The following is a 72,089-nucleotide window of genomic DNA, read 5'->3' as shown; positions in this document are numbered from 1 at the left end:
CATAAGAACCATAATGTCAATTGTCAACATGATATGTTTATCATCAACTATGAAGCATCCTAGTCATAGATAAATCCATAAACATCTATAAAAATCATCATAAAATAGTCTAGGCTATGTCAATATAGTCTATTGATGCACAAACAAGAAAGATAAATCAAGGAGGGGCACTACATAGGGTTTAGGTATAGGGTTGAGGATATAGAGTTTAGGATTGAGGGTATTTGTATAGGGTTTAGTGTACAAGATTGATGGTATAGGGTTTATGGTATTGCACATATTGATACTTTCCTCTCTCTCTCTCTCTCTCTCTCTCTCTCTCTCTATTCTCTCTCACCTCTCTCCCATATCTACATCTCTCCCCCCCTCTCTATCTCCCCTTTCTTACCCTCATATAAATCTCCCTCCCCTACTCTCTCTTATACTGTCTCCCTCTCTATTCCCTCTCTCCATTATCTAGGTCATACCCTCTCCATCCATGTCTCATTAGGAGCCTCTCTCTATCCCCCTCTAATATATCTCCCCTCTCTCTCTCTCTCTCCCATATAGGTATCTAATATCTCTCTCACCCTCTAGGTATCTCACCTCTCTATATATCCCCTCTCTAGTTCTTTCCCTCCCTCTAGACCTCTCTCTCTCCATCACCCTTTACCCCTCTCAATTTATGAACTCTCTTTTTCACCTCCCTCTCTCCTCACCTATTTATATCCCCTAAAATATCCATCTCTTCTCTCTCCCTCTCTTTAGAAAAGATATAGAGGGGATAGATATGTGGGTAAGTAGATAGGAATGGAGAAGTAGTGAGGTAAATAGGGAGGGGTGGAGAGAGAGACAAAGAATGGAGAGAGATGAGAGAATAAAAATAATAAGGAAGGGAGAGTGAATAAAAGAGAGGAAGGGATTCAAGGATAGAGATGGGGTAAGGAGGAGAGGCAAGGTAGAGAGGAAAGGAGGAAGTGAGGAAGTGAAAGGTAAAACCTTAACTATACATAATCAGTCATAAACTCTAAAATCTAAGCCTTAATAGAGATATTAGATATGAGATAGAGAGAGGTGGAGAGGGAGGGAGAGAACTAAAGAGGGGTTAAATAGAGATATAAGATACCTAGAGGGGGAGAGAGAGGTTAGAGAACTTCATAGGTAGAGAGATAGAGGTGAGATAGATGGAGGGGGATAGAGAGTGGTTGGTAATAATACTGTAATGTCCCCAACCAAAAATTTAATATTGCTCTTAGATCTGGAAAATAGATTCGCAAATATTACACAAAACCTCACTGAAAACACCCAAACTAGTTAGCTACGTTTGCACAAAAAGGAATGAGTTAAAATGGAACTTTATAGAACATGATTAAAAATGATTTTTCTGATATGTGCATCCTTAAATCAGGTCTAAACCTGATTATTTCAACGACAACATTAATACATTCAAACTCCAATTTATAAGCAAAACCCACAAAACTATTATAACGCAATACCACCAGTGTCACTATAAATACCACAAGCTGATGTTGTTTGATTTACAAATGGAAAATACATAGAATATGATCTAATACAAGATTAATAATAGTAGCAAGTCCCTCAAAACACATCTGAAATTATTTGAACTATATTAATGAAGCCTTGAACACACACAATAGAAAACTACTGAAATCTTGAAGCTCCAACACCACCTCTGGATGAAGTTGCTCTATGTGAAAAATGGGGTTTCTTCCACCATCCACTTGAAACTTATGAGTTTCCATCCACAAGCCTCCAATCTCCAATGGGTTTCTGTCCACTGAAGAATTTTGTAGAACATGAAGTTCATACTATAAGAAATTGAGAAGTAGAAATGGCATAAAGATCCATTTCCCCAAATATGCTTTGTACTTATCTTGTCCTTGGCCAATTTGGTAGGAAAATAAGTAAATACAAATATTACATATTTCCACTCCACTCTTACTTTTCAAATTTGCACTTGGTGGGAAAATCATTAATTAGAAATATTTTAATTTCCCACTCCACTCTTGCTTTCCAAATTTTCTCTTGGTGGAAAAATCATTAATTAGAAATATTTCAATTTTCTCTTCCTCTCTTGGTGGGGAAGTCATAAATAGAAATATTTCAAACTTCCCATTATGACACTAATAAAAATACAATTCCCCACTAATTGTTTCCAAATATTTAATTTAATATCTCAATGTCTTTTTGATACTGAAAACATTTGGACATTCATAAATATTAAATTACTTTCTCTACCTAAGCTTGTCCAATTAACCCACAGAAGAATAAAATGAGTTAATATTGACTAAAATCCATTTTTTAACAAAAGGGGGCATGACAAAGACATTGATGGAGATGTAGAGAGGTGGAGAGGGAAATCGGGCAAAATATAGAGAGGGGGAGAGAGGGTGTGATGGAAAGTTGATAATGTAGGCAATGGAGAGAGAGATGGGGGTAAATATAGAGAGGGGGGGGGGAGAAAGGGAGGGAGATACCTAGAGAGGGGATTGACTGATAATAGGAGAGATAAAAGAATAAAGAGAGAAAGGAGTAAGAGGGTATTGAGGGAGAGGTAAACATGGAGAGATTGAAATACTAAAGCAAGGAGGAGATAGAGAAGTGGAAAGAGAGAAGATAAGGAGAGAGTTAAAAAATAGATAGGGGTAAATGGGGAGGGAGATAGAGGTGGAGAGAGAGGGAGACAAATAGAGAGGAGACAAATAGATAGATGAGAGAACTAGAGGGGGAAAGAGAGATGAGAGACCTATATGGTGAGAGTGAGGATTGAGATAGATAGAGGGGGATAGAGAGAGGTGGGTAATGATACATGGATATAGGGTGACAAGAAAGGAAGGTAGAAACCTAGAGAGGGGACAAAGAGGTGATGACCTAGACAATAAAGAGAGAGAAAGTCGGGGAGGGAGGGAGGGAGAGAGAGAGAGAGAGAGAGAGAGAGAGAGAGAGAGAGAGAGAGAGAGAGAGAGAGAGAGAGAGAGAGAGAGAGAGAGAGAGAGAGAGAGAGAGAGAGAGAGAGAGATGGGGGTATGTATGGATGAGGAGATATAGAGGGATAGGGGAAGAAAGGGAGGGAGATACCTAGAGAGGAGAGGGAGGTAGAAGAGGAGAGACAAAATAAAAAAGAGAGGAGTAAGAGGGGATGGATGGAGAGGTAGACATGGAGGGAGTGAGAGACTTATGGAAGGAGAAGATACGTAGGCTATGGTAGAGAGAGAAGAGAATGAGGGAGTTCATAAGGGATAGGGTTAAGGGGGAGTGAGAGAGAGGTAGAGAGGGAGGGAGAGAACTATAGAGGGTACATTTAGATAGGTGAGATACCTAGAGGGGTGAAGAGAGTTGAGAGATCTAGATATTGAGAGAAGAGAGAGATAGAGAGAGGTGAGTAATGAGACCTACATGAAGAGGTAGATAGGTGGAGAGGAAGGGAGGTAGAAACCTAGAGAGGGGAGAGAGAAGGTGGGATGGAGAGGTGATGACCTAGACAACAAAGAGAGAGAATAAGAGAGGAAGAGAGTATAATAGAGAGTGGGGGATGGAGATAAAGAGGGGGAGGGGAAGAAAGGAAGGGAGATACCTAGAGAGGGGATTGAGGGAGAAGAGGAGAGATAGAAGAGCAAAGAGAGGAGTAGGAGGGGATGGATGGAGAGGTAGACATAGAGGGAGTGACAAACCTTGGGAAGGAGGAGATAGATAGGTGAGGGGAGAGAGAAGATAAGAGAAGAGAGTTCATAAATGGATAGGGGTAGGGGTGGAGGGAGAGAAAGGTGGAGAGAGAGTGAGAGAACTAGAGAGTGCATGGATAGATAAGTGAGACACCTAGAGGGGGAGAGAGAGGTGGTAATTGTATAGGGAGGGAGAGGTAGAGAGGTAAATAGGGAGGGAGGGAGAGAGAGGATGGAAGGTATAGATAGTGTACAGAGAGTTTTTTAGTGGCGAATCTTCGTCAATTCGTGAATTCTGTGATTTTATTTTTTTTGGAAATGGCAAATAGTCTGGGGCAACACAGTGGTCAAATCGCCCAGAATTTCAGGTTGACAGTCCACTATATTCTGGCTTTTCCATTGACCACATACTGTTCCACATGGATGCTTGTAATATTTGCCTGAAATCACTTGGACATGGGTATTAGATCACCTCTATTATTTTCCAGAAATAGTAAAACGACCCTGTACCCAGGACCTATTTCACCAACAGTAAATTAAATCTTCATTGCACACGTCGGTCTATTTCGCCTATTGTTAAATTTCACATTAAGCATAATGAGGCCCAATTTGCAAAGAACTATTAAAACATTATAAGCATTCAAGGACCCATTTCACACCACCTAAATCAAGATGCATTTTGAAACGCCCGTGGAATTCGCCAAAAATGCAATCATGGATTGATATAAATATAATTGAAAGTTTGAAACACTCTTTCTTACAATTTGTTTGTGTCTGATTCATAAATTTGGGAGCTTTTGATTCGCATTCCACAATTTGAGTTGGAACATCAAAGTTGATTGTAAGGCAGAGGGCCAGAGTTACAATCCTACAACACAGGCCCAGGCATTCCTAATTCCTAATTCAGAGAATTGAGAAGGCATAAAGGTGAGTAATCATTTCTTCATGCTTGATAGTATTAGTTTTAATTCGTAGTGAGAGGTCAAGATGTCAAAGATGGGTGAGACTCCTTAGGGTGGTGAAGGGATTGAGATGTCAGATAAGGGTGAGACTGAGACTCCTCAAGGTGGTGAAGGGATTGGGATATAAGAAAAGGGTGATACTCCTCAGGGTGGTGAAACTAAAGGGATTGAGAGGCCATCAAAATGCCCAAAACTTAGAGATACTACCATAAAGTCTTACTTTGGAATTGGCAAAGTTTCTGGTCCATCAACTTCTGCAGTTGCAGAAGCCATTCACAGTAGCTCACCACGACCACAAGGTGGGATTTTCATTGAGTTGAATACATCAAATGAGGATGGAAATACCGACATGACAGAAGATTTTCTAAGGGATACACACAATGAGATAATTCACTCGGATAAAAATGCTAGTACTGAAGATGATGTTGGTAGGAAGAAAAGAAAAAGAAAAGTAAAAATGGGGCAGGAGTGGGAAATGAAAAGGAGTTTTAAGATTGATTGGGTAGAAAAGTACCCATTCATTGAACCAATTCTAAACAATGATGAACAACCAACAAAATGCAGGTGTAATATTTCTAGCTGGAAAACTAAAAGAGAGAAGAAGATGCAGCTAAAGCTTGACACCATAGAAAACCATATTGGTAAGGTTTATGAAAACAAATCATAGATGGAAAGGAAACACTAGTAGTAAGATGGAAATCAAAGGAAGAATGTCTACATGTTAAGTATGCCACAGAATATGAAGAGCATAACCACAAAATGACATTGATTGGTAATAGTGGAAATACAATCAAGGCTGGGCTTGAACATGCAGCAAAAGATGCAAACCTAGCAAAGACTGTTAAGATGAGTGCTATTTTTCATATTCTATCCAGAGGGCATCCTATGAAATATTTCCCAGAATATAGTAATTTATTATGTTTTTTGAATGTTCCTCAGTATCCTATGTCACATTGGTCAATAAATGTTGGATGGGAAATGACAAACTGTCTCGCTGAGGTGGAAAAGAAAAATTTACAGGACAGTGTAAGAGAGTCAAAATTCATTTCATTATCCATAGATGAAGTTACTATGGTAGATAACACTGCTTGGGTCTTTATGCATGTCTATACCGTAAAAGAACATGTCCACCGAGCTCATCTACTATGTGTTCGTAAAATGAGGGGCAATTCACTAGTGAAAAAATTATATTTAGAAGGTAAGAAAGCTTTGAACGAAATTGCTGCCAGTATGGATGACTTGACAATTGCCAAGAAGTTGGTGTGTGTTGGAGTTGATGGAGCTGCAGTAATGCAAGGTCAAAGTACTGGTCTTTGCACAAGATTACAAATTAGTATTGTACCATACATGCTTGGCATTCATTGCATGTCTATAATTTTAGTGTCAAATAAATTCAAACCAAAAGCAACTCAACCAAACTTAATGCTTAATACCGATAAACCAAAACTTAATGCCGGTACATAGTTTGTCAGTTAATTGCAGTACCGGTAAAGATAAATGCATGAAACAGAAAAGAAATGACATCCACAACACATAACACCAATATTTGTACGTGGAAACCCTGTAAGGGGAAAAATGATGGTGGGAAACATTACCCACAATCAGATGATACTACTGCAGATAGTAAGTGCACATGCAAAAAGGCCAAGCGCCTAGAGCTCACTGCTCAAACACAAATGGGAGTCACACTAACTACAATTGGATGGTTAAATCCAATGATGATGTACTTCTCAAAATAGCATCTTCATATGCTAGATTCAGTACTGGTTCAGTTCTGATATGCCTTCACAAAAACCTTCCTTCAACCTTCAAGAGATGTTTGCATGTATAGCTCTGCTTATTTTCGCATATACCGAATTACAATCCTTCACACATTTGCATTCCTCATTTTTCAATCAAATAAGATCTTACATATATACCGAAGCCTAGGACCAAAATATATAGGTCGGCTTTACAAAAGATACTACAATAAAAACAATTTACAAGTAAATCAATGACCGATGCAATAACTGATACAACATGTCGGCTTAATGCATTTACAACAATAATAAATCATCTCGATAGCGTGTCATGCTAATCTGGAATAGATAAGCCTATCCGTGCTTATCTTGGACTTATTTGCCGGTAACAACAAATATGCAAACACAAATATACCAATGAATAAATCTTCAAGACAAAGTGTCCAAACAATGTCTTCAACATAACCAATTATTTTCCATGTCATTCCAAGTGCCGGTGAACCAGATACCGGTGACTGTGCATAAGTCACTTGCTTGCCGGTGAACATAACCAATTCTGCAAGTGCCAGTAGGCTGACCAGAGTTTGATAAGTGTTAATAGGTGTTGACATCAATGACAAAACCATATCAACATATCCAAAATACCAACAATCTCCCCCTTTGGCATTGATGGCAACAGAAGATGGAAAAACCATCAAAGTGCCAAATACGAAAAACCAACAATCTCCCAAAAGAGATCATAACAAAATCCAGATGCAGAGAGTAATCAATCTCTTCCAAAATAACAATCTCTCCCCCTAGGAGTAACATGTGTTTTTCCATATCAATCTCTCCCCCTTTGACATCAAATGCCAAAGCAATACAAAAACCAGGTTCAAATACAAAATACCAACTCATTTAGTATACCAACTACTCCCCCTGAGAAGCAGCTTTCCTCATCAAAGCCGGAGTTAAAGATTTTTCTATTAGTTCTGCTGGTTGATGACAAACATCAGCTGTCTAAGTCTCTACTGGTGGGGGTATGACCCCAAGCTGATCTCTGAGATATTCAAAAGTCTCCTTAGGAAAAGGCTTAGTAAAAATATCTGCAATTTGCTCTTTAGTATTCACATAAACTAGTTTTACTTCTTTTGCTTCAACATTCTCTTTCAAAAAATTCAATTTGATAGAAACATGTTTAGTTTTAGAATGTGGTACCAGATTCTTAGATATATCAGTTGTTGTTGTATTATCACAATAGATAGTTATATAGGTTCCTTGCATTTTACCTTTATGTCCTTCAACATTTTCTTAAGCCATAATACCTGTGTACAGTTAGTTGCTGCTGCAACATATTCTAATTCTGCTGTTGATTAAGATGTGTAACTTTGTTTCTTACTCAACCAAGAAATTAATCTACTTCCAAGAAAAAATGCTCTACTGGTGGTGCTTTTTCTGTCATCTACATCTCCTGCCCAATTTGCATCTGTGTATGCACATAATTCAAAGTTTTCATCTCTAGGATACCATAAGCCAAGATTTGTAGTGCCTTGTAAGTACAGGAAAATCCTTTTTACTGTTGATTCATGATTTTCCTTAGGATTACTCTGAAATCTTGAAACAATTCATACTGCATTCATAATATCAGGTCTTGTTTGTGTCAAATATAGTATCCCTCCTAGCATAGATTTGTACCTAGTTGGATTAACAGGTGTTGATTCATCCCTTAGTGATAATTTGTCATTTGTAGTCATAGGTGTGCTTACTGGTTTAGAGTTATCCTTTCCACATTTCTTTAGTAACTCCTTCAAGTACTTGGATTGACTCAAGAATATACCTTTATTAGTCTATGAAATCTGCAATCCTAAAAAGAATTTTACCTCTCCAATCATAGACATTTTAAATTCTTACTACATTTCAATAGAAAAGTCTTTACATAATCCATCTTCTCCTCCAAAGATTATATCATCAACAAAAACTTCTATAACCAAGATGTCATCATTAGTCACTTTATAGTATAAATTGTTGTCAGCATTACCTTTAGAAAAACCAATCTTCAAAAGATATTTATCCAATCTAGCATACCAAGCTCTTGGAGCTTGCTTTAACCTATACAAAGCTTTCCTTAACCTGCAAACCATATCTTTGTTATCTATCAAAGAAAATCAATCAGGTTGCTCAATGTAAACTTCTTCTTCAAGATCTCCATTCAGAAATGCACATTTAACATCCATTTGATATACTTTATAGTTCTTGTGTGCTGCAAAAGCCAAGAATAATATGACTGCCTCAATTCTAGCTACCGATGCAAAGGTTTCATTATAATCAATTCCTTCTTTCTGTGAATATCCCTTACACACTAGTCTTGCTTAATTTCTGATTATCTTACCATCTTCATTGAGTTTGTTTTTGAATACCCATTTAGTTCCAATTACATTTTTGTCTTTAGGCCGGGGAACTAATGTCCGTGTGTTATTTTTCTCAATTTGTTCTAACTCTTCTTCCATAGCTTTAATCCAGTGTTTATCTTCACATGCCTCATTAATTGATGCTGGTTCAATTTGAGAAATAAGACATACCTCTTCATTTGCCAGTCTTTCTCTTGTCATAACTCCTTGATATTTGTTCCCAATTATCTCATCTTCAGAGTGGTTCAATCTTACATACTGGGGTGTCTTTGTTTGCTAATGTTCTTCAGTTACAATGGAATTTTCAGATGATACTGATGTAACTGGATCTTCATTCTGTACCGATGTGTTCAATGTAGGCTCATTTGTCAGTATCTCTGTTGCTAGTTCAGAGTCTATATACCTTGAAGTTCCTCTAAATTGTTCATCAATCTTCACATTTATACTTTTTCCTTTGATCAAACAAGCTTTATCATCTCCAAATCTTACTAGACCTCCATTATATTCCTGAAAAGTCAAAAATTTACTTTTATCTCCAATCATATGATGTGAACATCCTGAATCAACGATCCATTCATCCTTAACTTCAATTTTAGTTGTCTGTGCCTGCTCTACCGGTTGAACAGTAGGTTCTGGTTGATCTTCTGTTATAGCAACAAAGACCCATCCATTGTCTGTCAGATCCTCATCAGAATCATCAATGACTCCCTCATCAACAAGATAACAAGATTTGTCTTTATTCTTCTTAAATCTGTATCTCTGATATTCAGGGTTAGGCTTGTATGTTCTTCTAGCTTCTTCTTTAAATCTTGCATGTCTATCAGGGCATCTTGAAGCCATATGACCAATCTTATTACAGTTAAAACATTTAAAGGGTGCTTTACCTTCATACTTGCTTCCAACTGGACCTTTAGGCATTTTTCTTGCAAATAGTGCTTCAAGTTCTTCAAGTTCTTCATTTTCTCTCCTTCTTTCTTCGAGTTCTCTTGCATAAAAGGCTTTCCAATCAGATTTTTCAAATGATGATACAGATGATGTTGATGCCTTAAAAGATAAATTTGTCTTTATAGTAGCAACAGGACCAAATTCCTCAATTTCAAAGGCTGAAAGTTTTCCAATCAATGTGTCCCTAGTTACTGATGTATTAGGCATTGTTCTTAACTCATTTATAGCAGTAAATTTCATTTTTTGTATGCTGGTGGCAATCCTCTTAAAACTTTTGAAACAATTTCATCTTCACTCAAGGCTCCTCCACAACATTTAATACCTAAAACAATTTCATTAACTCTTTCCATAAAACCATAAATCCTTTCATCTTCTTCCATTTTCAGATTTTCATACCTGACCCGGAAGCTTTCAAGTTTTGCAATTTTGACTATGGAATCTCCTTCATTCAATGTTTCTAGATGGTCCCAAATAGCTTTAGTAGTAGATCTATCTGATAATCCCATGATTTGTTGATCTGATAGTGCGCTCAAAAGTGCTTCTCTTGCTTTGCAATCATTTTCTTCATCTTTAGCCAAGTTAGGTGGACTAGGCTGACTTTGAGTAGGAGTAGTATAGCCATTCTTTGTAACTTCCCATATGTCCTTTCCAATGCAATTCAGATGTGTCTCCATCCCGATCTTCCATATCCCATAGTTGGTTGCATCAAGTTTAGGACTATCCTTCCTAAAATAGTTAGAAGACATTGGATCTCCTCAAGCTGTTAAACTTTTGCAAAAAGAGGACTAGGCTCTGATACCAATTGTTAGGTCTCGGTGACAACTGAGAGGGGGGGTGAATCAGTTGTCAAATAAATTCAAACCAAAAGCAACTTAACCAAACTTAATGCTTAATACTGGTAAACCAAAACTTAATGCTGGTAGACAGTTTGTCATTTAATTGTAGTATTGGTAAAGGTAAATGCATGAAATAGAAAAGCAATGACATCCACAGCACATAACACCAATATTTGTATGTGGAAACCCTATAAGGGGAAAAACCATGGTGGGAAACCTTACCCACAATCAGATGATACTACTGCAGATAGTAAGTGTATACAAATGGGGTCTGCACATGCAGAAAGGCCAAGCGCCTAGAGCTCACTGCTCAAACACAAATGGGAGTCACATTGACTACAATTGGATGGTTAAATCCAATGATGATGTACTGCTCAAAATAGCATCTTCATATGCTGGATTCAGTACCAGGTCAGTTCTGATATGCCTTCACAAAAACCTTTCTTCAACCTTCAAGAGATGTCTTCATGTATAGATCTGCTTATTTTCGCATATATTGAATTACAATCCTTCACACATTCGCATTCCTCACTTTTTGATCAACTAGGACCAAAATATGTAGGTTGACTTTACAAAAGATATTACAATAAAAACAATTTACAAGTAAATCAATGACCAATACAATAACTGATACAACATGTCGGCTTAATGCATTTACAACAATAATAAATCATCTCCATAGCGTGTCGTGCTGATCTGGAATAGATAAGCATGTCGGTGCTTATCCTAGACTTATTTGCCAATAACAGCAAATATGCAAAGATGAATATAACAATGAACAAATCTTTAAGACAAAGTGTGCAAACAATGTCTTTGACATAACCAAGTATTTTCCATGTCATTCCAAGTTGTTGGTGAACAATATATCCTGTCGGTGAACCAGATACCGGTGATTGTGCATAAGTCACTTGCTTGCCGATGAACATAACCAATTCTCCAAGTGCCAGTAGGCTGACCAGAGTTTGATAAGTTTTAATAGGTGTTGACATCAATGACAAAACCATATCAACATATCCAAAATACCAATAGAAATCGCCAATGCAAAAAAAATATTGGTTTTTAAAACATTACAATTTTCCCATGCAAATATTATTTTTTTGTTTTAAAAACATTACAATTCGTTAGGATATTCCACAAACTTTGAGAAATCACAAATGATTTTCCAATGGAGATTATTATTTTTTCTCCATAAACTGCAAAATTTTGCCAATAAAATTAATATTTTCCTCGAAAAACCTTTCGCTAGGTTTTTACACTCAGGGGGGGGGGGGGTTTCTTAAAGTTTTCCTTGGTAGTGTAAAGGTAAACAATTAGGGTGAAACCCTATAATGTAGTAAAACCAGCAATTTTTGCTTAGGGACTTATTACATTGAGGGGTAAATCTAATAGATCTAGCCTCAATCCGACAAAGATAGGGCTAAGATTTCTTATTGGATCCATTGGTTGGAAATTAATACCCTCTTTTTAAGTTGAAATGTGAAAATATTGAAATTAGGGAAAATGTGTTGATATTGAAGATATTATGCATAAAAAGTAAGCTACAATCATGAAACAGAGCCACACACCTAGATCTAAGGAATATGTGAATGTTCAGATCTATTCCCAAAAGGTCAACCTGAATTGTCGGGACTAGAGTGCTAGTCACTCTCATCCTCCAAACTTTTCATTGTCCAAAGGGGACCCTGTTCTTCTCTGTGAATAATGTCAATCTTGAAAAATACAACTCTGTACCTATTTCCTACACATAGAAAGAAAGGGGAATTTTTTGGGAATAGAGGTTTGCCTAAGTCAAACCCCAGTTTAGGAACTAAGCTTGAATGAAATAATGCAAATACTAAAATAAATACTGGAAATATATAAATCAGATATGCAATTGTTGATGATGATTCTTTGCTTCTTGAATGTAATAACATATGTTGTATGAAATGGCATGGACATGACAAAACCCTAATCACACACACATTCTTGCATATGGATAATATATTTTTTCTCCATAATGGTTGAATGAAGAATATGTAGCCTTGAAGATCTTTGAAACTGCTTGATTATGAATGCTTCATGGATGCAAGATTGCTTGGAGATAGGTAGATTGGATTAATGAAATTAGGTTCATCAAATGTCTTCATATAGGGGTATCTAAGTCATTTACTGATTAGGCTGACTTCCAACGATCATGTGGAGCCACAAAGTTGAATTCCTGTCGAAGAGATAGGACCCTTGCCCCATATGAAAATAGGGCCCATCTAGGAGGGATCATGGCAAGGGTGCTCTGGTCCTAGAACCAAGGTGAGGGTTCTTTGATCCTTGGACCAGTACATGGGTGCCTTGGTCCTTCTCAACCAGGGACCAACATTAAGCCCCATGGAGAAGGACACCCCTCTAGGAAATCAATTAGTGGGTGTACATGGCATCAAAACTAGAGATTGAGCACAAATCAAACTTAAATAGGAGATGAGGATAGGAGATGTTAAAGTAGGGGCACAAACATGAGGTGTAAATTGGCTTGGTGACAAAATTCATGATGCTACATTTAGCCCCCACTTTAACAATAGTATGATCCTATGCAAATATTGATGGTAAAGTAGACAAAAGAGAGGAGAAATTAGGAGCATAATCACAGGCAGTATAAGAAATCACTAATTTTGAGGAACCTAGACCCCAATCTTAGGATCTTAACTCACTCGATCATATTCAAGGGAACACAAAACAAGACAAAAGAAAAAAGACAAAGGCAAACAAATATTAAAAAACAAAAAAAAACACAACATGAAAAAGATAAAAACCAAAAAATAGACCTCAAGTAAACTAGATGAAGAGACCTCGATATCAAAATGTCTCCACCACTAATATCATTCTTAAAAAATTTCATCTCAAGAACATAAGTGATCACATAAAAGAGCAAGAGCAAGAATCATCCATGAACTACAAACAACAAAACTATGAGCTCATGAGAAGAGAGGAAGAATTATGGATACACATTCTAGATGTGTTTTTCTATGTGATCCATGAGAAAAAGAGAGAAATCATGCATACACATTCTAGATGTGTTTTTCTAGGTGATCCATATTAGGGAAGAGAGTAGGAATAGTCTAGTTGTGTTTTGATTGTTCCACTCACCCTTGTGCATGTGTGCAAGTGATGCCTAGTTTCAGGTGTTAAGCATCCCATGTAAGAGTTTGCTTTCTCTTTTTTCAACTATGCAACAACCCGTGTAAGACATGAATTGAAAATGCAAATGTGTGCCTATTTTTGGGAACATCTTGTATAAGAGTTTGTTTGCTCTAGTTTCAAGAATGTGTAACCCCATGTAAGACAAATATATGCCTAGTTTTGAGGACATCTCTTGTAAGAGTTTGTTTGCTTTGGTTTTGAGAATTCACACCAGGGGGGCTCCACTATCTAGGCAATATTATATCACGTGCATTCATATTGGGGGGTTTAATATCCCAAAAATGAGAGTACAATATATTGCCTATCGGTGAAAATAGGGGGGTTTTTAATTTAGGCTATGAAAAAATACAATATTAGGTGAAAATAGGGGGCTTTTAATTTAGGTTGTGTATTGGGAGGGGGTGACAAAAAGGGAGCTTAGGGCAATATTTTTTGAAAATAGGGGGATTCTTTAGTATGTCATGAATGCACATGCTATAACCCAGGTTCACTAAGTAAAGCCCCCATGATGTGCACCCCATATAAGACATATATAAATGTTGTATTTGGTTTTCAGGCATGAAAAATCTTGTGTAAGAGTTTGCTTTCTCTGGTTTTGAGAATGAACACCTTGTTTAAGACATGCAAAAATATATTACAAAGAGGGTGATATGTATGCTCTCCATTAAGCTATCAACATAGCCCTATGTTGATGTATTAAGGAAGCTAGAAACAAGGATACTCACCTTCAACACCAAGGAGATATCCTTTTAGGCAATAATCTTCATAAATCCAAGCTAAAGAGTGAATACTCTTACAAGCAACCTAATAAGATAGTTGAAAAAGAGATATCTTGCAACGAGTGGAAAGAGGATCCTTGGAGGAGAAGAGATCTTTGCTAAAAAGACATCTACTTCCAAGAGGAGTTTCTTGATCAAACATAACATCTACCAAAATAAGGGAAGGAGAACAAGAACACCAACCTTCTCCTATTGCTAGGTGAAAGGGATTCTTAATGAAGGATGACACACTTTTGACCCAAAGTGAGGGGTTTGTTTGTAATAGATATATACATTGTGAAGTGTAAAAGAGGTTCTAGCCAAGGATACACACCTCTTGCATAAGAGAGAATCCTTGAGCAAACAACAACTTCACACAAGGAATGATATCAAATCATAAACAAACACCACTCAACAAAGGAAAAGTGGATCCTTAGAAAGGATAACGGAGATCAATGCCCCAAGTGTAAGGCTAATGAGAATAATGACATAGCCTCTAATTAGAGATTAGACATAAGCAAATGCACAATGTACTTACATGAAGGAATATTTAATGTAAGAAAAGAAATAAAGATATGTAAAATGCAATTCTAAAGAAGAGGTAATCTTCAAAGAGAAAGAGAAATAATTAGAAGAAGGATCACAAACTCCCATAGGGAGAGATTAATTATAATAGACATACCATTTCATGCAAGAAATGACATCAAAGTATGAAAAAATGCAACCCCTAAAGGTAATAGTGAAACCTTAGATAGAGAGAAGGAATAAGAAGATATTCTTGCCCCCAGACATAAAGGCAAGAATGAACTATGTTGCTGCCCCGACATGATTGTAATTGAAATAGCATCACCCCTTATAACATAGAGCCCCCAATTAAGTTAACTACAAGTTCCATAGGGCAAGGAGAAACATGAAGGGTGAATGGAGTGCTAAGGCACTACCTCTTACCAAAGAAGAGTGCAAGATCAATTGTAAGAGCTATGTGAGCTCTATCATATTAGTCTTGAATAAATGTTTTAAATGCTTTATAATTTCCAAGAGAATGAGAATATATGATGAAAAAGATTTTTTGTGACTTTTTGTGGGCCTCTGGAGCTGACCATCATGACTTTACAGAGTTTTTGGGATTACTACTACCTCCCTAGGGACTCTAGAGGGCTTGGCCTTCTTTCAACCTAGAAGCAAGGTCTTACCTTGTGTGCCAAATGGGTTATTAGAGCCTTTTTTGGTAAGAGGCCTAGAAAATTCTTCTTAGACACTGTATTTCTTCAGGGTACCCTGTCAAAAGGGCAACCTAGAAGGGGATTGGTTTTCAAACCCTTATGGTGATGAAATATTCCATGCAAATCCAAGGGACTTTTTTTGCTAAGAGAATTCGGTAGGCCTAGGAGGCTGTTAAGTCATGGCTCTTCTAGGATGGGGCTAGTTTTTGGGATGACCTCTCTTTCAACTAGCACAATATTTGGTGGTCTTCACTCATTTAGGTTTAGGGGCTTCTCTTGGCACATGTTCTTGGAGTTCATTCTTTACACTTTTATAAGTGTGGCATTTTCACTCCATGAGATCTTTTTTCTCATACTATCATCAATATTTGCACTTGGGAAAACATGCAGGCACAGTTCTACCTTAGCCAACCAGATCAACAAACATTTGATTTGGTGGTGTCAACTCTACATCTGAATATGCTACACAAGCTTGGCATTCATTCTACCAGACCTTGGTGGAAGGATTGGCATAGGTTACTGTAGACGTATAAAAATGACCATATTCCTAAATGAATATTTTATGTTCATTTCTCTATTTAATTAAATTATCCACATTCTTCTATTTTATTAAATAAATTATTCAATTTATTTAAATAAAATTCACTATATCCATTTAATGAATAAATCATTTTATTCAATTAAATCCCCCTAGCCACTTTTAATTAAATTCAAATTTAATTAAATAGTTATCCCAAATTGAATAAATCAAATTTATTTAATTACAACCAAATTGAATGAAAATCATTTAATTCAATTAAATCCTATTATCCCCCTATCCACTTGCAAAATCCCAAACCCCTTCCTAATCCCTTCTAGAATCTTCTAATCGCTTCTAATTAACCTAACCCTCCTCTAAATTTCGTCACATCCCTAAGCAAAGCGAAGTCACTTCTCAAAAACCTTAAAGTCTTTGATAACCATTGAAGGTTTTCAACCTTCAACCACTAAAACCCTTAAAGTCTTTGAAAACCATTAAAGGCTTCCAATCTTCAACCACTTAATCCCCAAAGTCTCCAATAACCATTAATGGTTAATTCAAACCTTCCCACATGGTTAAAACATTTGTTTTGACTCAACCTCTATCCAACCCAAGGGTCTCATCAGGCCTTTAATGCTTTGACCATGATTATCTCTTAATCATTTGCACAAAGGTTTATCCTTGGATTAAATCTTAATCCATTGGGTAAACCTAACTTAGACTTGACCCTTAGCCTTTAGATAACCATGAGGTCTTCTCAGGCCTTTAATGCCTCCAACCTCTTCTTTCAACCCAATCCTATGTTGACACTTGTCACCATGTCATTGGTGCCAATTGTGCACATGGATCCTCAACTTTCAAACTTGGCCCTTGATTAAACCTTTCAATCCTGACCATCCATTGCCCTGTTTGTGCTATAAATAGAGCTCTCATTCCTCCATTCTTAACAATCATCTTTCAAATTTGAAGCATTATACTTATGCTCAAATACTTTCAAGCTTTTTCATCATCTTTATGCTCTTCATTTAGCCTCTTTTAGATCAAATATGCATGCTTAGATTACTTTCTTTATCATTTTAGTTCAATCATAGACTAAATATAGTATGCTAGGATAGTATTCATACTAATCTTGTCATCTTATAGTTAGTTTATTGCATTTTAGCATCATACATAGCTTACAACACATCTCATACTAAAATCAATCAAAAGCATCTCTCGTTCTCATATTTGCCATCCCTAAACCATTTTGCTCAGTGATCTGAGAGCAAAAATGTTGGTTTGAGGGACATTGTGAGATAGAGAACCATGGGACCCTCCTTGGGAAGCTGAGTAACACTATGTTACTCCATAGCTTGCATCAAGAAGTCCTGTGTGTGTGTGTGGACTAGTATTCTAACATATTTTCATATATTAAGTTTTATTCGCCCACTTTTCCCGCATACAGTTACCAACATCCCTTTTTGCAATTACAAGCCCAAACTTGGTTACCAGTGGCTTGTTCCTCATTTGCTTATGGTTCCTTCTTTGAATCTTTGATGGCATTTACAGTCTTCTCAAACCACACGGTGGCACAAATTTCACACTATTTAGACCACCATTATTGAACCCAAGGTGGCCCATTTTGCCTAATGTATTCTTTTCTAAGGCTTGCCCTTAGGTTCTCATCTTTGGTATTTGGGGATGCCAAATCCCCCATGTCAATTTTGTGGGCAACCTGAGACTTTTATGCATCTATTTTGGTATTGTTGAAGAGCCCAACAGTTATGGGTTTGGACACACGACTTCTTTCGGCCTTTTTAGCATGAGCCCCTTTCTTGGCAGATGATTTTGCTAGAAGAGTCTTCCAGGTTTCCTTTTTGATTCATGCAAATATGGAATACTTATAGGATGGAAGTCCTCTTCAATATTTGGAAAGATAGAATTGTTGTTTTATTTTCTCACAGTTCTCTAGATGTTAATGTTTTTCTTTATGATAAAGCTTGTATATGTAATAATGTGATGTTGTAGATTCAAGTACAAGATAATAAAGTGGCACTCAAAGTGGACCACTTGCAGGTGCTTCTTGACCACTGGGGCAATGCCCCTTGTATGAATGTCGGGATCTCATCAGACCCTTCTTTTTTTGATGTTCATTCTCTATCTCGTGGCAAATGGCTCAGTCACAATTATTTTATGTTCCGCTCACACACACCACATCCTAGGCCCCCTGACCCTAGTTTGGTGGGGGAAGAGACTTCTTATGTCATTGCTCAACTTTTCCTAAATAGGATGCTCTCACTTCTAGGTGGCCCGTGGGCAGAGCTATTTTGTGCTTCCTAGCGATTCTGGCTATCCGACATCCGATGTTGATTCTAGGTGGCCCAAATCCTCCAAGGGGTTCCCCCAACTTTCCCTAGCCATATCTTCAACGAGTAAGGAGGCAGAGAATGAAGAATAAGTTGTTGAAGATGGTTGGTATGTTTGTGACTCTGCTCCTGACCCCACTAATGTATGGGGTCCCAAAGATGACCGCGATCTGCCTCCTTCTGCAGCCATTGCATTATTCTCTTAATGGATGATTTGTGTTTTTCTTTATAGCTAGTTTTTTGGGCTCTACCTACGTGAATCTTGTTTTTTATTTGTCTAGATGGTATATATAGTATATTGATGTCAAGTGAGTTATCCAATTTGGTCTGGATATTGTGTTCAGTGTTGTGAGAAATTGGTGTGTGTAGTTTTTGCTATGAGCAGGTGATGTGCATTCTAGTATTGCTATGGGATGTGATGCAGTAAGTTGTAGTTGATTTAATGGAATCATTTTCGGAAGAACCTTATCCTTGAAATTTTGAGTTGTGTTTACACTGATCTCGGTATCAGTTGTGTGTTTTGGTATTAGCTATTTTTGTTATGAGAGATGTATCTATTCATGTCTCATGGTTTGGTATCTATGGTATGCGTAGAATTTGTATTCTTGGAATTTGAAGTTGTTATGTTTGGATTTTTGTGTTTATGAGTTAGTATCTATGGGCTTGGTTGACCCTTGTCCCATTCGGGTAATTAAGGTATATGCATCGATGAATGAATTGTGAAGCATGTAGAGATCTTGTGGAGGCCAACTTGGTTATCATGATCATGTTTAAGGCTTTATTGGATAACATGTTGAGCAAGGCTGACATATTATCTCGATGTGTAAGATTTCTAGTATATAGATAGAAGTGTATGATGATGTTGATAGAGCAAAAAAGAACAAGAAGTGAGTAATAGAATGTGTAGTATGATTTATAGACAGTGAAGGCAATTGGTGTTGAATCAAAGTGGAAACAGTGTTGCAGTACTCCATCAAATCTATTGCTGGTGCTTGAGGATAGTTGTACAAAGATATTTCACCGGATCTATTGTAGGGTTCGTGAATTGTGTTTTGAGATTAACTTGGAACTAATCTCATGCATTTGGAGATGCAACTTTCATTAGTTCAATCATACCTATTGCAATGAGCATTCTGATAGTAAGCCACTTTTGTAATCTTGTAGTGAGAAGTCTAGCAGCGAGTCATTTTCGTAATTTGGCAGTGAGTCATTTTTGTAATTTAGCAATGAGCCACCCTTTTGTAAAACACCATATAACTAGTTATATTCTCTTTGTGGGAATACTGGTTCACCCCCCTCTCAGTATTCGAATCCCTTGAACCAATCTAATAGGACAAGGGTTATTAGAAGAATATGAATTTTCATCTATGATTTTGACTATCTCATTCTCAATGAGTCCTTGCATTCCATTTTGAAAATTTGGACAATAACTGGTATCATGATCATTAGTTTGATGATGTGAGAAAAAAGGAGTGTTTGAAGAAGAAGCACCTTTATATGGACAATAGGTTTCTATGTCTTGCAAGATAATACTTAAACTTTCTAATTCTAAGGAGATCCTCTATGGGTGAATCATGATAATTTCCTAGACCTTCGGTACTAGTTTGTGTAGGAGGGTTTATAGGGACTCTAATTCCTTTTTCAAATTTTCCAAGTCATTGTCCTCTAAAACCTTGTTTTGATATTATGTTATAGCCACTCCTATAAAAATTTCTTAATTGAGAAGGAGGGGGAATTTTATAATGAATCCCTTAAAAAAAAATAGTGTAAGTGTATCTAGAAGGAGAAAAGGGAAAATTAGATGAAGTAATGTCTTTTGTAGGGGGATTTTCCTTTCTATCGTCATGCATATCTTCTTTGATAGGTTGGGAAAGAAGATCCTTATCATCTAAGGCCTCATCTTTACTTAATAGTATGTGGGGAGATAGATCATGAATGAAATGCATAACATCGTCTTCTCTACAAATGTTTTGATGGTTAAGATAGGCTCTAGGAGAATAAGGGGGATCTATAGATATCAAAATACCAATATTATGAAATTGCCACCCTTGCACTAGGGTATGTGTATGAGAAGAAGATGATGCCATGTTTCTCTTGAATGCTTGTTATCTATTAGAGAGATAATTGATAGGAGTATTAGCTCTTTCTTCATTCACATTATATACCTTAGGAGATTTATATCTATTAATTTCCTTTTTCATTCACACTAGCTATAGACATATGGTATTATTATCAATGGAATCTTGAGTCTTACTCCTCAAAGTATAACACTTCTTAGTATCATGACCAAGTTGATGATGGTATTGGTAAAAGGATTTTGGATCAAGATAGGGTGGTAAAGGTTTGGAAGTATCAATTGGCTTGATGGGAGGAAGTTCCAACACATTATATTTTATCAACCTCGACATTATGTTATGCAAAGACTCAGAAAGAGGTATAAATTTTTTAATAAATTATTTGGAAAAAGGGCCCACACTTGATGTCATGGTCGTCACTTGAGTGATGTTGTCATTTATCTTTACATATCTTTTTTTTTGTTTAAACTTCATAAAATATTGTTGAGCACATTCATTCTTATCAGCTAGAGCCATTGAAGGAGATTATTCAAATTGACTCACTTGAAACTAATAATTATGAAGAACTACACACATTGCGTGTAAGAAGTAAACCCAAAAAATAGAAGCTTATCCCTAATGTATTTTTGTAAATTAGCAAGAAAACTTCTTTGAACATCATGATTAAGCATAGGATAAGCAATTTGAGAATAAAAATGTTTATAGCTACCAATAAAACTAGTCACTTTTTCTTTAACTCCATTCTTACAATGAATCAAATAAGTCAAAGTAATTTTAGGCCCAATATTATTGTGAAATTATTGAATGAAAGCATTAGCCAATTGTTGAAATGATGTAATATAATAAGGAGTTCATAGAACAATACTATTACAAAGCTTTATCTCTAAAGTTTGTAGTGAAGAACTTACCCATAAGTCTTTGGTCAAGAGAAAAATTACTACACAAAGTTTGAAATGTTTTCACGAGTCAAGGGGTCACCTTTTCCATTGTACAGCTTCAATTGAGGGACTTCCACATGCTTAGGAAGGACAACATAAACAATGTCATCAGATAATAGGCTCGCTACATCATATGCGGGTACACTAAACTTGGATTAGGTTGCGGAAGACAATTGTTGAGCTATAAGGATGGAATAGTTTGTGCAAGGTTATTGATGGTTGCTTCAATATATGGATTGAAATTGGACATATTGGATTGTGATGGAGTAACATTGTTGTATGTAGGTGGAGGTTGAGAATATGGAGGTGGAACATTATGGTATGTGGGTATGAGAGATGGTTGTGAAATAAATTGAAGACTCGTGGAAGGAGGTGTAGTCACACAAATCTGTCTAGCTTAATTAAATGAATATTTTCTATTTATTTGATTAAAAATCCACTAGCCATTAGTTAATTAAATTAATATTTAATTAATTCATCCTCAAAACATTCTACTATTAATTAAATAAATTATTCAATTTATTTTAATTAATTCATTAAACCAAACTCACAATCAATTAAATGAATAAAGCATATTTATTCAATTTAATCCCCTTTCCTCTTTTAAATAAATTAAATAAAACATTTATTTACATCATTTATCCTCCCCCACTTGCATTTTCCTACAAATGCAGCTTGCACCTATTTATTGAAATAAATGAATTTTATTTTAATAAAAATCCTATTTTCCCTCACCCACCAAACCCACTTGCAATCCTAACCCCCTTCTAGATTCTTCTAAGCCCTTTCTAATTAACCTAATCCATCCCCTAATTATTGTCACATTCCTAAGCAACTTGAAGTCACTTCTCAAAGACCTCAAAGTCTTTGAAAAGCATTTAATGCTTTGTGTGTTCAACAAATTAACCTCTAAAGTTTTCCAAACCACTTATGGCTCTTACATGACCATTTATGGTTAACCCCTAACTCAACCCTCATGTAACTCATGTGTCTCCTCAAGCATTTATTGTTTTGACCATAGTTATCCCTTTGACCTTTGCACAAGAGTTTATCCATTGGATAAAAGCTTTATTCTTTGAATAAAGAATTTATTCACTCAACCCAACCATTGACCTTAACTCCCAAGTTAACCCTCAGGTCATGTCAAGCATTTAATGCTTCTTCCCTCTCCTCTCAACCCCTCTCATGTTGACACTTGTCATCCTGGGATTGGGTTGAAAGCCCTCACATGGATTGAATATCATTCAATCATGACCCTTGTTGAGATTACTCAATCTCAACCATCCATTGCTCCATTTTCCCTATAAATAGAGCCCATTTCTTCATAATCCAAATCCTGAAAACTTGTATGCATCTAAGTTATAGAGAATTTTAGAGAGCATTTAGCATATTTTAGTCATATTCACTCTTTTGGTTAAAATTAACAAATAGCATTTAGATAACTCATCTTTCTTTGGTTATTAAGCTTGCATTTGCATACTTTTCATAATCATCTACAATCTTGAACCTCCATAAGGCATCCATAGTGCAAAAAGCTACTGAGAGCTACACTAATTTGGAACTTGGAGAGGAGAGGAACAAAGGAGAAGGAGCTAAGAGCATGCTAGAAGGCATTTGGAGATGCCTCGTGATATTTGTTTCCCTAGTTAAATACTTTAGCATGTTTTTAGTGTCTCTTTTGATATGCCTACTTAGATTAGTTTTTGGTTGATTAACACTAACAGTTTCTTGTGTTTTTGTGTGTTATACGACCACAGGTTTTAGTCTAACAATTGTGTGTATTTTGCAGAGCATCAGGAGGTATATAAAAGTATTGATTAATGGGATTTCCCCCATGACTAACATGTGTAGGATTAACATTTTGTTTGGAAGTAGTCATGATAGAAGATGTAAACGTAGGCACACTAGGAAAGTTTGTAGGCATTAAAAATGAAATGATTGGATCGATTAGTGGGTTGATAATAACCAAGAACTTTGGCACAACTCGTAATAGGCATGATATTAGTGTCAACAATATGAGCAAGGCCACACAACAAATCAACAACAAGTTTATCACTTTGCACCATTCTTTTTAATCCTTCAATCAATGGGATTGGCTCACTTTCAAGGTATTTTTTACTCATACATTGTTGAATATTTTCAAATTCATTATCAATATTCTCCAATTGGTCAACAGTAACTCTAGTTAGTGACTCATCCATGTCATGAGAATTATGAGGATAATGGGGATAAATAATGTCATTTGTTGGGTTAGAGGAGGCACCAACATTCTCGTGAAATAAGTTATGCAAATTAGACTTCATATAGTTATGCAAATTAGACTTCATATCCTTAGTGTTTAAACCTTGGGAAGCCTTAATTATACAACTTCTTCTCACAAGAATATTGTAGGTAGGACAAATAGTAACAAAACTCATGCATAAAAGAAGGGAAATTTGAATTCAAACGTTGAAAATTGTGATTAAGCAATGCAATTTGTTGTAACAATGATTGATTAACCAATTGATTAAGAAATTTGAAAGATAAATGCCTCTAAATCATAGCATAACATGTCATAAAGATTAGATATGAATATAGACTTGAAAAAATTATGCATCCCACAAGTTATTTTTAGAATTATAAATTAGGGTTTTTGTGAATTTAACCTCTAAATTTATGTAATTCAATTTGAAATGAGGTATATGAGTGAAAATTTGTATTTGAAAAGGCATAAACAATCAGATCTAAAACAATGAATCAAAATTTATTCAACCCACAAATTTAATTTTAGAATTATAAATTAGGGATTTTTGTCAATATAACCTTTAAATTTAAGAAATTCAATTTGAAATTAAACTTTTGAGTGTAAATTTGAATTTGAAAATGTATGCAAATTAGATCTAAGAACATAAATAAAAAATTATGGCATAAGAAGTCGGGTGCACCAAAATGTTTTGGTGGGAAAGCTTAAGGTTAGGGTAAAATTAAGATAATAAAACCACTAACAAACCTAATTTCACCAAATACATCAAGGGGGAGAGGAATCTAACAAATATAATCTTAGAAGACTAATATTTTGATCAGATTCCAGGCTCCTTGGATAAGGGCTTTCTCCTCCTTAAATTAAGTTGATTTGAATTGCTAAAGATTAAGGCAAAATAAGTGATATTTGAAGCAAATCAACATAAATAGAAAGCTACAGATGTCGTACAAATCCACCAACATAGATCTAAGCATAAGAATATGTCTCAGATCTATTCCTAGAAGATCAACCTTATTTTTTGGGACTAGATAATATTAAGTTGCCATGGTCCTCTAAATTTCTCGTGGTCGAAAGTTGAACTTGTTCATCTCTATGAGTTATGTCAATCAAAATCCTTTTGAGTGCAGCTTTGTACCTATTCCTACATACTATGAAAATGGGAAATATGTTGGGAATTAGGGTTTTCCTTAGGTCAAACCTCAATTTTGGAATTAACCATGAAATTGAATTGAAATGTGTAATGAAAGACTGTAGTAAAATGCTTTCCTTATGATGGAAAGACTGAAAATGACTGAAACACTAATGATATATCTTTAATTAAGTTTTGTTTGTCATCACAAAGGAATTAGGGTTTCATGTAGGTTGTCTTCATAGAACATGAATTTTATCTCTAATGCTTGAATCTTGACTTCACTTTCTATTCCAATGCTTGATAGAAGACTGATTGCTTGCTCACTTGAATTTAGGGTCTCAAATTTTCTTGCTTGAAAAGATTAGGAATTGAATTAGGGTTAAAATGAGAGGGTTTTAGATCTTCTTTTATACTTGCTGGTTGAAAAACATTAAATTTTTAACACAGGTCAACATGGGATCTAAGTCCCTACTAAAATTTAGTGACCGTTATGAGGCCCCAAGATGGGCCCTTTTCTAGAGGACCATGGCATTGGGCGCAATGGTCCTAATTTAGGACCATGACACCTAATGCCATGGTCTTGGAAATTAGGGCTCTGAGATCAAGGGGAGTCAGTGTAGACAATGAAAAAATAATTTTGATAGTCAATGCAAGAAGAATCAGTGTTGCAATCAAGCCTTTGAGGATGAAATGTCAAAGTGAGGCTTAAGTGAGGACAAAATTATAGGTGAGTACAATTTAGGACACTACAAGAAAATATACTCATGTCCTTCTACTATAATTATCAATAAATGAAACATAATATGTATATTTTGTACTGGAAGGAACATTTATAGGACCAAACACATCAAAATAATTAAGATCCAACACATCACAATATTTATGAGAACTCAAGTAAAACTAAATGTGATTTTGTTTTCCATAAATGCAGTGCTCATAGAAATCAAAATCAAGATTACAATCATTCAAACCTTCAGCAAGGTTTTTATTTTTCTAGGTCCTTAGACCCTTTTCTCCGATGTGGCCAAGTCTCCAATGCCATAACATGGTCTTATCTATAGGTAGCTTAGATTCAAAATAAAGAGAACCCTTATGTACCCAAAAACCATGACCATTTGTTAAAGGTGAAACCCTCACCTCTTCCAACAATGTATTCATAGATTTATTTTTCATAGAACTACTAAACTCAACAATGTATGCATAAAGCTTATATAATGTGTCAAATTTGACACCTCAAGCAATAACCATAGCACTTTTGACCATTTTACATCCTATTTTAGAAAATACTATGTGCTCACTTGCATCTATTAGTTTGGTCATAGATAAAAAAATTGAACTAGTCCAAGAATATGCAACACACTATTAATTATTTTTATTGTACCATCAGGAAAATTGATTCTAAATTTACCACCACCTATAATATCTAAATAAGAATCCACATCCAAATACACCTTACTTTCATTGAATTTTTCATATTAAAAAAACCAATCTCTATTAGAGTTCATATGAAAAGATGCAACTGATTAAATTAAACATGCATCATTACTTGCATGAGTGACCAAAATTACAATGAACACATCACCATATTCCTTCTCAAACTCAAAATTAGAATCAAATTTCTTCTCTTCCCCCCCTTTTTTTTGCAATTCTTATGGAAGTTTCCAAGCTTGCCTCAATTCTAATAAATAACTTTGGAATTTATAGGAAATTTGGATCTCTCCTTGGACTTTGATTTATCACGGTTCTCATTTTTCTTGCCTTTTTCCTTAGGTCTTCCATGAACACTTAAGACATCCTTGCATTTATGGATACCTTCATCCTCATCTCTTTAGAAAGAAAAGAACCAAACAACATCTTCAGTATTTAAAATAACAAAAGTACTATTTGTTGCAGATGTGATGGTGATGTTGTTAAGTGGTTGTCATTGATGTCAACATATTGGTTGGCATTGATGTCTCTATTGTTCTTGGTATTGGTGATCCACAATTTGTGTTCCCAAAATCTTTGGTGCTCTAGAAGATGTGTTGGTGATCCAAATATTTTAGGTTATTGGATATAGTGTTGATCGATGGTGCTCATGTATATCTTGATTCCATTCTTATTTCTGTTATCTTGGGTGATGGTGTTTGGGTCCAAATTAAATCCAAAATTCGAGGATGTGCAATGATTTATGATGTAGCATGTGTATCATGTTTTGGGTTTGGAATTTATAATTATTGTAGCATGTTGATCTAACCGTTGATGTGTGTTGTGATATGGTCTACTTCTCATTCCTTCCCACCACTAGAATGTTTAGTGTTGACCTATTTTAGATCTCTGTCTTGACCGACTTGGAAGATTATGCTTCCCAAAAGACAGTATATATGTGGATGATCTAATTGAGTTTCATATAGAAAAATTGTGACAATGTTTTGAAGATATGTGAGATTGGAAAGGAAAGATCTGACTATTGGTGATGTGTGTGAGTGTGTTGGTTTTGAGGCATTGGAAGCAGTCTGGTTTTGCATATTGTATAAGCATACACCAATACGATCACCAATACTATCGGTAAAGTACAAGGAAACAAGATTGAAAGACTTCTACCATGTCAAGGAGCCAAGATGAACCAAGCCCCTAGTGGACTTAGGATCTTACAACATCAATTGATGAAGTAAAAGGGAAGATCAAGAAGAGAAAACCATGACTGGAAGTAGCAAGGTTCTCCTCACTATGACTCACGAAAAAAATAACAAAATTATGAAGCAAAGCCAAGTTCACTAAATAATTCTAAGTATTGAAAAGGAAAGTATGAGCAAAGTGTATGCCCCCATGTTAAAGCGGTTGCAAGGATTTAGCCCCCAAGTGAGGAATAAACCCAAGGATACTGAACACAAAATACGAAGCACAAGGTAGTTTCACTTTCCTTGGGGTCAATATGTTGTATGATGACTCATGTATATCATTGTGTCTGTGTGCATAAAATAATCACCATTCCCCAAAGAAGGACACTACCTTGTAAGAAAGGGAAGAGAGGATATCTTTCGAGTCAACATGAAAGAGACCAAAAGAGATCTCAATGATTTGCATCATCCCCAAATAGACACTAAGGGAATAATAGAAGAATAGGGATACACATAGAAGAATGGTCACAAAAGAGAAAGAAAGGAGAGAGAGAAATTCTACAATGCTAATATTGCTAATCTAGCACGACATCCACCTCCCGATCTTGCTGATCACTAGTTTGGGAAGGTGAGCAACATGTCAGAGGAGTGACATCGAGCACATCAAATGAAGCTATCACAAGATCCAAACAAGGACTATGCTCATGTGGTAAGTCACTTTTTTCGATTCTAGGAGCTAGTATTAGGGTTTGTGAAAATTCAGTTGATAAATTCTTGTCCACATCAACATATTCATACTCACTATCAGAAGCATTAGGAGTTGTATTGCCATCATGGATAACATTTTCACCCATTTCTTCATCAAAGTTTAGAGAAAGAGGAGAAAGAACACAAATAGGAGTAAAACCATCACATGTTTTATGCAACTTATGATTTGGAGATGTAGGTTGAACATCTTTCTTAGGAGAAAAGGGAATCATGTCAACTATTGGAGTCTTAGGAGATTGATTATTTTGAGGGACAACTTCACGAGCTCAAACACAACATCTTCATCGGTATTCTCTTGCACAACGATTCCGTCGAGTCTTAGTGGAAGGCTAAGAAGGAGGAGGAACACTTGAAAAAGTAGGAATGTTTTTGTCCTTGATAGTTTAAGTTTTAGGTCGAGCTATTTTAGGTGGAACAAGAGGAGAATTGGGCCTCTTCTCTCGATAAGAGGAAGGAGGTGGAACTGCACCATATAAAGGAGGAATATTGGGTGTAGGAAGAATACCAGGTCCATCATGAGGAGGAGGTATAGGTCTAACCTTAGGAGGAATATTGTGTTTCTTCTTAGGACAAGGTATAGTCACATCCATAGGAATAGATTGAAGATTGTCCTTAGGAGGGAGATTAGTTATATCCGTGAGGGGAAGAACTTTTCTTCAAGTATGATAGGAATGTCAATTGTTGGGGATCTAGGCTGACTTAAGGATAAGATGATCATATCTTTCTTCCATTTTTTATAAGATTTAAAAAGAGCATCACTCCTTGATGGAAGAGATTGAAATTGTTTAGGCCAAAAGAGATCAATAGGAATACTGAGGCTTCTTTCGGATGGATGAAATAAGCTATGGTTCACAGTTATGATTTCTCCATTGTGAGGAAATTTCAAACACTTATGGATATGAGAATCAATAGCCTTCATGGAAGATAGCCAAGGATAGCCCAACTTCACACGGAATTGCTCGAAAGAGGGTATGATAATAAAGTCAACATCCATGGATTTAGTATGAACTTCAACAGGAAGGGTGATAGATCCAATGGTAGGACAAGAGAAGCCATCAAATAACATCACAAATACATTAGAAGCATAATATATGGGTATATGAAATCCTAAAGTGAAAAGATACTCCTCTGTGATGACATTAACCATGCAAGAGGGATCAACAAGAGTACCATGACATAGTATGTTCTTTGTTGGCATTACAATAAGTTTGTTGATATGAGGATATTGAGAAGATTGTTTTTGATTAAGTAAAAATAGGTTTTAAGGGACCGGGAACCCAATTACATTCAATAAATATTCAAGAAGGAAACAAAATAAGACAGTTGCAAAAGTCTAGCAGAAAAACTAGCAGCAGAGAAAAGGACAGCAAGAGGCCAACAAGAAATTGACCCCAAGCCCAACATTACAAGAAAATTAAAAACTCTTCATAGTTTCCTCAACATTGTGCACCAAGAGCATCATTTCCTTGGCTGCTTCCCTCAGGTCGTTGTTTTCCTATACAATCTGACTCTCTTTCATTTTTGTGTCCTTCTCAGCAATAGTTTGCCTAGTTTTGCACCTAGGGTTCTGGTGGGTTAGGCTGGAAGTTGGAGCATCTTCTATAATTACCAAGTTATTCTCCTTTTTTTTCTTTTCCAGATAATCCACTAGCGCATTCATATTCTATGAAGAAACTTTAAGGACCTGGAGGCTGTGGTTCATAAGACTTTTCAATGCTTTCTCATTATGGGCCATCTAGGTGTTGACATTGTCTTTGTCCTCCTCCACCTATTCTTTCATGGTTTTAATAATTTCCTCCAAATGTTTCAAGTCACCTTTTATTAGATCTTTCTCCATCCAGTCCTCCATCTCCATTTCCTCCTCCGCTTCACTATTTTCTGTATCCTCGTTCTATTTCCCAAAGTCAGACATCTTAATCAGCTTATTGATCTTATCTTCCAGCTCCCTTTGCTTACCCTGCATGTTGGTGATGTTTTCAACAACCCACTTCTCGAAATTGAAGAATTCAAGGGTGTAGTTGCGGGCGGTGTCCAGGATGGTATCCGCAAAGTCCTTGCTCTATTCAATCTCCTCAGCATTAGGGTTGTCACTCTCCTTAAGATTCAGAGCCTCATTCTTACTTTCTGAACCCTTAGAGTTGGAGTGAGGGTTCTTAGAATTCCCCCCTTCATCCCCTTCACCATAGTTCTCATCCTTGTTTGGCTCCATTTCAGTATCAGTGTCCTTAGCCTTTCCCTCTTCTTCATCACAATTCACATCCTTTTCTTCATGCTCTGTTTCAACTTTCCTTTTTTTATGGGTAGGGGTGCTGGGTTGATCCCCATTCGAATCAGAGTCTTTGCATTTCTCAGATATATGAGAATTGATGATCAAAGGATCATCCTTGGTTGCCCTAGCCTTATCCTTAATATGTTCATATAAGCAGAATGAGTCCTTGGTGAGATAAAGGATAGGAACTAGGCTTTTTAGCATAGTCAACAAGGCTCTCATTTAGAGAGGAGGCTAAATAGAAGGGCAAGGATATTTTAGCCCCATGGCTGAAATGGTTCAGGATAGCGAAATGATAGTTATAATTTTTTGTAAATCTGCCATCCACAGTCAGATATTCCTTTAAAGCCCTAAGAACTTTTTGCCAGAAAGGCTTTACCTGTTGGGGGTGTAGTAGGATATGTTGTCCTTCTTCGCAAGGTTGCCCTTCTCGTCCTCCGTCTTCGGGAAATTTTTGAAAGCCTCAATGGCATACTTCTGATCCCTATAGAATTTAGTCCCCTCCATCTTGAGTCCCATGACCTCTGCAATCAAATTTTCATCGATTTGCCAAATCTCCCCAAACAGGGTAGCCCTATTGTTTCTCCAGCTTTTAGCGAAACCATAAGACACAAAGTTTCTGCTTCCATGAAGCTTCTCCATATGATCAGTGAAGCCGTGTCTGTGGAGCCTTCTCCAAACCTTTCTTTCGCTCTTCCAATTCTCACAACCTGGAGGTTCATTCCTATTTAGGTTGCCGCCCATTCTGATTTCCAAGTAAAGATACCCTCTGCTGCAGTTCTCAATCCGCAGATAAAACTCTGAAAACTTGTTATTTCTGGATTCCCCGTGTAAAGGCTCTTTTGCAGTTTTGAAGTTGCTACTCATGTCCACACAAACCCAGCTATTATTACTATTATCTTTTGTACACATATGATCTTGGTTATGATGCCGAGAAACACTCATCATCTGACAGTTAATCCACCCCCAAAATCTGTCATTGGTACTCGTTCCCCAGAAATAAATCATGAGATTAACTTGATCCATTGATGCGATCAAAGTATAATTGCTCTTTAATCTCTCATTTGATGTGAGTTTCTCCAATGTATTTGACATCCTTCTCCAAATTGACCCCTTCATTGGCTAGGATATCCGCAACCTTATTGCCCTCTCTAAAGGTATGAGTTATACTAATGCTAACATAGTTATTTAGAATATCTTTAGCATTTTTAATTAAATTGGTAATATTCTAGGAAATAGAACTAGTAGGAAATAGAACTAGTACCTTTAAGGGCTTGTATGATGTTTAAAGAGTCCCCTTCGAGCCAAATTTTTTTGAATTTGAATTCCTGAGCTAGCTGGAGGCTCTTTAGCATTGCTAGAGCTTCAAAAGATTGTTGGAGATTGATGATATAATTGATAAAGGATGATTACTGTCTTAATAATATTATTTTGTCATTGATGTCAAGAAATTGATTTTCTGATTTAGTATGATGTTGCCATATCTTAAAAAGTATGTTTTGATGAGTATAAAGATGTCGGTAAGTGATACAGAAAGAATGTGAAAATGAAGGAGAATAATAAGTTATTCAATGGGAAACTATTACCGAGCTAGACAATGATGAGATTATGTTATTTTGATTGTTTTTGATATCCTATATATGTGTATTCAAAGACTGAATAAGAAGGAGAAAAGCTCTCATGCAATTCATGAGTAAAGATTTGATACTGTTCTATTTTACCGAGCAAGGAGCTAGTCGGTAAACACCAAGGTTATCGTTGTCGGTTAAAGAGGAAAGAAGTTACCGAGTGGCATGCAATGCTACTGAGTAAAGTTCAGAATTAACCGAGTATCAACCAAGCAGTAATAGAATGCATTGGATGAATAAATACATTATTAAATGAAGGATGCCAATGAGCTAAAGATTTATAGAAGATTGGAATGTCATGCAAGAAGTTTGTTAAGGATCAATGGCAATGAAAATTCAAGAGTTAGATCTACAGCACAAATTGAACGGTCTTAACTGAGCATAAGTACCAAGGAAGGAATACAAGTTCCAAGGCAAGATAAAAAAAATTTCAGTTCGAAGGATTCAATGTACCTAATCAAGTTTGAAGATCTGATGGCTAAGATTAATAATGGGAAATGTGATTAAGGAGATTAAGCGGTTAGGAATTGCTTATAAATAAGGAATTGTTGATGAACAATATATGTGGGCAAATAGAAGAACAATAATGCTACTGAAGGGATTACCGAGTACAGAAGATTGAAGATCTAATCAAAGAACAGATTGAGAAGACCAGAAAGGATGAAGATAAGTCTTATGACAAGATTATTTTGAGCACATAGAGTCTGCTTTAGCATTTCAGATGTGAAGTTGCAGATATATTTTACTATTGTTATTTATTTTTGTAAGGGACAGGAAATCTCTTAACCAAGTGGACCTAACAGTCTTATTTGTGAATCCTCTACCAAGGTAACATTCTGAATGAGTGTTTGAAATCCTTTGACAAGGTCACTTCTCACAAAGTGCAAGATTCTAATAGATCTGAGGGAAACCCCTTGACCGGGTCACATCTAGCAATGTGTTTATGTAATCTATAATAGGATTGGCTTTTAACATAGCATACTCTGGAAGAGTATATTTTCTTTGTGGGTCCGAAATCCCACAGTGGTTTTTCCCTATTTGGGTTTCCACGTTAAATCTGATGTTAAATGTGTTTTGATATTTTAAGTTTATTAGTTTATGAGTTTGAATGATTTACAATCATTGTTGCATATCAAGTTAGTTCTACTGAGGTTGAATCTAATAAAGAATTTGAATTGTGAGCTTATCTAATTCACCCCCCCCTCTCATCTAACTAGCAGTCCTTAACCTTCACAACTATGTATAAAGGGCCATTAGGTGCTCTAATGGTCTCACTAGGGTCAAAGGTAATACAAGGATCCTTAGGCGTATCTTGTTTTTCTAACATATTTACCAAGTTTGGAGCCATAGAAGTGAATTCCTCAGAGGAGAAAGAAGTATACTCAGTCTCAATCACATTAGAGGTATGAGAAGGAAAAAGATCAGTAAAAATTTTAAGATTTTTACTAGGAGGAGCTACTGATTTATTGCCCTTATCATTCACACCTACCACAAATATAGTATTGTTATCAATCAAATCTTGAATCTTATTTTGCAATGCAAAATATTTCTCAGTATCATGACCAGGCTGACGATGAAATTGACAAAAGAAATTGTTATCAAAATAAGGGGATGCAAGTTTAGAAGGATCAACTTGTTTTATAGGAGGAAGACTGATAACATTTTCATGCAACAATTGAGACATAATACTATGTAAAGATTCATTCAAAGCAGTAAACTGTCTTTCTCTTTTGAAAAATTTAGAAATAGAAGGCACACCTGTTGTAGCATTCACATTGTTGTTGTTGATTGTATCATTGAACTTGATGAATCTTTTTGTTGGTTTGAACTTCACAAATGGTTGTTGAACACTCTCCCCTTTATCACTCGGAGCCATAGGAGTAGATTGCTCCATTTGACTCACATCCAGTTGATAATTGTGGAATGTTGCGCACAACTACAGAAAGGAAGTAAACTCAGATAAAAGAAGCTTCTCCCTAATATCTTTTTGCAAATTAGAAATGAAAATTCATTGAATATCATTATTAGGTACATGAAAAGAAATTTGAGAACACAAATACTTATATCTACCAATGAAATCAGTCACTTTTTCTTTAACACCTTGTTTACAATGCATTAAATCAGTCAAAGTGATTTTAGGACCAATGTTATTTTGAAATTGTTGGATGAAAACATTTGCTAGTTGTTAAAAAGAAGTGATAGAATAAGAAGGTAAAGAGCAATAACATTGTAAAGCCTTATCTCTTAATGTTCTTGTAAATAATTTTGCAAGCAATATTTGATCATAAGCAAAATCAATAAACAAAGTTTCAAATGTTTTGACATGTGTAAGAGGATCACCTTTTCTATTATATGTTGGCAACATAACAAGGATATTGAGAAGGTTGTTGATGATTATGGACATAACTGATTAAAGATGTTTTACTATCTTGATATTATTATTTTGTCATTGATGTCAAGAAATTGATTTTCTAATTCAGTATGATGTTGCCATATCTTAAGAAATGTGATATAAAGATTATAAAGAAGTTGGTAAAGACACAGGAAAGAATATGATGAATAAAGGGATAAGTTATTCAATGGGCAATTCTACCGAGTCAGACAATGATGAGATCTTGATGTTTTAGATCGTTCTAACATCATACATATGTTGTAAAATGTAAAGGGTAATACTATACTATGTTATCAAGCAAAGAACCTAGTCGGTAAACCCTAAGGTTATCGCAGTCAGTTAATGAAGACAGAATGTCTACCGAGTACAGTTTAGTATTCACCGAGTTGTAATCGAGCTATAATAGAATGCATTAAATGTTTACATGTGATATTTAATGAAAGATGCTGATAAGCTGGAGTGGATCAATGATTGGCAAGCCGTAGAAAAAGTTTGTTAACGAATCTAAGGCAATGGATAGTCGGCAAGAAGATCTACAGCTCAGATTGAACCACATTACCCTAACACAAGTTCCAAGATGATTGTGCAAGTTTCGAGGTGGGGTAAAACATTTTTCAGATCGTAAGATACAATGAACCTGGACAAGATTGAAGATCTGATGGATATGATTGATCATGGGAAATGTGATCAAGGAGATTAAGCGGTTAGATGATTGTTTATAAATAAGGAACTGTTGATAAACAATGTATGTGGGCAAGTGTATGCATAGGGATGCTACATAGTGATCATCGAGCACAGAAGCTTGAAGACCTGTTAGAATAATAGAGGTATTGATGCCCAACAGATAGACAAGATTAGTTCTATGTTTATATTGTATTGAACAAATAAGAATATGCTTTAGCATTTTAGATGTGAAGTTGTAGATAGATTGTATTACTGTTAGTTTGTGAAAGTGACAGGTAATCTTTTAATCGAGTGGACTTAACAGTCTTATATGTAAATCCTCTAACAAGGTGACATTCTAAATGAGTGTTTGAAATCCTTTGACAAGGTCACTTCTAACAAAGTGAAGATCCTAACAAATCTGAGGGAAATCCCTTAACCGGGTCACATCTAGCAATGTGTTTTGTAATCTTTAACAGGATTGGATTTTAACCGAGCATACTCTAGAAGAGTATATTTCTTAGTGGGTCCAAAATCCCACAGTGGTTTTTCCCTATTTGGGTTTCCACGTTAAATCTGGTGTTATGAGGTTTATATTGTTCATATGCTTTTGAGTTTGCATGTTTGACAGTTTTATTATATGACTGATATATGTTACCGAGGTTGAATCTGATGTTTTCATTGATGATTAAGTTTGTATGAATCACCTCCCCCCCCTCTCATCTTGTTGGCTATTGGATCTGTACTTATAGTAAGTATCAGAACTATCAATTGGTATCAGAGCATCAGACTCCGAAAGGAAAGTTTAAAGGCACTTGAGTTAAAGATCCAAGATGTATAAGAGGGATGCACCTAAGCCGAATAAGTCAAGTTTCTCTACATGGTAGAAAAGGATGAAGCTACATCTATCAGGAGTTGGAGAATATGCTTTATATTATCTGGAGAATGATTTTGTTACACCAAGCACCTATCCATTGACTATGGAAGAGATAAAGGCAAAGCAAGAACACATTCAAGCAATGATTGAAATAACATCTGCATTGACCAATTCTAAGTTTAATGATCTAGAAGGCTGCAATGATGCAAAGGAAATGTGGACTAAGCTCATATCTGTATATGGAGGAGATGAACATGTTCAAAGAGAAAAAGTTGATAGTCTAAGAGGACAACTTGAATCTATGAGGATGAATGAAGGTGAGAACATAACCCAGTACTGTACAAGACTAACGGAGATTGTAAATCAAATCAAGGGAGCAGGAGGAACTATTGAAGAAAAGGATCTGACAAGTAAGTTGTTAAGAACCCTTCTACCTGCCTATGCAATCCGAGTCTCTGCAATCAATGAATTGAGGTCTGTACCTAATATGCCAGTTTCCTTGGATGCTACTATTGGTAAGCTACATGCATTTGAGTTAAGTAATTTTGATAACAATGGGTCATCGGTAAATAAAGTTGAATCTGCATTTAGTTCTTTTCATTTGAATGAATCTAATGATTACAATGAAAGAAAGTATAAGTACTCTGAAGGAGATCATAGTGGAGCAAGTGAAATATTTTGGAAGAACATGGAGGAGGTACATAAACTGTATGAAGAAATCAAAAAGCAAGAAGAATTTGAAGCACTATTGGCGAAAAGGTTACCAAGAGGCAAAGGTAAGTATAAAGGAAAACTACCCTTGAAATGTTTCAATTGTGATAAGATTGGACATATGGCTTCTAACTATCTTGACAAATATTTCACTGAAAAGAGAGATTACCGAGATGACAGACAAAAAGATAATCATTACAAAGGTCACCGAGACTTCAGAAGAAGAGATAGAAAGACCTACTTAATTGCTGACGAGGAATTTGAAGATGATAAATCAGATGAGACTGATACGAAGGAAGTTGTTTATGTGGCCATCAAGGATGGATCAGATGAAGAAAGGTATGAAGAAAAAACCCTAATATCTCACATAAACACTAATGATTCTTGGATTATAGATAGTGGATGCTCACATCATATGACAGGAGATAAACACAAGTTTGTTATGTTAGAAGATTATGATGGAGGCTATGTTAGATTTGGTAATGATGCACCATGTTCGGTAAGAGGTAAAGGATCCACAACACTTCTTGATAAAACAAGATGCAATGATGTTTATTGGGTTGAAGGTTTGAAATACAATTTGTTGACTGTAGCACAGCTAAACAACATAGGTTACCGAATAGAATTTTAGAAAGGAATTGTCAATGTTCATGACAAAAATGGAAAGTTAGCTACTACCGAGACACAAACAAAAGAGTAAGAGGTCTATCGAGTCTTGAAAAACCTGAGAATGCTATGTGCCGAGGATGCCAAATGGGTAAGATGACAAGATCCAACTTTACAAGTAAGTCCTACACTTCTAAGGGAATTTTAGATCTTGTGCACACTGATCTTTGTGGTCCTATGAAAGTTCAAAGTTATTATGGTGATAAGTATTTCATATTATTTGTGGATGATTATTCAAGGATAATGTCAGTAATGTTTTTAAAAGAAAAATCAGAAGCTTTTCAAATGTTTAAGTGGTACAAGGCTAGAGTTGAAAATGAAACAGGAAGACAACTGAAATGTCTTAGATCAGATAGAGGAGGAGAGTTCACATCTGATGATTTCAACCTATTTTGTAATGATCATGGTATTAAAAGACAAGTCTCTACACCAAGGACTCCACAGTAGAATGGAATAGCTGAAAGAAGAAACAGATCTATTGTGGATTGTGCTAGAACACTGTTGATTGAGAAGAAGGTTCCACAAACATTTTGGAGAGAAGCATTAAGCACAGCTGTTTACACCTTGAACCGAGTTCAATTGAAGAAAGGTACTTTGAAGACACCTTATGAAATCTGGTATGGCAAGAAACCTAATGTAAGTTATTTTAAGATCTTTGGAAGCAAATGCTATGTTCATAAAGATGATAGAAATGGCAAGTTTGATCAGAAAAGTGAAGAAGGAACATTTCTAGGATATTCTTCTAGAAGCAAAGCATTTAAATGTCTGATCAAATCATCTAACAAAATAGTAGAAAGTGCAAATGTGAAAATTGATGAATTTGCAGAAAGAACTGATGACAGGAATTCCAAAGAACCAGAAGACTATGATGAATTTGTCTATGTGCAACCGAGAAGTCCTACCGAGATAACTGTTGAAGGAAATAAGGAAGATATCCAGTTACTGAGTGATGAAGAGTATCATACAGAGCCTACCAAGCCTATATTAGCTAAATATGTCAGAAGACACCATGCATCAAGTCAGATTATAGGATATAAGGATGATTCAGTGATGACAAGGAACAAACTGAGACATAACACATGTTTGATATCTGAATTTGAACCAAGAATAGCGAAAGAGGCATTCAACAGTGAAGATTGGATAAATGATATGATTGAAGAGATTGATCAAATCAAGAAGAATGACACATGGACACTAGTCCCAAGACCAAAGGAGAAAAATGTAATCGGTACAAAGTGGATCTTCAGAAACAAGCTAAATGAGAAAGGTGAGGTCATCCAGAACAAAGCAAGATTGGTTTGCAAAGGTTATGCCCAAGAAGAAGGAATTGATTACGGTGAGACTTTTGCACCTATTGCTAGACTTGAAGGAGTTAGAACATTGTTGGCATATGCTGCTTACAAAAAATTCAAGGTATATCAAATGGATGTAAAATCTACATTTCTAAATAGAATATTAGAAGAAGAAGTTTTCATTGAACAACCTGAAGGATTTGTTGAAGAAAATAATAAAGATCAAGTATGTAAATTGAACAAAGCTTTATATGGTCTGAAACAAGCACCTAGAGCATGGTATGAAAGATTGCACTCTTATTTGATTAAGATTGGTTTTATAAGGACAAGTGAGAACAACAACATGTACATGAAGAATGATGAAAATGGAATACTAATCTCAGCCATATTTGTTGATGATATTATATTTTGTGGAAATGACTCTTTATGCAAGAACTTTGGTAATAAAATGAGCAAAGAGTTTGAGATGTCATTAATCAGTGAGATAAAGTATTTTATAGGCTTACAGATACTGCAAATGAAAAATGAAAAATGAAATTTTCATTACTCAATCCAAATACATAAAGGAAATCTTGAAGAAATTTGGAATGGAGGATTCAAAGCCAGTAATTACTCCTATGACTACAAACTGCAAACTATCAAAGAATGATGAATCTGCATTTGTTGATGAGACACTCTATCGATCCATGATTGGAAAACTACAATATGTTGTTCACAGCAGGCCAGATATAGCACATGCAGTAGGTATTGTTGCAAGATTCTCTACAGATCCTAAAGAAATACACATGACAACAATCAAAAGAATTTTCACATACTTGAAAGGCACTGAAGATTATGGCTTAGTATATCAGAAAGGAAATAATTTTGATTTAAAAGTTTATACTGATGCTGATTGGGCAGGCAACATTAATGACAGAAAAAGCACAAGTGGAGGAGCTTTCTTCTTAGGAGAAAGACTAGTGAGTTGGCTTAGCAAGAAACAAGGATGTGTTTCTCAGTCAACAGCCGAAGCTGAATATGTTGCTGCAACACTGAATTGTACCAACATTGCATGGATCAAACAATTGTTGGAAGGTATAAATGAGAAAGTTACCGAGCCAGTAACTATATTATGTGACAATACTAGTGCCATTAATATTTCAAAGAACCTTGTTATACACTCTAAAACAAAGCACATATCTATCAAGTATCATTATCTTAGAGAAGAAGCTCAAGAGAAGAAAGTGGTGTTGGAATATGTTAACACAAAGGAACAAATAGCTGATATCTTCACCAAGCCACTACCAAAGGACACTTTTGAATATCTCAGAAGTAAGTTAGGGGTCCTACCCCTATCTTTTACTCACTGACTGAGATCGGTGAAAGCATCACTTCGATGAATCTATTGAATATCTTTTAGGGAGCTGATGCTGGAGTGATACACTTTAGAATGTTTTTCTGAAAGTGTATTGGAATAATATTGGAATAATACAGGAAATGATACAGGGAATAGGAATTGTAAACAAATGCTCTAATCGAGACTCAGTTGATATACAACAACATGAAATAACTTCTTACATCAAAGAAATTATGTTTTAGTTCTATTCTTTTTGGCATTGTTGTCAAAGGGGGAGAAGACCAAGGAGAAGACCAAGGAGAAGACTAGGGAGAAGACCAAGAAGGAGAAGACCTACCCAGGGGGAGAAGACTGAGAGATGACAACAGATTGAAATCAGAAGAGAAGTTTGATGTATGGGGAAGAGCATTTCAGCATTTCAGAATCACAACAATCCGAATTCTTAAAGGTCAAATCAATTGGTTTTTCCATCAATGCCAAAGGGGGAGGTTGTTGGCAATATAACAAGGATATTGAGAAGGTTGTTGATGATTATGGACATAACTGATTAAAGATGTTTTACTATCTTGATATTATTATTTTGTCATTGATGTCAAGAAATTGATTTTCTAATTCAGTATGATGTTGTCATATCTTAAGAAATATGATATGAAGATTATAAAGAAGTCGGTAAAGACAAAGGAAAGAATATGATGAATAAAGGGATAAGTTATTCAATGGGCAACTCTATCGAGTCAGACAATGATGAGATCTTGATGTTTTAAATCGTTCTAACACCATACATATGTTGTAAACTATAAAGGGTAATACTATACTATGTTATCAAGCAAAGAACCTAGTCGGTAAACCCTAAGGAACCTAGTCGGTAAACCCTAAGGTTATCGCAGTTGGTTAATGAAGACAGAATGTCTACCGAGTAAAGTTTAGTATTCACCGAGTTGTAACCAAGCTATAGCAGAATGCATTAAATGTTTACATGTGATATTTAATGAAAGATGCTGATGAGCCGGAGTGGATCAATGATTAGCAAGCCGTAGAAAAAGTTTGTTAACGAATCTAAGGCAATGGAAAGTCGACAAGAAGATCTACAACTCAGATTGAACCGCATTACCCTAACACAAGTTCCAAGATGATTGTACAAGTTTCAAGGTGGGGTAAAACATTTTTTAGATCATAAGATACAATGAACCTGGACAAGATTGAAGATCTGATGGCTATGATTGATCATGGGAAATGTAATCAAGAAGATTAAGCGGTTAGATGATTGTTTATAAATAAGGAACTGTTGATAAACAATGTATGCGGGCAAGTGTATGCATAGGGATGCTACATAGTGATCACCAAGCACAGAAGCTTGAAGACCTATTAGAATAATAGAGTATTGATGCTCGACAGATAGACAAGATTAGTTCTATGTCTAGATTGTATTGAGCAAATAAGAATCTACTTTAGCATTTTAGATGTGAAGTTGTAGATAGATTGTATTACTGTTAGTTTGTGAAAGTGACAGGAAATCTCTTAACCGAGTGGACTTAACAGTCTTATATGTAAATCCTCTAACAAGGTGACATTCTAAATGAGTGTTTGAAATCCTTTGACAAGGTCACTTCTAACAAAGTGAAGATCCTAACAGATCTGAGGGAAATCCCTTAACCGGGTCACATCTAGCAATGTGTTTTGTAATCTTTAACAGGATTGGCTTTTAACCGAGCATACTCTAGAAGAGTATATTTCTTAGTGGGTCCAAAATCCCATAGTGGTTTTTCCCTATTTGGGTTTCCACATTAAATCTGGTGTTATGAGGTTTCTATTGTTCATATGCTTTTGAGTTTGCATGTTTGACAATTTTATTATATGACTGATATATGTTACCGAGGTTGAATCTGATGTTTTCATTGATGATTAAGTTTGTATGATTCACCCCCCCCCTCTCTCATCTTGTTGGCTGTTGGATCTATACTTATATTAAGTATCAGAACTATCATTATAGAGTTCCAATTGAGGGACCTCAACATGCTTAGGTGGCACAACTTTAACAATATCAAGAGAAAGTGGGCTTGCAACATCAAAGGTGGGCACACTAAACTTGGATTAACTCATAGAAGCAATTTGTTGTTGTAAGGAAGACACAGTTTGAGCAAGATTGTTGATGGTTTCTTCAGTAGAAGAATTGATATTAGACATGGTTGATTGAGAAGGTGGTGTGATGTTATTGAAGGAAGGCATGGATTGAGAATAGGGTGGTGGGACATTATGATAAGTAGGCATAGCTGATGATTGTGTAGGAAACGGGACACTCAAAGGAGGAACAAAACTATTGAATGAATTTCCCCCTTGTGTCACATTGATTGGTTAAGGGATAATAAGAATACTTGTGGAAGACATTGATAAATATGGAGGGTTAAATGAAGAAGAGGGATTGCCCCCGTGACCAATAGTTGTAGGAATGACATTTTGAGTTGATGTAGTCATGATGTTTGAAGTGAAAGTAGGAACACTAGTCATTGAAGTGGTCAAAGGAATAGAAGAATTGATTTTATTTGAAGGTTGTGAATAACCTAAGTTCTCAGCACAACTTGTGATAGGCATGACATTAGAATCAACAATATGATCAATGTCACGCAATATATCAATTCCATTCTTATCACTTTGAATCATGTGTTTAAGGTCTTCAATTAATGGAAGAGCTTCACTATTAGGGTACTCTTGGGACATCTATTGTTGAAAGTTATCAAATTGATTGTCCAATTTTGAAATTTGATCTATGGAAACTCTAGTCAAAGCATCTTCTTCATCATGAGATTCATCAATTGGATAGATAGGGACATGATTAGGATGGGAAGCATTAGCATTATCCTCATTAAAGAAGTCACCCAAATTATGTTCCATCTCCTCAGTAATTAAACCTTGGGAGACCTTAATTCTAATGCTTCGTCTAATGGGGATAGTGTAGGTAGGACTAATAGTGGTGAAACTCATGCACTAGAGGGAAAATTGAAATTTTAAATTTGGAACAAAGCTTACAAAATTGATTAATGCAAAATTTAAGAAAATACTAATTAAATGAACTTGAACTTTGTTGGAAGAAGAAAATAACACAATTTCCAAAATAATAAATCAAAGGAAATTGGAATTTTAAAATTAGGGCCAAGGGGATACCACTTAATTTTAAAATCAATTTTTTAAAAATCGGGACAGATTATAATTAACCTCTTAATTTGAAATTTTTTCTTGAAATTTGAAATGTTGAAATTTGAAGGTATTTTCGATGTTAGAGGAATCAAAAATCAACAAAATCAGCCAATTTTTTGGATTTAGGCTGGTAAATACAATCATAATAGTCTCCCGAAATTTCAGGAAAAAAATTGAGGACTGTGGCGGGAATGCACACGGTCCAACCAACTTTTAAAAAAAATTTCAAGGATGAATATTACGATGATTTTAAAGCTAACCTCAAAAAATTGGTGAATTTTATGATTTTGAGATAGGTGAAATGAAAGTTCAAATATAGAAATAGGACCCTATTAGGGTTTTGAAGAAAAAGAGGAATTGAATTGTAAATTTGAAAAGGGTCACACCTAATGGATAGGGACACCTTGAAAAATGTTTAGAAAACTGAATTTGAATGAAATTGATTGAAATTTGCACAAAATCCAATTAAATTTAAAAATTAGGGTTTTAGGACCTAACCACTTAATTTTAGAAATTTTGAATTTTGAAAAAGGAGGGAAATTAAAAATTTGAATTGTAGGATAGAAGATAAGTCTAAAAATAGTCACAAATTTGAAAATTAAATGGAAATTCATTTTTTGCACAATTTCAAAATGACTTTTAAAAATTAGGGTTTTGACAATTAACCTCTTAATTTTTTCAATTTGGTTTGCAAATTGAACAAGGCAATGAAGAAATTGAATACTACAAACAAAGCAATGTTTAGATCTACGACAATAACAAGCAATTTTTGCAAAACACAAGTTCAATTTTAATTTTAAAAACTAGGGTTTTGAATGAATTAACCACTAAGTTTGTAGAAAAATTAAACTTGCAAATAAAAAATATGCAATGATTTTCAGAATAAAGCATGTAAGATGTTGGGTTCACCAAAATGTGATGTTGGAAAAAGGTGAATGATGGAGATATCGAGAGTAAAGTTTTTCTTCCCTCCGAGGAGAGATGAAAGTTTCACTTCGGAGTTCTCTTCAAACATATTTTTCACATTACATTAGAAGAGGGAGGAAAATACATTAGATTCAACCTCTAGAGAAAGAGATTGAATTCTGAGTGATGGTAAGTGAATCCCTTCTTCTGGGATTGAGATTTGAATTGATTGAATTGTGTACTTACGATCAAGTGTAAAAGTGACAAAGATCTGATTATAACTCAAGATAGAAGCATAGGATGAAGTTGTGCACCTGGATCTGGCAATAATCTGTTGAGATGAAGCCACCCTACGAATTTGAGGAAAAGTTGTCTAGATTGTTGCGGGAGTGTACACGGTCCTCTTAAAATTTCACAAAATGAAAAGGGTTTTTCCGCCTCTACAAATGGAACCCAAATCTGAAAGTATAGTTGCAAACCTACAACCTACATATAGAAAACAGAGGGAAAGGTGTTGGGATTGGGGGTTTGCCTTTAGGTCAAACCCTAGTTTTAGAATTAACCAAATAATGAAAGAAAGTACTTGCAAATGAATGTAAATGAATGACTAAAATGTAAGTCACCTCAAGGGAGGTTGTAGATAGAATGTAGGTAGATTTTCTTGTGTGGAATTGAATGTTGGATTGAATCTCCTCTTCAATGGTTGAATTCTTGACTTGAATGCAACACCTAGCCTTGAAGGGAGACTTGAGAATGCTCAATGCTAGAAAGGAATGATTGAATACTTGAATTCTCTTGAATGCTTGATCTCATGTAAACTTCCCACTCATCCAAAATTTTCAACTTATGCAAATGAGAGGGAAAATGTAACTTATATACTTGTCAATTAGGGATAATTGATTGATTTTCAGTCGCAGGCCGACATTGGATGATTTTTTCCTGGTCAATGTGCAACCTCCAAAGCACATTTGAAAAGGAACCTACCCCAAAATGGGGCAGGGGACAGGGGTACCACGCCCCTGTCCTGCCCTTTTTTGCAAGATAGAATGCAATCTAGGCAGTGTGGAGGGCAAGCAAGATGTGATTCCCAGGCGTCGAGCAAGTCTTCAGTCTTCGATCAAGCTTAGGGATTCAGTTCTCATGTGTGAGGACCCTAATGTGGTCAAAAATTGTGAGGGTCACAATTTTATGACACTACATAAGGAAACTAAAGAAAGGCACCAACAAATATAAAGGTATGTTACCCCTTAAATGCTTTAGATGTGGAAATATTGGTCATATAGCTACTAGATGTCCAAAATAGTATTCAAGACAAAAATATAGAGAAGGTAAAGGAAAATTCAATAAGAGAGCCTATTATGTCTGTAGTCAAATAAATTTGTCCACTTAATTAAATGAATATTTAATATTTATTTGATTATTTAACCATCAATCAATAATTAATTAAATTAATATTTAATTAATTCATCTTAACCCTCCTCTCCTATTAATTAAATAAATTATTCAATTTATTTGATTTAATTCACTTAACCAAATTCAGACCATTAATTAAATAAATAAATCATATTTGTTTAATTAAATCTTCTCTCACATTTAAATAAATCAATATTTATTTAAATCCCCCAAAATCCCATCTCTCACATTTAAATAAATTAACATTTATTTAAATCACCTTCATCGTCCACCCACTTGTATTTTCCTACAAATGCAAGTTGCACAACTATTTTAAATAAATCATTTATTTAAATCACCTTTATTCTCCACCCACTTGTATTTTCCTACAAATGCAAGTTGCACAACTATGTTAAATAAATAAATTATTTATTTAAAATCCTATTTATCCTCACCCACTTGAAACCTTTAATGGTTTCCCTTAAAGTCTTCAAACTTAATGGCTTCCCTTAAAGTCTTCTTAAGACTTTAATGGTTCCCTTAAAATCTTCAAACTTAATGGCTTATTTCCAGAGTCTTCTTAAGCCTTTAATGGTTTCCCTCAAAGTCTTCAAGCATTTAAATGCTTTATCTTCCTTTTTCTCATGTAAATAAATTAAGATTTATTTAAATAAAATCCAAAATTCAGATTCACATTTAAATAAATTAATATTTATTTAAATATCTATCCAAATGCAAATTACACCATTTAATTGAAATAAATGATTTATTTTAATTGAAAATCCCAAAATTCCTCCCACTTGCATTCTCCTACAAAACCCACTTGCAATCTTAACCCCCTTCTAGATTCTTCTAACCCCTTCCTAATTAGCCTAATCCATCCCCTAAATATTGTCACATTCCTAAGCAACTTGGAGTCACTTCTCAAAGCCCTCAAAGTCTTTGAAAGGCATTTAAGGCTTTAAGTCTTCAAATGGTTAACCTCTAAAGTCTTCCAAACCATTAAAGGCTCTTACATAACCATTTATTGTTAACTCACCTTTTACCTTTGGTTAGAGACTTTCCTCTAACTTAACCATCCTTTTGACTCATGGGTCTCTTAAAAGCATTTATTTCTTTGACTAAGGTAACCATTTAACCCTTGCACATTCATTTATCCCTTGGATAAAAGGAAAATCCATTAACCTAACCCTAACCCAACCCCCTAGGGTAACCATCATGTCCCCTCAAGCATTTAATGCTCCTTATCTTTCCTCTCAAGCCTCCTCATGGTGACACTTGTCAACATGGGATTGGGTTGAAAGTCTCACATGGATTGAATATCTTTCAATCCTAACCCTTGTTAAGATTGGTCAATCTTAACCCTTCATTTCCCCATTTCTTCTATAAATAGAACCCCTCTCCTTAAGCACAAGAGGAATCATTAGAGTATTGTTGTTATACTGGTATTAGCATAGAGCTTTTTCATAGCATCACTATCTACACTCACAGAGCATTTTCTTATCATATTCAACCATCTTGAATCTCCATATGGCATCCATGGCTAGTGCTAAAAGCTGATAGCTACACTCATGTGGAACTTGGAGAGGAGAGGAACAAGGGAGGAGCAACTATGAGCATCTTTATTAGCATTTGGAGGAGTATAGTTTATCTATTCTATGTTTGTATGCTTTCTGTTTCATGCTTAATATCTCTCTTGATATGCCTATTTAGGATAATCTTTTGTTGCTAACACTAACGTTTGTTTCTTGTGCTCTTGTGTGTGTTGCCATCAAACAAATTTTCTAATCCTTTTTGCAGAGCATCAATGTCAACTATGATTTTGGTATTTCAGATTGTAATAACCCACCATACTTAACCCAAGAAATTTTGACCCTTTTTTTAAAATTTATTTAATCATTTGTGTTTGATTCAATTGCATACTCTAGGCATCTATCTAATTAGATTAGGCATTCATCCATCCGAGATGAGCATCTAACCATATGGGTTAGGCATATGTCCATACGAGACATGAGGCTTCTTCTATCCAATACGGGATAGGCATCTACCCAAATGGGGTAGGCATCTATCCAACTTGGGATAGGAGGTGCTCTGGCCAGAGACTTAGACTCATCGAGGCCATCCGGGTCCTGAGTCACTCACTAAGTACTACACTCCTCTAATAGGAGTGCACCGATTTTGCCATCCTTAGGAGCAATTAAAATAACATAATGCAATCTTGAATTCTGCCTCGAGATTTGGCCTAAAGCCTCGAGAGGTCAAGCGAATCCATACGGGATTCCTTCCGAATATGCGTTGAATTACTTTTTCCTTTATTTCCCTTATCTTTCAAGTAGGAGACTTCCCAATCCATCTACTTTACCAAATCCTAGACCCCATCCCCGAATGCCTGAGTTCTAGGGACAACTTCATCCCTAGACTACCTACATACTTGTTTCGGCATGGGATCAAGGCGTAAATTATGTAGTTTTATTTTCTAATCTATGGTTTAATGTAAATTGTTTGGTGGGTATGCATCCCTTTCTAGGTTCAATGTCCCAGATAGTTTCTCTATGGTTGCTACCCATGATGGTAGCTTTAAGCATAGGGCTCAAGGTGGCCTAATGCTTGTGGCCTAAAACAACTAACTCCTATCATAAGTGTCACCCTTGACCCAATTATCAATCTTCAAACAATCTTCAAGATCAAGCCAAGTTTTAAAAGCAACTCACTCAATCAACCCTAAGGGGGTTACTAAGGGTTAACTAGCGGATGTAAATTCATTTAAAGATTATCTTATTAGATTATCGATCCAAGCGGTTTACCCACCCCTTGGATTTTAACTTCCATGTGACCCTTATTACTCCCCGATGATTTATAGGGATGATTCCATAGACGTCATTGATGTAGCTTTATTAGGCATTGAGTGCAGTAGTTCATCATGATGACATTACCCGTAAGTGTGACCCAGAGGCACCATAAATACCTAACACTGCTAGGTTTTTGTTTCCATCACCTCTTGTATAGCTATCTATCTAAGTAATTATGAGAACTTAACATTACTCAATTTATATGGCAAAAGCCTATGACAGGGTTGAATGGCAGGTTCCTTTTAGGATCATGGAAGCCTTTGGATTTGATGAGAAGGTTATCAAAATCATTAGAGAGCTAATATCTACGTTGAATTTTTCTATTCTTGTTAATGGATCTCCTTCTAGATTTTTTAAGTCTTCAAGGGGTCTCAAGCAAGGAGAGCCTATCTCGCCCATTCTTTTCACTATTTTGGTGGAATGTTTGAGTAGATTGATTCAAAAGTTGAAGGAGAAAAGGATCATCAAAGGATTGCAACCCTCTTCAGCTAATTTCTTCTACACTCATCAATAGTTTGTTGATGATACTATATTATTGGGATACTCTTCTATGAGTGAAGCTTCTGCCTTCAAAAATACTCTCATCTCTTATTCCCTTGCTACTGGCCAACAGGTTAACTGGGAGAAATCTACTATTTACTTCATCAACACTCCCTTGTTGAGGCAACAGAGGATTGCTAACATAATTGGCTATAAGGTTGAGCTGCTCCCCTCTACTTATTTGGTTCTCCCTCTTGGTTTGGCTCCTCCAAACTCTTTCTGGAATTATTTGATTGATAAGTTCAACAAAAAACTGGTTGGATGGAAAGGCTCTATGTTGTCACAGGCTGGTAAGCTCTAGCTTCTTCAAGCTACCCTTTAGAATCTACCCGTTTATGCTCTTAGTTTGTTTAGTATACCAATCAAATTTGCAGAAGCGTTAGAAAGAATTCAGAAAAGATTTCTTTGGTCTGGTGTGGAAGATAAGAAAAGGATTGCTTTGGTTGCTTGGGATAAATTCCATGGTCCTAAAAGTAGTGGGGGGTTAGGTATCAAATCCCTTAAACCTTTCAATAAAGCTTTGTTAGCCAAACAGGTTTGAAGGGCCTATGGTATTAAGAGAGATTGGAATAGGGTGTGGTTTGAAAAATACATCCATAATTAGCCCATTTATTCCCTTCTCTATTATGAAGATATCACCACTGGATCTTTTATTTGGAATAGTATGATAAAATCTATTAAAGTTGCTAAAGCTGGAGCTGGCTAGGTCCTTGGCAAAGGTAACAAAATCAGATTTTGGAAGGATGTCTAGATCAAAGATGAGCCTCTTTTTAACCAGGATTGCAGCCATATCATTGAATATTGTAAAAGGAGGTTTGGTTCTATGGTCTGTAATTATTGGGAGGAGAATAAATGGGTTAGACTTGATGTTGTTTATGCTGGATTCTCTTCGCTCCAACATGATTTGCTATCCTTTTCTATCGGCAAAGACTCAGATGATGTCTTCTTAAGGAAGATTAATCCTAGGGGTACTTTTACTGTTGCTTTTTCTTACAAAAAGATATCAACTTAGGCTTGTAACCCTATATGGACTAAAGTTTGGAATAGATTCCTCAATCCTAAAGTTAATATGTTTTTCTAGGTTGCCACTCATAACAAGATTCTCACTATTGATAACTTGGTTAGAAGAGGATTTATGATCCCTAATAGGTGTGAGTTATGTCAGAAAGAGGCTGAGTCTGTGGATCATTTGTTCATTCACTATTCTTTTACCTGGGAAATCAGGGGTAAACTGTGGACGCAATGGAAAGTTGATTGGGTTATGTAGAATAGTTTTAAGGAAGTCCTTTGGCATTGGAGTTTCCCTACCAAGATTCCCATCACCAAGACCCTTTGGTCCTTTATTCTTCCTATGACCTGTTGGCATAATTGGAAGGAGAGAAAGAATAGAATTTTTAGGGAGACTAAGTGTTCTTCTCAGGTGGTCTTTGAAAATATTGTAGGGCTATTAAAGAAAACATCAACAACATTCACAAAAGCAACAAGCAATGTAGTTATATTGATATGAATGATAATGATAAAAGGATTCTTACAAAATGGAAATTATTCAATAAGGTTTGGAAGTCTGATCTAAAGAGTAGAAGAGATAATGTAGTTTGGAGATTCCCTCCTCATGATTGGGTGAAGGTGAAATTTGATGGTGCAGCTAAAGGAAATCCGGGTAATGTTGGTGGGGGAGGTGTTATCAGAAACTCTCATGGCTTTTGTGTTGTTGTGATTGCTTCTCCCTTTGGAATTAAAAACAACCATGTTGCAGAAGCTCTGGCAATGTTAAAATGTCTTCAGCTTGCTCAAGGTTTCAATTTTTTTAAAAATTGGCTAGAGGGGGATTCCCTTAATATAATTCAGATTCTTAAAGGAATTAGTTCCCCTTCTTGGAATATCCAAAATATCATTGATAAGGAAAAAAAATGTTAGATTCTTGTGATAGTGTGGTTATTACCCATACCTTTAGGGAAGGTAATAGGGTAGCCGATTTGTTAGCTAATGAGGGGGAAATTTAACGAAAGATACTAATAATATCAAAGAGTCATCATGTAAGAACAAAGTTTGAGAGAAATTATTTTATGACATGATCAATGGTACATATTAATCTCATCATTACCCTTTTTGGTTTAGACTTCAATGACAAATTTTGGAGTGAGGAGGATTGTCAAATGATGGCCTGTCTCAGGTGTCACATTAATGAGTATAGGTGTGAAAGGCCTTATCATATTAAGCACTGGGTTAATTTGCATGTTTTAAAGGGATACTTGAAAAACAAGATAATTACCTTGGTTTTCGATTCCAACTTCTCTATTCTTCAGTATCTGGTTAGTTTGTGCTCCCCTGAGGGTTTCGATTTGAACTGCTTCTACATTATGGGTGGAAATCGCAACTGTAATGAGCCCACCAGCTGTGATAGTTGGAAGGGTGAAAGGAAAATTTGGAGAAGGCTACATATGGCTTCACTAATTATATGGAGAAATTGCATGGGAGCAAGAAGCCCATTTCCCATAGTTTTGCCAAGGTTGGAAAAATAACAGAGTTACTCTGTTTGGTCAGACCTGGAGAGTGGATGAAGATTTGGTGGCCGAGGTTACTGGTTTGCAGAAGGACGGCATCAAGTTTTATAGAGATCGTAAGTTCTCAGTGGAAGCCATAAAAATTTTCCCCAAGAATGAAGAAGAAAGGGCTCGCCTTGCCAAAAAGGATAACATTTCCTATTATCATCCTAACCAGGTAAACTCCTTTTGGCAAAAAAAGTTGAAAGTGTTAATGGAGTATCTTACTGTTGATGGTAGGTTCTTGAAAGCATATAATTATCACTTTTTTATCCTTAATCACTTTCGCCATGGTTCTAAGATATCTCTGCCCTTCTATCTGGCCTCCTCCCTTAATGACAGTCTGCCTGACCATGCTAAGAAACCCAATTCCTACCCCATTGCCCACCAAGGTCTTATTCTGTTAATTTATGAGTATCTTAAGGATAAATTTAAGGCCAATAAGAATGATCCCCTTGTGGAGAGTGCCCATATCTCTGAGGATGATGACAGTTCTGAGTTTGATGAGGATTCTACCAATCCTCCCCCTAAAAAGAAATCGAGGGTTAGTAAGAAAGTTGAAGAAGATGCTGAAGAGATGGCTGATCCTAAGTAGGAGCAGTAGAAGGAAGTGGAGAAAGAGTCGAAGCATGAGCATGAGAAGGAGGTGGAGAGTGAGAAAGGATACAAGGATAATGAGCAGGGTAAGGAGGATTTTGATGAGTTAGAGGAGAAGGAGAGTCCCTATGATACAAACAATAGGGATGAGGTTCAAAATAATATGAAGGAGGGTAACCCTAGGCCTAAGGATTCTGCCCAAGACATGGAGGATGCAGATACTATTCTGAATGCAGTTAGAAATAGCTCTTTGGAAATGTTTAATTTCCAGAAGTGGGTGGTTGATAATATTACCAACATTTAGGAAAAATAGAGAGAGTTGGAGCTCAAAATTGATAATGTGGTTAAGGATATTAATGATAAAGGAAAAGAGGAAAATTCTGAGGATAATAGTGAAGCAGAGGATGAAAAAGAAAGTCTTGACTAGTCGGAGGGTGAGATCATAAAGGGATATGTGAAGCACCTGGAGTATGTGGTGAGGACTCTCAAAGAAAAGGGTGAGTCCAATTATGAACTGATAAACAATAGGGTTAAAAAAACTAAGAGTGCTCTGAGAAAATTCATGGAGCATAGCTTGGTTGTGATGAAGGTGACTTCCCAAAATATGAATGTGCTAGTTGCTTGCTTGGAGAAGGATAAGTAGAACAAAGATACTGTGATGGTTAATGATGAGTCAGTTTCTAGCTCTGTCCAGCATTCTTCCAGACACAAAACTAGGCAAAATGTTAAAGAGTTGGAGTTGAAGACTAAAGGTAATCAATAGGTGCAAGAAAGCAAAGACCTTAAAGAGGCAGCAAATGCAATGATGATTCTTGTCAAGGATGCTGAGGAGACCATAAATATTTTCACCTAGATATTCTAGTTTTGTTTTAGGTGTGTCAATTTCTCACTGGTCTTTTGTTGTACTTTTCTCTGGTTGTTGTCTTTTGTGCTGATCTTTTGCAGCCTTTCTTTCTTCATTCTATCCTTTCTTGCTTCTCTAATTCTTTTCTTTATGATATGTAAGTGGGTTTCAGGTCCCTTAAAACCCATTTTTCCTTAATCAAAAACATTACTCAATTTATAACAACTTATGAAAGGAATAATCATTATCTTATTTCCATAATTGTAAATAACCAATTCCATGAAAGTAGGTAACATTAAAACAAACAAGCATTCATTTACTATGTAGAAGATTAACCATCGAATGAGAAGGATTAATATCTCTAATTCTACCTCTTGCATGATAATAGTTAAAGAGCATTTTGCTTGGAAACAATAAATGTGTAACAACAAATGAGGGTAATTTGAAATTTTAACATAGAATCATTTCCTTGTATTATCGATTGGTTAAAGAGACTATGAATCTAAACATGATCATTTGGGAAGTAATGTTCCTTAAGACCTTAGAAAGTTTGTTCATTTAAATTAACTCAAACTAACGATGATAAAATACCATCCAACCAACCTAATAAGTCTAACTACAAAGACTAGATATGATTCAACCAACAAGTTTAATTACTTCTTTAGAAAATTATCTCCTTATAATCAATTGAAAGGACAAATTCCCTAATTAATTTTAAATTTGATGAATAACAAAATCGTTTAGAAATAATAAATTGTAAAATAGTATCTATACTCCAATGATCAAAGTATGCTCCCAGGGAATAAAAATTATTCTCAGAGGAATGATAAATTGCAGACAACATAAGGTTTATCGCCAGTGAATATTATAAGTTTCCAAGGAGATAAAAAAAAAATCCGAGGTTATTGTATAGGTATACAAATATATGTATACACAGGAAATAATAAAATTCATTCTCAGAGTGAAAGGATATAAGCTTTATTCACAGAGAAATAAAATTTTATATACATGAAAGAAAATCATAGTATAATCTTTATTCATAGAAAAATAAAACTTTATATACAGGAAAGAAAATCACACTATAACTTTAAGCTCACAAGGAGAAATACTTTATTCACAAAGAAATAAATCATGGGAGTTTAATACAAGAGACACAAAAAAATCTATGCCCAAATAATAAACAAATAAATAAAATACAAGATTTATTTTTTTAAGATTAAAATCTAATAAAGTAAAAAAGTAAAAAAAAAATCAGATTTATTTATTTTATTTTATTTTCCTTCTAAACAGATTTAGTAATTAAAAAGAAATCTGCATATTCATATTTCGTTGCAAAATACAAAGTTTCAAGTATGTAATTAAAAGAATGCGAAGAGAGGAGAACCTAGATTGTCGAAGCTCGATATAGAATCCTCTCCATATTCTCTAGCTATCCTTCTTGATCCTTCCTTGCAACTTGGTGAAATTTCTTCAAAACAACTAAACAATTCTACAAATGAAATGTGACTACAAAAGAAATCCTACTACTTTCAACAAGAACTTGAAAAAAAAATCTTAAAAAAAATTAATAATCAACTCCCTCTTTTTGAAAACTTGCATACATTATATAGAAAAGATCCCTCAATTCCACTATCAAGAGAATTAATTAAAAGTAATGATTATTTTTCCTAAATTATCCTCATGCAAAATTGATTGAGCACTTAATGGAGGAGTTACATGCAAGAAAATGGAGAATGAAGATTCCCTCTAGAAGCTTCCAAATTTCTCCTACGAAATGTGCTTATTTGAAATTGAGAAATTAAATAATTTCCATTTAAATTGTATTTTCAAGTGTGTATGTGTATGTCCATTAATTAATCTTTTTATTATAATAGCTTTTTCAACAATATTCAATAATTCAATTCTAGCATAACCACAAAATGATATAACAACAATAATAATAATAGTAGAAAATCAAAATGGTAAAGGAGGGTTATGACATCCCACATGTAATAACCCACTTGACTTAATCCAAAAATCTCAACTGATTTTTTTTTTTGAAATACTTATCACCACTTATTCTTAATTATGTTTGATTCAATTGCATACTTTGGGCATCTATGCAAATGGGATAGACATCCATCCAACCGAGATGGGCATCTAACCATATGGGTTAGGCATCTGTGCATACGTGACAGGGAGTTTCATCTATCCAATTTGGGATAGGCATCTACCCAAACAGGGTAGGCATCTATTCATAAAGAATAGGGAGTGCTCTAGCCAAAGACTTTGGACTCATCAGGACCATCCGGGTCCTGAGTCACTCTCTAAAGACTACACTCCTCTACTAGGAGTGCACCGAGCTCGCTGTCCTTAGGAGTAAAAAAAATAAAATAATATAAGCTTGAGCTCCACCTCGGAATTTGGCCTAAATCCTCGGGAAGTCAAGTGAATCCATACGGGATTCCTTCCGAGTATGCATTGAAATACTTTTTAATCTTCCAATTAGTGTTTCTATATCCTTCAATTGAAGAACTATGGAGCTTCAAAAATCATGATCAATTCACCCATAACCAAATCCTAATTCCCATCCCCGAACGCCTGAGTACAAGGGACAACTCCGTCCCTAGACTACCTACATACCCGTTTCGGCATGGGATCAAGGCATATAGTATGTAGTTCTGGTTTCTCACTATGGTTTAATGTAAACTATTTTGTGGGTATGCATCCCTTTCTAGGGTCAATGTCCTAGACAGTTTCTTTGTGGTTGTGTTAGTGTCCCCTCAATTTTCCATTAAAATTTTAAGTTTGCGGGTTGCCTTTTGGTGTTTCTTCCTTTTAGATCTTTGTATCTCTTCGCTTTGAACCTAAGTCGTTGAACCTTTAAACAGTTCAAAGGTTCAAGGTTCAAAGTGCACTTTAGGTAATGTCCTTAGTGGCTTTGTCTTAATTAAAAGCAAGTGCATTGTTGTAATGTGTTTTGAACTTTGAACACGTGAACCTTTTTTGTTCAAGGTTCAAAAGTTTCTTTTGTGTGAGTTGTGGCTGTGTAATGTTATTTAACGATCAAGTGTAAATATGTTTAAGTCGGTATTGAACTTGAAATTTTAACCATTTGTATTGTGGTTCAACAGTTCAAAGTTCAAAGTCCTTTCACTTGTTTGTTGTGGTTATTGCTCGTTTCTGGTATTATTTCGAGCTGCTAGTTTGAAAATTTTATGTTGTTCTCTTTGAATGAACTTGAACCATTGAACTCCTTGTCAGTTGGTTCAAGGTTCAAAAGGTCCACTCCAAGTTGACTCTAAAGATTTTAATAATATGGGAGGCAGCGTGGCAAAAAGGAATATTCCTAGCATCTAATAGTTTAAAATTATTAATTTGGAAAGAAATCATGAGGACATTAACTATTTGTGCGGAGGTGATGGGCAATTAAGAAAGTGTCAGGTTTTCAGTCATATCATTATTACTTCACACGTTTGAATGAATCATTATGAAGCGTGTGTATATTTTTCTTTATTTTTTCTCGTTTGCTCAAAAAGACATGTGAATTCATAAACAAAATTGTAAAGGTTGTAGCTGTTATAACTGAATGAACCGGAGATGCTGAAGGTAATTTCAGCTCCACTTTCCTGAGAGGGTTTCACAGATTCATGGTGGTAATAGGTGAGTTCAGACAATTTCCCTATACTGTATTTCTTTAGTTCAGAAGGTTTGTCAGTGTAGAATAAATCTTTGGTTTGTTGGAATAGAATTATATCTTGCTTTAGGATTGTCTGGTAAAAGTATAAGTAGATATTATGAGGCCAATACTTCTAAAACTTGGTCAAACATCATGCTTGGTGAGAATACTTTCAGAATTAGATGATACTTCTTTAGCTCAAGCTGACCTAAGGGATTTCTTAGAAAGGGCCAGGAACCTTGAAGCTGGTTCAATGATGGAGAGAATAGTAAGAAGTGGTCTGGTTGAAGCTGCCACATTTCCAATTGTTGCCCCATGCCCAGAGTTGGTAATAGCATGTATGAATAGATACAATGCTGAAAACACGTAAAGAACCAGAAGGTGAGCTAAATCCAATGAACACCCTAACTATTGTTGATTCCCCGAGCACTCAGACAACTCCTTCGTCCAAAGAAACTTTAAGCACTCCGCGTTGGTTAGGGGCTCCCATTGGGAAGAAACACAGTGTTGTCCCAGTCACAATCCCCATGGAAGATATGGTGAGCAAGTGCCTTGGAAAAGTGTCTAAGTCAAAGAAACTCAAAACAAAGACATCGGTGGAGGTAGACGAGGCTACAGGTCATTAGACAACTGAAATAGCTAAACCTATCCCAGGTAGAGATTCAAAGAAAGCTACTGAAAATGACTTCACTATGGAGAAAATCGATTTGGGAGTTTCTTCATGGGCGGTTGATGTCAAGCACTTGGAATCCTCTACAAAGAGGATGATTTCAAGATCTTGGAAAGATGAAAAGGATAAAAAAGAGTTGAAACAGATCATCACCCAAATGGTTGAATACATTAATGCCATACACCATCCAAGTACTCAACCCCTGTCACAAATGACACTATCCTTTGATCCCAAATCTCCGGTGAACCAAAAGATGTTAGATCAGGTTCAGAGGAACAAAATGGTGGCAGAGATGTTCAGTGAATGGCTTGATCTCATAATGCAGTAGGGTTCAAATTATATTGTCAATTTGGTAAAAGTGTATGAAGATGTTGTAATCGTAAGTAAGGAGTTAGAATTAGAAGGTGTCGCCTAGGAAAAGGAAAGGACTAAATGGGTGGCAATACTTGCGCAAATGAATGATGTGCAGAAATTCGACGTAATGAAGTTCTTAACTGAGAAACTGGTGGAGAGTTTGGATGACAATGTGCTTTATGTATCGATGAAAAATGTAGAGTGGCGAAATTTAATCATCAAAGAAGGCCACAAAGAATCTACAAGGTTGCTTAAAGGTTTGATAGATCTGATTGACACAATGGAAAAAGATCTTAAGTGTATTGATATTCAACTCATGAAGGAAGATGCTTAAACAATTGAAGCTATTGCAGACATGGCGAAGATCTTTAAGGAAATAATACAGTTCATCAGGGAATCAAAGTCCTTGACTATAGATGATTTCTCAAAGGTGGCTAGAATAGAGTCAATGCTCATAGTTTTCTCTAATCATTTGGAGGCACATAAAGCTAGGGTGTTGCAGGTAAACATGAATAAGGAGGTATGGAAGAAACACATCTTACATATTGGACTCCCGTATTTTTGAGTCATCTTGAATTTTTCAGCAGCACATATGGAGTGGCATAACATGCGCAGTTCCACGACAAAGCAGGATAAATCAGTGGCCTCCTCTGCCATGATGGAGTCCTGATCAGCTAATGGATGAAATGTCAGCCAATCTGTTGTTGTTGTTTATTTAGTTTCATTTGTTTTCAAGTAAATGGTTTCTTTAACTCTAGGTTAGAGTTAAAAGTTTTAGTTATGATGTAACAAACTATTGGCCTGGGGGCTATTTATGTAAGTAAGTAAGTTTAAGTGAAGGTCCAAAAAAATTTGTTTTGGAGGAAGAGATTTGATTCCTTTGAATTTCTGAGAACTGATATTTCTGGTATTTGAATGATAATGCTATTTTGATGCAATCTTTAAAATCTATGAGTTTGAAGGATTAGCGATCTCTGTTGGGATATATGTTAATGTGTGCAATATATCATTTCACCAGTTCGTTATGTGTTTGTGGATTCATTGATTTTCATTGTTTATAAGTAATCTTCATTATTGTTTGAATGACACTGATCCCCCTTGTCCTGTGAGGCATGAAAGAGAATCGATGAATATTTACACTGCGTTGAGTTTACTTTATTTCGAGTTTACTGAATGAACATATGGGGAAGTAGAAGTCTATGAGCTCTACACTTGAAAATACATCTTTGTAGCATTCTTATGTGCTAATGAATAAATGTGTGTGCCTTTTGCCCTTTCTGGTGAAAAGTGTATCCATTTCTTAATTGACTACATAAAAATTCATTGTAAATCTCATGAGGAGCTTCCCTCTAATGCGGAGGATGAACCTTAATTTGGTTCACCCAATTGTTGGTTCATTTGTTCCTTTCATTAAGGGTGTACACGAGTCAATATTATAATATACATATATAAATTAAAGAAAGGACAAATATGTTAACCAATAGATTTTTGGCGACTCTGCTGGGGAGTTGAATCACAAGACTGGTCGCCTAGTTATAAGGTGTCAAGAGTTGGATTGTCAAATTTTTAAGAATATTTTTGGTGCCATCAAATTTTTGCATTATAGACAGACTGGAGTCAAGAAGATATCCTAGGTCTCAACGGCGGGAAGGGTTAGTTGATTCTATTTTTCCAGAGTTGCAGAACCTAAATTTTCAGCCCACCTTTTCACCTTAAAGATGAGCAAGAAGTAGACCTCCTTCTCCATCTCCTTTACTTCTTGTATCCTCGGTTTGTTAGGCTCTGACCTTGCATGGTATTTCTTTACCCAATATAATTAACCCGACCCCTCTTAATATCATCCTTCCAATGGAAGCAAATAATCCTTGGGGGGCTGCAGTAGGTCCACTGAACTTAGGTTTAAATCTGAATGCCCTACCCAAAGGAGCAAGAGATCACTTGCCAAACTTTAGTGGTGATGGGAAGACCACATTTGAGGAACACTTGAATGTGTTCAATGTTGCCTGCGGTATAATAGTTGTTCAACGTGAAGACATTGCAGTGAGGCTATTTGTACAAACACTAGCTGGAGTTGCCGTAGATTGGTTCTATCACTTGCTGAACAATGTAATAACCAATTGGCAGGATTTGAAAACAAGGTTTGAGGGAAGATTCAAAGTAGCAGAAGATGAACACTCTCTTTTGTCTCAATTGGCCTAGTTAAAAAAAGAGATTCCGGACTCCATGAGGGATTTTGTAGCAAAATTTGATAAGATTGTACATAAAATTCCTATCAATCAGAAACCCTCAGATGACAATTTGAAATGTTTTTTTTATAAATTTCATGCCTTCAGAGATAGGTTTCCTTATCCGCAGGAAAAGAGTTGCAACCCTAAGTGATGTCAAAACACTTGCAGTTAAGTTGGAGGATGATTTGATCACTGGAGGGAAATGGAAGAGGGAAGTACAGATACTTAATGCTCAACCCTCCACTTCTTTAGATCCTGTAATCCAGAGACTGATGAATGATGTAATAACTCTTAAAAGACAGCTACCTAAAGCCAGTACATCTTATTCATCACCTTATCAAGACATACCTAGAAAGAATACAAATCAGTCTTTGGGGATTGGAAACAAATCTTTACAATTACCCCCTACCCAACAAAGGCTGGCGATAGAATCCCCACCACCAAAGGGGAGTATGTGTGTTTTTCATCTTACAGATGAGCATGATGGCAATTTTGTTAGATTTATCTTTTATTAGCTAATAATTATTTATTTAATTATTAGTCTATTATACTCTACGCTTAAGCTAAACTTAGGAATCTTATAATTATTTAGGGTTTTCACCTTTAGGGTTTTGAGTATCCTTTTATAAGGATTCTCTCTTTGTATTTTCTTAACAACTATAATTATTGAATTGCATTCCTGTTGCACAATCAATATGACTCATCTTTTCTGGATCTCTGAATTTTGGCTTCCATAGCTTTTTTGCTTCTCTCCTTTTGTGACAGGTTTGCATGCAGATGATCTTTGGGAGCTGTAGAGTTGATTTTTCCTCAACTCCAATATGGTATCAGAGCTCCAGATTTGCATGCCCTTGTTCTCTTCATGAGAGATTTTGGGCCTCGTTCTTCAGATCTGTGTATTTGGGGGTTTGAGCAATTATTTTTTTCCATTTCTGGGGTATCTAATTTTTTGGTACATTTTGATGCCAAAAGGACCTCATAGTTGGATTCAAAAGGTTGATTCCACGAATTTTGATATATAATTTGCCTATTTTTGGTGACAGGGGCATTTGGGGCATGATTTTTTGTTTGTATGTTTTTCGAGGCACAAAAAATCCGTACGGTTTTACCTGCAAATGCATCAAAAAAAATTCATCATCATATATATATATATATATATATATATATAATTTCTTTTTTAACCCTCTTTATGCCCTACAAGAGGAATTTTTTTCTTTTGGCCATAACTTGGTCATACGGAGGCACTTTTTCAAAAACCTTATATCGTCGAAAAGCTCTTTTCGAGCTCTATCCAGATTTGGAGGTTTGAACTTTTGATTTTTCTTTTTTGATGCCATTTTTTTCTATTAAAGTGAAAGGTTCATTTTTTAAACTCCAGGAGATATAACTTGAGCATCCGAACTCCATTTTTTGAAAACTTTATATCATTGGAAAACTTGTTCTATGTTCTTTCCATTCATATGAGTTTTCTTTCTAGATTCTACTCCAAGTATATTTTATTCATTTTTTTTCTTTTCAACACTCTGGTGAATATCTTGGATGTTTCAGGTCCTAGGATCTCTTTCTTTGAGTAGGATGTCTCGTCTTTGGTTGTTCTTTCTATTTCTAGTTTTCTGTCTCTTCTAATCATTGTAGCATTTTATTTATGCAAATGCACTAAGATAAAGTGCCACCATGCATTGTATACTTGGGATCTTTCACATCTTGTGCCTTATTGTACATGCACTACTTATAAAGTGCCATGGGGGGTTTATGTTTGCCTTTATTTGCCATCTTCCTTTGTCACATGAGTGTTCCTTCCATGACATTAGCCTCATGATGTGTGTCAAGTGATTGTTCCTTCCATGACACTATGTACTTTCTCTGCACCTTCGATGTTATTGGTTCTTCATCATGCAATTCTTGGTGGTTGTTCTTTTTAGTGTACCTATCCCTCTCCCTTTTTCAACATTATGAGGAGGTTTGTCATGTTGTTCTAATGCTTCTTTGGTTCGATTGATCAGCTCTTTAGGATTTGGTGTTTCATGCCATCTATATCTTCGAGTTCAGTTGTTTGTCTTTGTTTTCCATCTAATTTGAGTAGTGTCATTTGAGGTCACTCATGCAGATTACAGTCTTCCCTACCTGGTCATGTTTTATTTCAGTGGAGGTTCTTCAGATCGGCAGTTACTCTTTGGCAGTGTTTGCAACTATTTCATGCTTCACTAGTGTTCTTCATTCTCTTCTTTTTGTTCCTATCTTCTGGAACACTCTTGTTTGGAGGCTTCTTAGTCCTTCACTTGAGCTTTCATCTCTTCTTGGAGAGGATTTTTGTTCCCACAGGGTTTTCTCCTTTTTCTCCACTTTATAGAGATTTTTATTGTACTTGGGTACCTCATTAGGCCTATTTGTCGGGACCCATTGTTGCTTTCCTGCATTTTTTACATGTTTTTTAAGTCCTTAGTTGTTTTTTAGCTACTCCCTAAGTTGATCTTAAGGGGGGGTATTAGAGTTATTTTTTATTAGCTAATAATTATTTATTTAATTATTAATCTATTATACTCTATGCTTAAGCTAAACTTGGGGATCTTATAATTCATTAGGGTTTTCACCTTTAGGGCTTCGAGTATCCTTTTATAAGGATTCTTTCTTTGTATTTTCTTAACAACTATAATTATTGAATTGCATTCTTGTTGCACAATAAATATGACTCCTCTTTTCTAGATCTCTAAATTTTGGCCTCCATAGCTATTTTGCTTCTCTCTTTCCATGACAGGTTTGCATGCAAGTGATCTTTGGGAGCTGTAGAGTTGATTTTTCCTCAACTCCAATTCCCTACCCAACAAAGGTTGGTGATTGAAGCCCCACCACCAAAGGGGAGTATGTGTGTTTTTCATCTTACAAATGAGCATGATGGCAATTCTTGTCTTGAAATGGTGTGTTATGCACAACTAATTAGTTCTAAAGAGATTTTAAATGAATTGAGTGAAGAAGAATCTTTTAAGCAACCTGGCGACTCTAAAATCCTCTTCCTAGAGTATGAGTCAAATTCAGAAAGAGGAGGTGACATTTTGGTTACTTTAGAAGATCCTTCATGTGTTGTGCTCATAAGGAATCAACAGAATGTAAAACCTTAGGGCGTTTCTTCATCCTTTGCTGTGATTTCTAAAGGTAAGGAAATTGTTTCCAGATTTCATAATAATGATCATAAGCCTCAAGAACCTCAGGTGGAAAAATCTGTAGAAAAGGAAAGTTCATTTGATATTGTAGAGTTTTTTAAATCCTCCCAGATCCAAATTACACCAGCTAAGTATCTTAAATTAAATCCCAAAGAATTGGATAGACTTGTTCAGTTTGTAAAAGGAAATAATGTATTACAAGCTAATGGAAAACAACAATTAGTAAATGCTACATTGTCTTCCCAAAGTGATGTGTCAACTTACCCTATTGCTCATGAAATGACCCCTGAAATAACTACCCTCCAAACAAATGATACTTTGTCTATCCTCGAGTCAAAACCTGAGCCTTTTTATATATCATTGTTCATAAATGGTCATAAGTTAAACAACTATATTATAGACTCAGGTGCATCAGATAATATCATGCCATCTACAGTAGCCAAAGCGTTGGGGTTATCCTTAACAAAAACCTTTAGAAGATGTTATTTAATGGACTCCAAACAAATACCTCTATTAAGACAGATCAAAGATGCTCAAGTAGCCCTCACTGCTCACCCGAATAAAAGAATCAAGTTGACTATTCTAATAGCTGATATCCATGCCAGCTATGGCATGTTGCTAAGTCGAACATTTTGTAGAGACTTAGGAGGTGAGATACAGATGGATTGGTCTCAATCCACTATTCCCATAGGAAAATAGTGAGTCATTTTGCAACCTGAACCTAAATCTAAGTTCACTTTTTTTCCCTCTAATGACCCAAAGGCTCAAATTTTGTATCATGAGTGCCAATTTGGAAATTACATGATTTTATCTGATAATGAAGTAGTAGGAAGTGTGTCACAATCAGAGGTAGAAGAAAATTTATGGTTGATGGAGTTTGATGGGAGTTGTGCGGTGTCAGGTTCTGGCACTAATACATTTAGCCTAAAATTCTGACGGAGGTTTCTGACGGAGAAGGTATATTGTGATAAAACTTGTTTTTTTTTCGAAAAAATGCCCAATTTCATTGGAATTCTGATGATAATGCAATGACATTTAGGGTTTTTTAGAAAAAGTGCCCGTGTTCATCGAAATTCCGATGACCGGATGCATTACTTAAAAAAAAAAAGAAAAGACCAAGTCATTTCATAAATCCCACCTCTTTACAAAATCCCACCTCTCATTCGTCCCGCCTCTGTAGTGAACCTGTGAGTTTAATCGTGGTGAGGAAGATCAATATTGGTGTGACAAGCTTGCCGCCCGATGACAAACGCACCAACATTCCAAATCTATTGCAAGCATTAGATAACAGCATGGCACCTTCCATAATTAAGAGCCTTATTGAGGAGATCAACGAGAGGGAAGAAGAGCACAAGATCACTGGTATAATAGTAGACGAAATGACATGTTTCGCGTTAAAGGTGGTAGCCAATTTCTATAAGATTCCTCTCTTTTCTTTCCATGCATCACTCGTCGCCAACTATGCCATCCGCTACTTCATTCCGAGGTTCGTCTCTCTTGGGACCCTTGCTCAGGATCGTAAGACAAAGTCGTGCTTCTTCGTAATTTTTTTCTTTTCCTTCTTGGGTTTTGGTTAGACTGGTTGTTTTTGGTGTTATTGAAGGAACTCCCAAAGAAGAGAAGAAAGTAAGGTATATTCCCTCCATGCCTCTAGAATCAAATAAGGATGGAATAATAGAGAAGGGGGAGATTGTTAGAGTCGTTGACAGGTTGCTGGTGGGAGAAGATGGCGCAGAGATAAGGAAACACATCACCAAATTGATGAGAAGCAATAGAGATGTGGTGAAGGAAGGAGGATCCTCATTCAACAACTACAGTAAGTTTCTTCACTAGATGAAGAAATAGCTGCTTGACTGAAATATTAGGCCGTCACTTCTTTAGTTTATCAGATTTTTTGTGGTGCGGAGGAGAAATTGGGAGGATATGTGGTGATTCAGATTCATTTGGTTTATTGATTCTGTAATGGTGAAATTTCTATAAATGATTTCTTTTTCATTTGCTTTTTTCATCCTTTTAAGGGAATGTCTTAATGTGTATATATATAAATCGCATAATTTTGTATGAGATTGGTCTCATCATATTTGTCTTGTTGTAACCTTTTATATTTATCTTTAATCATGGTTAGAAGGTGGCTTGGTTAAGACATAAAATTAACATCGAATATCCACCAAGAAACCCAACCTTTTGGCTTCTCATCGTGAACTACCTCTTTCATCTCCTTGATGAAGGCGTTTGCCAGCTACACAATGCTTTTTTATGAGAATAAGAATGAAAGTTATAAGAAATTCTTCATACACTATACCTCCATGTAAATGTTTACCTTGGAAACATTAAAGATTAGTGACCTATCGTATGGCCTTTACAACACCATCCATTACAACAATCACTTGGTTTAAGTTTTTACATCATCGTCCATCCTTTGAAACTTAGCAGGAGTAAAAGAAAGGCCATGGACACTTATGACAGCCACATGAATGTGAAAAGATACTTAACCGAAACCTACCTTGGGATCTCCTTGGCCAATCCGAGGGAATACAATATGAGTGAAATCCAAACTATAGATTCTCCCAATGCTTTTTGTCATTCAAAATGACCTCCAAAATGTATTGTTCATAGGTATAGTTGGCAGTCACTCGTACATCGTGTAAGCTATCTAGAAAATTTCAAATGGAGCATGTAATATTTTGAACTTTCTAATTTACAAATTTATGTGTGCTAATTGCATTTATTTAAATTCAAGAATCCACTTCACATCTATATTAGCAAGATTATTCTCTTTGCAGAGATTCAAACTATTCAAGAAGGCTTAAAACTTAGCCTCATATTCTGGACCAATAGATAAAAAAAAATTGAAATAGCTCACAAAATCTCTTCATTATAAAAAATCTTAGGTTTATACCTAGCCACCCCATCAAAGTTCAGTTTTAAAGCCAATAAAGGGAGGATTCCATTTTATCATTTCTTTTTTATATCTTTTGGAGATTTAAGGGCCACTAACATAGTATGTCAAAGTGGATCTGAAAATGTATCATTTTTTTGTTAGTTTATCATCCCACTAAGGGAAGTTTAAGAATCATATTATCTGATTTTTATTGACCAGTAGCATTTTGTAAATATCAATTATTATTATTTTTAGATTGAATAAAACAATTAAATATTACAAAATTGAAGCTACAGAAATAACTAATAAACATAACTGAATCACTAGTAGTCCAATAACTCGGAAAAAAAACAAATGATAATGATTCTGTTCAATCAAAGATTCTTTTCTTTAATACCTGCTCAATCAAAGATTATTTTCCCTTGACTCAACCTAAATTCCACACACAATTATAGGAGGTCTCGTTATCCATGTCACTTCCCATAAGGAGTTTCCCACTCGAAGCATATCATATCATTTTAATGCACCTCCCCACTCGAAGCATATCATTTTAATGTCCCTCCCCATGATAATTATAATTTTTATCTATGGAATTGGCTTCTTCTTCGTTCATTCTCTAAGTGTTCTAACCCTTTATCTCCTCCCTTCAAACTTATCCAAAAATAGCAAGAATTAGAAAAATTATCCAATAATCTTTAATATAGATAACATGTTAAAAAAATTAACTATCACCAGAGTTAAGATCCCAAAAATATTTTATTCTTTTTGCGTTGAGTGGAACATAACATGCGTCACCTTGGTATCATTAATTTTTTTGCTTCCAAACAAACTAAAAGTGATAAGATTGTTTCGGTGTAAGCCATTAAGAAAAGTGGTCATTGATTTGATGGCTGATCAACTTCCCTCCAGGTGTGGGAGACTCTACCGGTAGCTTACACATCAATATGGTAATCATGTCTTCATATGCCACGGCCGTAGCGGGGAACGGGGGCATAAAGTGCCAAGGGCCGGCACATAACCAGCGAGGATGACTGCAAGGGAGCCCAAAATGGGTTGTGTAAACGACGACGCCCAGACCTCTGTCAACAGCAATAAGAGCTGCCAAGGGCTAGCACATAACTAGAGAGGACAACCGTAAGGGAGCCCAAAATGGGCTATGTAAATGGCAATGCCAGGGCCTCTGTCAACAACAATAAGAGCTACCTTTATGCTATATATCCGGCGTCATTGCCATGTCAGGCTGGAAGTGGCGATGGAGTATGATTCGGTGGAAGTGGAGGCGGACACTAGCCAACATTGATCAATCAGTCATTGGTAATGGGAGACATTATTTTAAATGGTATGAAAAATTTCCAACTATGGCTAGATAGATCATGCTTTGGTTTTCAGGAATCCATTGGAGTGAAGTTGATTGCGTCTTCTGGTGTTAGATAATTTGTATTTTCCTCATTGTAGGGAAGAGAGGTTGTGTACTTCATATTTTAATGCTTATCTTGAAGGAGATCGGATGTGTGGTGGACATTTATTTCAAATTATTATTGTCCTACATGACCTATATAATCAAGGGGTTCTATTTATAATCTCATTCATTCATATTGTAAACTTGCATTCATTGATAGGAATATAGTTTATTCGTGTCATATTGATCTTCTCATTTTGTTGTGCTTTCCATTAGACCTCTAGATCTTGGGTGGCCATCTCCATAATCAAATCTTAAAATATTTACCTTTCTAGATTCTATAAAAGAAATGGTTTTATCAAGAATATCATATGGAATAGCTTCTAAATATTTGCATTTGATAACAATATTGTTAGAGCATTTTTCTTTATAGGAAAATAATCTAAACTAGACTTTTTTTTTCAAGCTAAGACAAAACAAAGTAAGGTAGTACAATAATCACTTTGTAAAAATAATTAGCTAACACATCTTCTTTTGGGAATTTTTGTATTTAGTTCTTCCTTTGCAAATCAACATACCCTATTTTGGTTTCACAAATATTTACTAAATAACTTTGAAGATAAATTGGGAAGAGAATCCATCATATAGATATTTCTTTTCAACAGCCTTAGAGGACATTGTTTTGTCCATCATTTATTATAATAGCTAATACCTAATTTTTTTATAAGATAACAAGCAAAACCTCCTCTTCACAAACTATGTTTTCCTTAATAATCCAATAATGAAAAAAGTAACCCACATAAAAATTACTTACTCCCTACCATGAAGGCAAAAGAACATCCAATTTAAAGATTGATGTACCAAAAGGAAAGAAATATCACCTCAATATCTATCTTGAACTTATACATTGAATCTATACACACGAGAATCCCCTTAATAACTCTCTCACAACTTTCAATGCTAGAAGAATGATTGTTTTCACAAGAATTTCATACTATGATATTTATATCAAAATTCACTTGCATAGTTTTAGAGTCAAGTTGACCCATTCTCATGAGTAGTTTACATGAACCCCTCATAAGAATGGATCACTTAGTACTCATTTCATCAAAGTGATGCTCATAGCAGTGAAGCATTAGGGATTCCTAGGAGGTCACCCATACTAATACTACTCTAAATCAAGCACGTTTAACCATGTCGATTGTCCCAAGATCAAACCCATTCAACTTGCCACCCCATTTGCAAAACCTTCATCAAGTGGTGTGCCTTATAAATTATTCATTATAGAGCAACTTTAGCTTATCCATTGACAAGTGGGAGGTGTTGATGTGTTTTTTATGCACATGCCAAAGTAGAATAAAATACCCAAAAGTATCTTATCCTCTCTTGAACCAAGTTACTCAAATGCTGGAGATTTGCTTAAGGATCACTTGAGACAACTCGAAGGTTCTGGTATGTCGGGTCACGACGTGTGGATAAACATAGTTGGTTGATGTGATTGTTGGTATCACAAGGGGACTTACGTTGAATTGTCGAATGCTTGAATAGCTGGAACTTGATCATCTGATATTTCAATCTCACGATGCTTTTTGTCCTAAACTAACTTGAATTGAAAAAAGGGCAAAAGGTGAAGTGTTAATAAAATCTATTCTAAGGCCTAGACTGTAAGAAGATGGATCCTAGTTTATCCCTTTAACCCTGATTAATTTATTTAGAGTGTTTAGTTCCATTTTAATCCTTTCTTTTACAATTAAATATTATTGAAAAATTGTATTATTGTTCCAAATTTTGTGGATATTTAGGAGACACAAATAAAATATAAATGTAATCATTCCATATTTTTGTAGGAGATATTGGAATGAGACTAATAGGAAGAGTAGTAAACATGAGTCACAATGAGCACTTTAGAATAAATCTAAACATTATAAGGAAGAGTAGCTTGGAAAAATAGAAGCGTAATTTATTTTCCAATATGCAAGATTATTACTTGGGAAAGAATCTTGGGGAAGGATTCATTAATGAAATGGTCATTAACAAGATGGAGAGAATAATAATTAGGAAGAGATAGATTTCACATGCTACTAGGTGACTAGATTGGAGAGAAACTGGAGGCAAATAATTTAGCTTGGCCATGACACAAAGTCTTAGAATAGATGCCAACCTTGGTGAATGGAATGAAAATCCCAAACAATTAATGAGTGGTGAGACAAGTAGAGGCATGCATCTATAAATTTTGTTTTGAATATATATAAAATAAAGAAAAAATGGGACTAAAACCAAGGGAAATTCACATGGAAAGGATATGATGAAAATCAAAATAAATAGTTTGAAGATAATATTAGTTACCTAAAGGATATTCCAATTGATTATTTGGCATATCATAACTATTTTGACAAATTTTGAAACCATTAGAGGTACCTTTTACTTCTGTAGATGAGGCATTCATTCATGTTGAAGTTGTGATAGCTTATTTGCCTCTTTATAGACAACAAATTATCCATACGAATTATCATATATACTTGTAACCTCCATCCCAAACCACCTATTTCACTCTTCTTCCTTTGTGTACCTCTTTTATTCTTCCATTACCTCTTTGCTTACCTAAATTCAATCCAAAACATAGTGTATATAGCATCAAAAAAATTCCATATTTGATTAATATTATCCACAACATATCGAAAAGACAAATACCACACTTACTGTGTCATCAACCAAAAATAATTTACTTACATATTCAAAGAGTTCAATAATGGAGAAACATCCATGCAGTGCTCTACACATGTCCTTGAAGGTTCAAGAAATACTTATCCTCTATTGGTCCAAACTTTAAATCACTTTCCATGCATGAAAATAATTGCAACCATACACAATTTCCCACCCAATGGATTCTCTCAAACTAGTTTACTATCTTAACATAGGGTCAAGGAAAAGTGGGCCAAAATAGGAATCCAAGTGTCTTAAAAGCCTTCAAGACCATAGTGGTGAGGATTGAATTTCTTTCTTTAGTGGTATCTTTCTGTAGATTAATTAGTTGGGGATTGTATTAGGACCTTTTCCTAATTAAAAAATATATATAAAGATTACATCCCTAAATATTGCATTCATAATAGAATAAATTTCTGCAATATTGAGACTATATTCATAATAGATTTATAGTGATGAATAAAGAAATATTTAAGATTATGAAAAAATTGATGTTTTCTTTCTCCCAACCGTCATTGGATATTGGGTGATCTTTGAGGCATTATGTCAAATAGTTCATGTGCCTTATCTAAGCTTACATATTTTGCATGCATGTGTACCTAGGCAGTTGCACTACAACATCTATACTCACTAATCACATTTGGTTGGAAGTTTCTAAATCCATTTCAAACACATCTTGTGCATATCCTGCAATCTATGCTAATGGTGATTGTCTTTAATGGCTTCATTGTGTGCATAATTGATTGGCTCTTCACTCCTAAGACCTTCAAAAGTCTTTATTGGCTTCATTGAGTCCTTTTGTCTTCCAAATTCACCTGCACCAACTTGAATTCTCCTTCAATGCTTGATTGCTTATTCACTTGGAATTGAACTGATTTTATAACTAAGAGATCACTTGATTTTATATGTCTTGAAAGCATTTTATCCCGATGGCTTTAAATTAAAGTACTTTCTCTTCTATCTGGTATTGGTGGAGCAGATCCTTTTATGATATGTAAGTTGAGAATATTTTATGAAAGGTCCCTAAATGAATACACTTTAAACTGATTTTAATATACCTTGAAGTGTGCAATATGGAAGGTTTGTATTCTTAATCTCCTGCCCATTTCTTAATTTAAAAGATGATATCTTTATTAACTTGATTTATCCTTCAATTCTTGATGAATGCTTGATTGCACGTTCATTTAGAATTGAATTGATTTTATAATTAAGAGATCACTTGAATTGTAGGTAAACCCCTTCAAATGACAGGGTAAGCTTCCTTTTATACCTAATATATGTCTTGAAAGCATTTTATTGTGATGGCTTTAAATTAAAGTACTTTCTCTTCTATCTGGTATTGGTGGAGTAGAGGTTGCATTGCATCATCCTAGGATACATATTTCCACAGATACAACACAAGTTAAATGTATCCCAAGTCGATGCAAAGCAACCTCTGCTCTAGAGATCACCAAAAAATAGAGAAAGAACTTTAATTTAATGCCATCAAGATAAAAGTCTTTAATCAAGACAGATAAAATTTGAGTTTGATTGTCATCATTTGCTTTTCCAAATTCTTCACACATAACTCTTGAATCAATTTCCTACTCACAAGAATTTTATTATGTATCAAATATAGCGAAACAGAAGGCTTCAAATAGTAAACTTGAACATGCAACTAAATCCATTGACTAACCAGAAGAACAAAATTAAGAAATGGTTTGATCATCTGAGAGATGTTGTAGACTTGCAACTCACCAGCTAAGTTTTTGCGGGTAAGAATTTTTTTTGTTTTGGTTATGGTTGTGGTGTTTATAGGGAGACATTTACAATTTTATATCTATTTTCACTATTTAATGGTTTATGGGTTTGTAATGGTAATTTAATGTTCTTTCATATTTTTGTATATATTCTTTATAATAGCCTATTATATTGATTTGTTATATTATGCATAATGGTGTGGGTCAGACGGCTTTGCCGTCGGTGCATGAAAGCATTGAATGAGTTCTACTTTTAAAAATTACATGAAACATTTTTAATTTATTTGATTCAGTGTTAT

Source organism: Cryptomeria japonica, chromosome 1 (genome assembly GCF_030272615.1).
Source record: "Cryptomeria japonica chromosome 1, Sugi_1.0, whole genome shotgun sequence".
NCBI classification, from domain to species: domain Eukaryota; kingdom Viridiplantae; phylum Streptophyta; class Pinopsida; order Cupressales; family Cupressaceae; genus Cryptomeria; species Cryptomeria japonica.
Note: the sequence above shows the minus strand (reverse complement) of the source record.